Raw genomic sequence first — 72,089 nt, 5'->3', positions numbered from 1 at the left:
GGAGGATTCACATACTTTCTGCAAGATGAATGCTACTTGTAGGGCTGGCCTACAGCAGCTAGAAAAAATTTGAGGGAAGATGTTGATTTCCTCTGCCAAGTAAGATTGTATTCTAACTAATGCTTACTTTTTTGTTACTTTTTGGTAGTTTGGGGAGAGTGAATTTACAAAACAGTGTGTGCAGCAAATCTGAAAAGAACTGCTGAGTCCAGTTCTAGTAAGAAAAAAAAAGGCTATGTAAAGTATGTTAACCCCACACAATAAGAAATGATACAGCTATAGATCTCTTTTATTGACATAGAAAATATCTGCAGGAGTTCCTGTCATGGCTCGGTGGTTAATGAACCCAACTAGGATCCATGAGGACTCGGGTTTGATCCCTGGCCTCGCTCAGTGGGTTAAGGATCCAGCGTTTCCATGAGCTGTAGTGTAGGTCACAGACGTGGCTCAGATCTGGCATTGCTGTGGCTGTGGCGTAGGCTGGCAGCTATAGCTCTGATTCGACCCCTAGCGTAGTAACCTCCATATGCCATGGGTGCGGCCCTAAAAAGACAGAAAAAAAAAAACAGCAAGAAAATATCTGCAATATGTATTAATGAGTATATATACATCATTAAAAAAATTCAACCAATACACACTAGCAAGGCTGCAAGATACTACTTGTTTATGACCAGTGTCTGTTCTGTTTGGTATCTGTCCTGTATTATTTGTTACATATTTTAAATAATATCTCTCTATATATGTATAGAATGTTTTCCAAAAGTCTAACTGTGGTCACTTGTGGGTGGAGAGATTCTACTTTATTCTGCTTTAGACAGACAAACATGCTAATTCATTTTGCCCACTTGGAGCAGAGTGTAGTAAAGTGAACCTCAAATCTCACAGTGCATCAGAACCGAGATACTTTTTAAAAGTACAAAGGCTAGGGTCCCAGATATCTGTTTTAATTGGTCTTGGTAGGGATGTGGATATATTTGAAAAGCTCTCCAGGTGCATTTAACCTGTACTTAGGATTGAGAATCAGCCGAGGTTAGGAACACCTTGGGTTTAAATCCTGGCTCTGTCACTTACTCCTCCTGTGATAGTGGGCAAAATAATTAATCGCTTTGTGCTTTAGTTTTCCCCCCGTAAAAAAAAAAAAAAAAAAAATGAGGATTTTAATAACATCTATCTCTTAAGGTTGCTGTGAGATTAACACACACACACTTTAATAAAGTAGTACAAAGCACACAATAGAGTTATTGTTATGCCAATATATTTTAATGTTATTATTATTATTATTGCTTTTTTTTTTTAGGGCTGCACCTGCGGCATATGGAGGTTCCCAGGCTAGGGGTCAAATCGGAGCTGTAGCTTCTGGCCTGCACCACAGCCACAACAACACAGGATCTGAGCCTTGTCTGCGACCTACAGCACAGCTCTCGGCAACGCTGTAACCTTAACCTGCTGAGCAAGGCCAGGGATTCAACTTGCATCCTCATGGATGCTAATCAGATTCATTACCAGCTGAGCCATGACGGAAACTACCTGATTTATTTTTTTAATTTTTTGGCCACGCCCACAGCTTGTGGAAGTGTCTGGGCAAGGGATTTGTACCTGCACCACAGCAGTGAATCAAGCCACTGCAGTGACAATGCCAGATACTTAACCTGTTGAGCCACCAGGGAGCTCTCTGCTTTGATATCTTTCTTTCTTTCTTTCTTTCTTTTTTCTTAGGGCCTCACTGATGACACATGGAAGTTCCCAGGCTAGGGATTGAATCGAAGCTGCAGCTGCCAGTCTACACCACAGCCATAGCAACACCATATCTGAGCCAAGTCCATGACCTACACCACAGCTCACAGCAATGCTGAATCCCTAGCCCACTTAGTGAGGCCAGGGATCAAACCCTTGTCCTCATGGATACTACTTGGATTCACTGCTGAGCCACAACAGGAACTCCATGCTTTGATTTCTTTAAAGTGAGCACCAGCTTAATTTTTAAGGTGTTGGAAAATTTTCTTCTCCTCTTAGGAACCACATAGGAAGCCCTTTCATTTTTTAGAGATAACATAAAGCAATAGTACTCTTTTATTTAAAAAATAGGAGCTGTCAGCAAATACCAGTTATACATTGTGAGATGCAGCCCTTATGCCTTCTCTCTTCCATTTCCTGTTGCATTCTGTATTCACATTGGCATGTAAACTTGCATTCTGGCCAAATGTGTAAGTTGATATGAGAAGATTCATTTATTTGAGAGGTTATGAGATAAAAGAGGTAAAAGACGGCACTGAGAAGGTGAAAATACAAATCTGTTCCCCATCCCCAAAGTCTGACCCCTTTTTCCCCCGTAAAGACTTCATCTGAATTTGGAAACGGCATGTTGGGAACTCTCAGGAGCATCTCAGTCCTCTCCCTGGAATATTTTCAGGGAAAACAGTTGAAATTCAGGGGAAAAAAGTATGGAATTTTGTTTTCACCTTCTCAGCACAACTAATAAGTGATTGAAACGGGATTCAAGTCCTGTCTGACAGACTCCAAAATCCATACTCTTTCCACTATTAGACACAGCCTACTGTTAAAACCAGTACAATACCTCCTGACCTGATATACCTCAAAATATTTTCAAGAATGGTAGTTCCCATCCTGGTGTAGGGGAAATGAATCCAACTAGGAACCATGAGGTTCAATCCCTGGGCTCGCTCAGCGTGTTAAGGATCCGGCATTGCCATGAGCTGTGGTATAGGTTGCAGATGCAGCAGATCTGTCGTTGCTGTGGCTGGGGCATAGACTGACAGCTACAGCTCTGATTAGACCCCTAACCTGGGAACCTCCATATGCCACGGGTGTGGCTCTAAAAAGCAGAAAAAAAAAAAATCGAGAATGGAAAGACAGAAGGAAAAGAAAAATAAAGCTAACATGTATTAGATGCCTACTAGAGGCAGTCTCTATAACTGCTTTACATATAGCACTTTGTAAATAGCAGGGCACTTTTCCGATTTCATTCATTATACCAAAAGGTAGGTGAGATTTGTTTTTATTACCCACCAGCACTTTCCTTTATTAGCACCCCAGTACTTCCTTTAATGCTTCTTCTGACTTCATTTTCCAGTTATTCAGTGTCCTTCTTCTGTTCCCTTACTTCTGGTGTCTGCCCTGGCCTGCCTTTCTCTAGTTATGGACTTTTCCTTCCTCCACCTCATCCTCCTCAGTAAAAATGGCTTGGCTTAGTCCCATCAACTAGTAGCTTAGCTAATAATTTTTTTTTTTTGGTTGTACCTGCGGCATGTGGAAGTTCCCAGGCCAGGGACTGACCCCACACCACAGCAGTGACCTGGAGCTATAGCAGTGACAGTGCAGGATCCTTAACTGCTAGGCTACTGGGAAACTCCCATTAGCTAATGAGTTTTATAGAAGAATTTCTCCCTGTGCAAATGAGTGTTGAAAAATATGGCTTAACACAAAATCTATTACACAGGAAGTTACTATTGGTGGACTTGCCCTTACTGCAATAGGCCACTGGAGGAAATACCTCATGGTTGGTAGTGAGATTTTGTAAACAGAGAGACATGGGTTGGATTCTCAGTTATGCCACTAATGAGCTGTATGTTATTGGAGTAGTCACTCTTCCTCTTGTAATCTCGTTTTCTTTGTCTATTAAAGGAGTGACCTCAAAAAAGGATTGTTACCCTCTACTTTTGCACTAAAATTGTGTGATTTTAGGGCACACTCATGGTATATGGAGGTTCCCAGGCTAAGGCTTGAATCAGAGCTATAGCTGCTGTATGCCACAGCCACAGCAACTCAGGACCTGAGCCATGTCTGTGACCTACACCACAGCTCTCAGCAACACCGGATCTTTAACCCACTGAGCGAGGCCAGAGATTGAACCTGCAACCTCACGGTTACTAGTCAGATTCATTTCCACTGCACCACAATGGGAACTCCTAAAATTGTGTGATCTTTTTATTAGTAATGGATCTTCTTTACAAAAAGTTATAAGTAGAAAGAGCATTATAAATTATGTATTACACTTTTTTCCATTCCCAAGCCGGTAAAAAAAAAAAAAAAAGACAGTTGCACAGTAATTTAGGAGCTACAACCTGGATATCTGCATGGGAATCTTGGGTCCATCACGTAATAGTGCCACTTAGCTCTATGGCTTTGGGCAAATTGATCTCTGATTTTCCACATCTGAAAAAAAAATAGGGGCAACATTAGTACTGTTATTTTATTTTTATTTTTTGGCTGCCCCATAGCATATGGAGTTCCCAGGATGGTGATCAGATCCAAGTCACAGTTGCAACCTATGCCAAAGCTGCCACATGCCATAACTTTAACCCACTGTGCCAGGCTGGGGATTAAACTTGCATCTCAGGGCTCCAGAGTTGCCACCAATCCTATCGTGCCACTCTAGCATTAGTACTTTTAAATTAAATTGTTATATGATATAATGCACAGGGAGCACCTAACTAACAACTGCTAGCTATTACTGTCATAAAGCTCTCTATAAATCCCAGTATCTTAATCTGGGATTAAGATTTCTTGAGAAAGATTTCTCGAGAAAATTGGAAACAACCATCAGACAGAGGTAGTGCAGAGAAGGATGTGTATTCATGTATATGTTGGGTGGGGATCAGATATTAAGTAATAGTATTCCATGAGCTGAAGTGACAGTGGGTCCATATTGATTCTCCTCTATAGCTTGTGTGCATTTAATGGACTGTTGGTCTTTCCTGTCTTTTCCCATTATCCTTTGCCAGTCTCTGTTTTGATTTGGAATACACAGAGTCTTTCTGAACAGAATGGATGATGCCTAATTTCCTCATATTAGCATGAAGTTCTGATGAAGGGGTTGTTTTGTGCCATTTAGGTTTCGCTAAGAGTACTTGAAATCTTTTCTGAGTGAGGCTTTGGCAGAAATGAGTGGGTGCTCTTCCCAGTCTTCCAGAAGCTTCGTTTTAAAGTCTAGGTCTCAAAATAATTCCAGAATTATCTCTTGAAGCAAGATATTGTCTCCCTCACACCCACCCTTCCACCAAGCTTTGTGGGTTTTTAAAATTATATGAGAGCTATTGGAATACCTTTCATATCTAAGACTCTTCTGGAGACTACTTTGGATGATGATGGGGTCTGATCAGGGGTGAAGCTGAAAGAAAACCTTAGACGTACACATGTGTGATGATTAAGGGAGCCAGTTGAGGCAGCAGAGTTGACTCTCTGGGGTTTTATGTGATTATATATGCTGGGGTGATCTTTATCATTTTAGCTCATATTTTAGTTCAGGGATTACATTGAACAAATATTTATTTTACCTAATTTCTTCTACTGCACCCCTCGCCAGTTCTTTTCACTTCTTAAGGAGCTGCTGCTCCTTTTACCAGAAGGAATCATCTCCTCAGGTTCCCTGTAGAACTGAGTAAGGGTCTTTTCAGAGTCATAGCCCACCTCTCCTCATTACCTGGCAGGCTGCTTTTGTTTCTTTGTTAGTAGTGAGGGTCTTGGGATGAATTGACTCAGTTAGCCCGTCACTTTAAACTAGAAATTCTTCTGAGACTACCAAACATTTCAGCAAAGCCCTCTCTATCCGCTTTTCTGTTCTATACCACCTGAGACCATACTTGTTCCTGAGCTCCACCTAAAATTTTGAAGTCAGGCGGTCCCAACACACCCTATATCTGTTACCTCTGCCCATATTTTTGCTTTTCCAGTTCCTCATACTTTTATTATTTATTTATTTATTTATTTATTTTTGTTTTTTAGGGCTGCACCCATGGCATATGGAAGTTCCTAGGCTAGGGGTCAAATCAGAGCTACAGCTAGCAGCCTTCACCACGGCTACAGCAACGCCAGATCCGAGCCACATCTGCGATCTACACCACAGCTTATGGCAATGCCAGATCCCCAACCCACTGAGAGAGGCCAGGGATCGAACCCAAGTCCTTGTGGATACCAGTAGTTTCCACTGTGCCACAATGGGAACTCCAGTTCCTCATACTTTTAAACCCAGAATACTTCCCGTCCTCTGAACTCTGTCCAGTGGATGAAAACTCCATTATAATCTCTATCTTGTTGCAGAATACTTGCAACTGACACTTGGCTCTCACTTAAGGACATTTCCTTTTCTTGCAGCTTTTATGGAAAAATTGATTTTGCTTTCAAGTCCCCATACCACAACCCTAGAGATGTCCCCTTGACCCAGCTGCCATTTCCAAATCATTGTTTTTATACCCCCATATAAAAACTTCTTCTCATGTCGTCTGATTATATATAATCAGCTACCCTTCATGATCATTACTGTCTACCAGTCTCTTGGTCATTTCTCTCATATTCATGTCCTTACCTATCCTTCTCATCTTCACTGCCTTCAATATACATTTACACAAATCAACAAACTCCCTAACTTCACAGATTTTTTTGATTTACTCAATTCTATTTGTCTTATTTCTTCCATGCTGGGAATACCTCTTCATGGCCATATCCTGGACACAGTCACAATTCATAACCTCTACACTTCTGACATTTTAAACTTTAGTGCTTCTTTCTTTTTTCTTTTTGTCTTTTTAGGGCTGCACCCGAGACATATGGAGGTTCCCAGGCTAGGGGTTGAATCGGAGCTGCAGTTGCCAGCCTATGCCACAGCTACAGCAATGCCAGATCAAAGATGCATCTGCAACATACACTGCAGCTCAAGGCAATGCCGGATCCCTAACCCACTGAGCAAGGCCAGGGATTGAACCTGCGTCCTCATGGATACTAGTTGGGTTTGTTAACTGCTGAGCCATGACAGGAACTCCTAATGCTTCTTTCTAATTCCTACCTCATACCTTTTCACCTATCTTCACTTTCTTTCCACTGAAATTAGTGTGTGATCTCATAGAGACCTCAAGTAGTTGACACTCTATTTTCTCTATCAGCAATCTCCTGTCTTCATGTCCTTTATCTTGCCAATTCATAACTTACCAAAGAATAAAATCCAGACCGCTTGACCTACCACCTAAGTATCTTCATAACTTGACTCCCAACATTCCCTTCTTTAGCTTTTTCTCTATGTATTCCCTATAATTTTGCTAAATCCAATCACCCACTGATCTTTGAATGAACTATATTTTTCCATGTCTCCCTGCCATCACACATGCTCATCTCTTTTGAATTTTGAAATATGATGTCTAAAATACCCTCAATGAATTCCCTGGTGGCCTAGCAGTTAAGAATCCAGTATTGTCACTGCAGCAGCTCCAGTCACTGCTGTAGGTTCGATCCCTGGCCTGGGAACTTCTGCATGCTACAGGCATGGCAATAAAACAAAAAACAAAAACAAAAACCCTCAAACTGTTCTACTCTTTTTTTCTTTTCTTTTCTTTTCTTTTCTTTTCTTTTTCCTTTTCTTTCTTTCTTTCCTTCTTTCTTTCCTTCTTTCTTCTTCTTCTTCTTCTCCTCCTCCCCCTCCTCCTACCCTTCTCCCCTCCCCCTCCTCCCCCTTCCCCTCCTCCCCCCTCCCCTCCTCCTCCTCCCCCCTCCCCTCCTCCTCCTCCCCCCTCCTCTCCCCCTCCTCCCCCCTCCCCCTCCTATTTTTAGGGCTGCACCTATGGCACATGGAAGTTCTCAGGCTAGGGGTTGAATCGGAGCTGTAGCTGTTGTACCATACCACAGCCACAGCAACAAGGGATCTGATCCACGTCTGTGACTACACCACAGCTCACAAGAATGCTGGATCCTTAACCTACTGAACGAGGCCAGGGATCAAACCCAAATCCTCATGGATAATAGTCGGGTTCATTATTGCTGAGCCAAAATGGGAACTCCTCTTCCCCTCTTTTTATCCTTAAACACCAGTTGGTGTTTTTTTGTCTGTTTTTTTGTTTTTTTAGTATATGAAGCCTCAATGAACCCCCTGTATTCCACTAATTATGATCAGGGATCTCTTCTTTAATCCCATATTCTCATGGCATTCTTTACACATATTATAAGCCTGATTATTTGTTTGCCTATGCCATCAGACTATAATTTCCCTGAAGTCAGGAACTATGGTCTCTTATTCACCTTTCTTTCTCCAAATTCACCTGTATTTCTCCAACAATACAACTCCTAGAACATAATAGATATTGAGTAAGTATGAGTTAAATTAATGGATGAATTTGCTTATAGCAAAAGTCAAAAAATCAGTGAATATGGCTATTATTTTTTCCTAAACTTTTTCACAATCTGTATTTAAAATATATATTTAAAATAAATCACCATATAGCACATTATTGTAAACCAATTATAATTTTAAAAAATAGTTTGCAGTAGATATTGTGTTTAGTCACAGTTCAGTGCCATCTGGTGAAGACACGCAATACAATATTATAGCTTGGATGTCATATAACAGGTAACAGAGGGCTGAGGGGGCATGAAGAGGTTTTATGGGGTACAGGATGTCAGGCAGAGCACTCGAACACTAAATCACATGACAAAAAGTATCCATTAGCTCCTCTCTCAGCTGACAAGAAAGGTAGGTGTCACTGCATGCATGTGTTTGTATGAGACAGTGGGATATATATATCCCACTAGAGATATACTAAGAGAATACAGAGTATAGTGTATTATGCAATTTAAAAATATATACTGTATATAAACAGTATAAATATACTATGATATGTGATTGAACAAAAAGGCAGATAAAAGGTGCTTATAACCTCATTTTTTTCTGTCAATGATATATATTTAACATTTTTGAATGTAGAAGAAATACATTTACACAAAATCATTTTTCATTTTAAATCCCCATTTACCTTACATTTTTAAAATGTACATCAGTTTCTTTTCCTGATGATCAAATTAATATATTTGAGGCCAAACCACAAGCATTAAAAATATAACTGTATAAGAGGAAAATTTTATGTTGTTGCCTCTCATCCTGCCACATAACAAGGTAATGTTACCAATATTATATTATAGCAATGTTATAATGCTATAATATAGCAATATTGCCATAACATAGCAATATAATATTGCTATAACATAACCAATTGCTATAACATTACCAATACTATATTATAGCAATATTATTGCTATAACATAACCAACAGCAATATTTGGATGTATAGTCTCCACGTGTGTGTGTGTGTGTGTCTGTGTGTGTCCATCTGTCTGTCTGACCCAGGAAATGTAACTTACTCCTATAACTCAAGAACTGCCCATCTTCAAAATGGGAGCAATGGAACCTTCCTTACATGATCTCTAGGAGGAGAAAACCTAAGAAGGTTTGTCACATTGGACACATTCAGAAACTAGCCTTACTCTGCTTTCTCCCTCACATAAAGAGGTCGCTTTAATACTTACTGTTCCAGTTATCTATTGCTGTGTAACAAACCATCATAGAATTTAGTGACATTAAATATTTCTTTTGCTCACCAACTCCATGGATCTGGAATTTAGACTGGGCAGAGCAAGGACAGCCTTTCTTGTTTCACAATATCTAAGGGCTCAGTATCTAAAAACTCAGAAGTTCAGGTTGACTTGATGGCTAAGGATGGTGTCATCTAAAGTCGTCTAGTGGATACTAGCTGTGGGCTGGGACTTGAGCAGAAATTGCTAACCAGAACATCTGTATGTGACATCTGCATTGGCCTGAGCTTTCTTACAGCATGGTAACTAGGTTTCAAGTGCAAGTGACCCAAAAGAAAGGAAACAGGAGTTCCCACCATGGCGCAGCAGAAAAGAATCTGACTAGGAACCATGAGGTTGTGGGTTTGATCCCTGGCCTCGCTCAGTGGGTTAAGGATCTGGCGTTGCCGTGAGCTGTAGTGAAGGTAACAGACGAGGCTTGGATCCTGCGTTGATGTGTGGCTCTGGCGTAGGCCAGCAGCTGTAGCTCCGATTTGACCCTTAGCCTGGGAACCTCCATATGCTTCAAGTGTGGCCCTAAAAAGCAAAAAAAAAAAAAAAAAAAAAAAAAAAAGAAAGAAAAGAAAGAAGAAAGAAAAAAGAAAAAGAAAAGAAAAGAAAAAATTTTTAAAAAGGAAAAAAGGAAACAGAAGCTGTAGTTTCTTAAGGCTTGGACCCAGAAACTGTGACTGTCACTTCTGCCATATTCCAATAATTAAAAGTAGGTCATAAGCATGCCTAGGTTCGAGATAAATCCTACCTCTTGGTGGGACTGCCAAAGAATTTGTGGACATGATTTAAAATCATCATGGTTCCTTTTGTTACTTTTTATCCTACTGACTTTTCACAGTAAATACCAACAAGGAGTTCTATTTTAAAGTCATTTTTGTTGTTGTTACTGATCTTTGAATAAGTGCCTGCTGGTGTTTGCAAGGCTTGAAGAAAGTTTACATGGTCCTTATACCCGGGGAAACCCAGGGAACTCTGCAGTGTGTCAGGCACTATACTTGCTCCTTGACATAAATTACCCCAGTTATTGCCTACATCATATCAATGATTTGGAGTATTACCATCTCCATTCACTAAATGAGGTTTTGGCTAACGTAGTTGCTGTATGAAAAAAGTGATATTATAACCCAGGTCTTTATGACATTATATTCAATTATATTGCCTTTAGCTTGGAGCTATCGTTAAAAAGAACTCCTCCGGTAAGATCAATAAAAATATGAAAAATGGCTCCATAAGTCATCTATACTGTATGCTTAAATGTCTAATATAGTGTTATATTAATAGAGAAAGGGCTATGGAGAGACATTGCATTCTGTAAGTTATACAAGTTCTGGAAATGGAAAATATGGGAGTTCCCGTCGTGGCGCAGTGGTTAACGAATCCGACTAGGAACCATGAGGTTGCGGGTTCGGTCCCTGCCCTTGCTCAGTGGGTTAATGATCCGGCGTTGCCGTGAGCTGTGGTGTAGGTTGCAGACGCGGCTGGGATCCCGCGTTGCTGTGGCTCTGGCGTAGGCCAGTGGCTACAGCTCCGATTCAACCCCTGGCCTGGGAACCTCCATATGCCGAGGGAGCGGCCCAAGAAATAGCAACAACAACAACAATAACAACAACAACAAAAGACAAAAAAAAATGGAAAATATGGTTTGATTTTGTGTTGGCAAAAACAGTTGGAGAAAAAAGTTGAGTGTGTTGGCTGTGCTTTTATGATCCTGGTGCTCTTGTGCAGGTTCTACACTGGTTGTCTTGGGATCGATAACAACTTTATTGCACAGATGTGTGGTATCATAGGAGTGGAGGCCTATTTATAAGAACAATCTTGGTTTGCATTTTAAATTCTAGCGTTGGTGAAGAAGGACAGAAACGCACGTCACTATTTCGTTGCTACTTGAGTGTAGAAAAAGGGCCTCCAGTTGAAGGGAGACACCATATGTAATCTAAGAGGAAAGTTGGTGGCTGTTAAAGCAATGGATATGTGTTGTTTGATGGGGAATTGGGGGAACTCTCACTGGATACAATGCTATACTGGATTTCAATTTTGTGGCAAAATGATAACCAGTAATGTTAATAAGGTTGCTTTAAAGCACTTTCACATCTTTCTCATAAAGTGGGACCCCCTACAGGGAACTACTGAATTTAAGGTATCTGGTCTTGGTAGTAATTGGTCCCAATCAGCTTCTTGGTGCCACTTTGCTTCAATATCATGAACCAGAGGGCATTTAATAAAAATAATTCAATGAATTCTCACATTCTTCTCCTGCACAACCCTGGATATTTGAGAAGCATGACAAGTGAAATTCAGGCTGAGAGGTGAATTAAAAAAGAGAGGTGAAGGGATTTGTGCAAGGTTGTTAAGGGTTATATCTGGTACCAGCATCCAAAGAGGTCTCTTGAATTCACTCCAGTGGGCCTCTCCAGCAGCCATAATGCTGGTTTTATTCCCCACTGGCTTTGTTCTTTGCTAAGTGGTATCTCTTTTTTCAAGGAAGGTGTGTGTTTCTGTGTATGTAGAAGGAGAGGGACAGAGCGACACAGAGAGAGATGGAGACAGATAGAGAGAGAACACCTAGTGCAGTCAGTAGTTAAGATCTTAAGCTTTGGAGTCAGACAGTTATGCTTTCAAGTCCCAGTTCACATTTTTCTCAGCACTCAGTGGTTACAGGATGAATTACCTAATGGAGTTGGTAAAGAGGAAAAGAATAATTGTATCATTTTCTTTTCTTTCAAATCTTCTCCCAATCCCTGATTTTACTGTATGGTATGATATAAGAGAAAACATCCCATTGATCTTCAAAAGGAAAAGATGGTACGGAGGAACAGAACATAATACTGGGACTACTAAGCAGAGAAATGGATTTAGGAGACACATACCTCTGGACCCACATCATTTTCATTAATTAAAATATAATTAACTAATTCTGGTGATACTCCTTTCAGGTAACCATTTTGTTAGCACTGTAGTAGGCTTCTAACAGAAACTGGGTAAGGTCAGCTGGCTAGGTTATTCTGTCTACTTGATTGTTTAATACCTCTTCTATGGTAGATGTTCTTTAGTGAGTGTTCATATGTAATACAAAGATGTTCACTTTTTGCCTACTCCCATTAGTCCATCCACATGCCTCCTCTCCAGACACCCTTGTACTGGATATTCTATCTTTCTCCTTCCATGACCCTGACCAAATTGACAAGTCATTTCCCACTGCCTCTAAGTTCACAATATTCTTATCTTGAGTCAGTTCTCTCTGAACCAAGATGAATGACTCGGTGCTCTCCCCATAGTGCTGTACACTGGGAAACTTTACCCTTAAAAGGTATGTCTTTCAGGGCTACCTCTGTGTGAAGCTTAGTGCAGCAGAATTCCATTTTCAGCTTGTACCTGAATACTGGGACAACCCATCCATGAATCAGTTTCTTTCTCCATCAAGCTGAACGTAAGGACTCTCATATGGCCACAAGTGTGAGTTGAGGCCTTAGGCTCTGATACAACAGTTCTAATAACTTGGGAGCCTGGGACAGCTACTCCAGTATTAATTGTGCTTTGGGGACCTGCCCATACCCAATCCCAGCCGTAGCACTTTCAATTTACAATTAATCCTTGCTGGACCCACTCAAGTTTATGATTTTGTGAGTCTTACAGTATTCGGGTCGTGATGGGAAATTCTAGCTATATAGTCACTTGGTGTTAATGGTTCAGGTTCTCTGTCTCTGTCAAGGCCCAGAAAAGTGCCAGAGGGTCTTTTTTGAATGGTATCTAATTCTTCAGATGGCCTGGCCTTGCTCCAGGACATCAGTGATTATGTTGTAAATCACCTGTTGAGAGTCGCCATAAATTACATGCCATCTAGTCCCTCTCCATGTACCTACCTTTAATACCATAGGAACTGTTGAGTCCTATGGCATACACCCCATCTTGGAACTGCTGCAGAGCCTTGTCTTACTTTAAGCCCCACTCAAAGTTGGTATTCTTGTATACTACTTGGTAAAGAAGTCAGAACAGCATTTCCAGGTTGGAATATGCTGCCTCCACAATCTGAAGAGGTCTATCAGGTATCTCACCTATCCTACTTGGTGGCAAATGGGTAAAAATGCTATAATGCACCCTCTGTGTTCATAAGTTTGTCCCTGCATACATAAGACTTCTAGACCACTAAAAACTACGCTGATGTGAATCTGTGATGGCTTTATCTCCCTCTCTCTGGAACATATATGTTTTACTAAGGACTCAAATGTACCTCATCTGAACCAGTTAACATGATTCCATCCATATAGTGGACCAAAGCAATGTTGTGCAGAATGTCCACATGTTCCTCATCTCTTCAAACTATGTTACAACAGAATTGGATTATTGATGTATCTCTGGGACAAAGCCATACATTAATTCAGTTCTCCAGATCATGTGAATGTGAACTGCGCCTGAATATTCTTCCTGGTAGGAATGGGAAAGAGTTCATTTGTTAGATTAGTGGCCACATACTATGTACTTAAAGCCATGTTAAGCTATTCCAGCAAAGATACTACAACCAATACTACAGTTGCAATTGGGGCTAATGCTTGAGTTTGTGATAGCTTACTCTCTTCCTCCATAAACCCTCTGGACTTTTTAGTGATCTAGAATGATAAATTAAATGGGAAAATGATGGGCATTATTGCCCCTGCATCCTTTAAGTCTTTAAGGGTGGAACACATTTCAGCTACTCCCCCACAGGATTCTGTGTGTTTTTTATTTACTGTCTTGGCCAGACTAGTAGCAGTTTCAGAGGCTTCCACTTGGATTCCCCAGAATGATAGCTTTTTCTTCACAAACTAAGGAACATGGAGGCTCTGCCACCTGCTATTTATACCCATTCTAATTATATATTTGTGGATCATGGAGATGACAAGCAGATTGTTTCATGGACTTATTGAACCACAGTGAGTCAGAACTGGGCTTAATTTATATGCTCCCTGTCAGAGAGCTGTGAATTTGCTTTAGGTCTTCAGGCATTAATGTCAACTAGAACTCCATGTCCAAGAGCCTAAATGTTCCTGGGTAATTGTTCCCAATGTATAGTTATCTAAGTAAAAGGCCATAAGTCCCTTTGGGTAAAGGCCTGGTGAACTCTTATTATATAAACTTGCTATAGATTTGCAAGTTCCTCCCTTCTGGGAACCTCACATCTATGTTGTCCCTGGAGACTGACAAGACAAACTACTCAGTGGAGTAGGTCTGTTGGGTTGAGTGCTAAAGTGAGAGTCAGCAGGTATGTATCACATAGTCAGACCCATCAGTCTTGTGGACCTGAGGTAGGTCACATCCTCTGTCATTATGTTTAGCATCCAATAAATGCCAACTCATTATACTGAAGTAAATGTCCTGTGGTGCTTTTGAGTAGTTTTACAAGACCCTGTAAAAATATTCAGACCCTTACCCAAACACTTACAGAATGGAGTTATTTTAAAAGAAAATCTTTCCTGGAGAAAAGACTTGTGGTGAGTGTCTTTGTTGAAGAGAAGTTCAAAGACATGGGTCTGGTCTATTCAGAACACACACACACACACACACACACACACACACACACACACCAGATATCAAGCTAAATTCTGAGACACTTCCTGTAGCATAAAATTGCTCTATAATAGTGCTAAATATTTTTTAAATGCCCACATGAAGTATACCCTTTATAAGAACAAAAAATGGCTACAGTGACATTTATTCTGACATTCTTTACATCCTGAAAATAACTATTGGCTGGGTGGTAAGATTAGTTCTAAATTTAAAATTTTTTTCTAGATCACACTATTATTTATGCAGTTACTTTTATTAAACTTAATTTTGATTGTCATTTTAATGCTGAGAGCAGTTTCCAGCTGAAAGAAAGAACTCTAGATAGGACCTAAGAAGGCAGTTGATATCTCTTAAAGCAAGAGCTGCATGGTGATGTAATGAGGATGGATACTATGAAATGTAAGAATTAGAAGTCAGGAAAAGCACGTGAAACAAGTGGAGATGGGATGCTGAAGTCGTTCCATGACTCCAAACTCCATTGAGAGAATAAGTGACCAATACCTAAACTGCTCTTCACTTAACCAATCATAGAAGATAAACTTAGGTTCAAGAAAACACTTCCCTATAGTTCTAAAACAGTGAGAACTATATGGAATTTTCTAGATGTTTATGTAGCATAGGGAGCATTAGAAGTGATTCTGCAGAGATCTGGATGCTAAATCACATGGTAGAATGTTCCCTTCAGACCCTCTCTAGGATGACAAGAAAGGTGTGTGTGTGTGTTTGTGTGTGTGTGTGTGTGTGTGTGTGTGTGTGCACACGCATGGTGGGGGTGGGGAGCAGAGAATAAGAATGAGAATATATGAGAGTGTATACTGTGAGACCAAGACATTAGGCTTACATAGATAACTTCCTTTTATTTAACTATAGATGTTTGACAACTTTTCATGTTAATAAATATATATTTCTGTAACATCAATTCCCAATGAGATACATCTTATGATGCCATAATTTTATCTATATAACTATTACTGCTTCAACAATGGAGAAATACAGAATTCTGTTTGTATTTTTGTATATATTCACCAAATATGTTTTTATGTGTGTTTGTACATAATATAAATGTTATGTCTGTATGTTCATATATATTTTTTTGTTTAAAACAGTCACATTATACATGGTATTTTATTTATGTCTTTCATTTGTATATATCAATGTGTCTGTTTGCTTTTCTTTAATTTTACTGTTGTTGAATAACTTTGAATGTTTGATTGGCACTGTTAATCAGCTTTGATTTATTGATACATTTGAACATCACGTTCTACTTAGATTCACTTTTATATCAGTTACACTGGCCATATGCCACTAAATTATATTCTAATTATTTCTTCCATTTTCTGATTTCTTTAAGGGTATTGTGTTTGGCAATAATGAATTTTTTAATTCCACATATTATTCCAAACAAAGCATATTATGTTTGACTGTAGAAATAGTGAAAGAAACATTGGCATGCTTTTGTTGTTTTTTTATTGATGTCTCAGATATTCAAAGATGTACTCCTTTATTTCTTTTTGTCACCTCTGACCTCCACCTTAGACCCACTTCCACATACCCACACTGCCGAGACCAGCTCAGCAGGATGGGGCTGAAGAACGGGTGCTGTGGAACTTAAGGAAAAATAGTTATCATAAAACAAGACACAGAGACATTTATCTTAAGTAAAGGTGGGAGCTGGGGACTCAAGGTCTCAGGGACCAAGAGCCCTGCCTCCAGAATCCACACTGCTTTTATTGTGCTCTTTAGAAGAGATCAAGTGAGGAGTGGCTATGGGTGGATGATACAGGGTTTGTTTACTATTATATAAGTTCTTTTACTATTTAAAAAGCCACTTAGGTGGTAAAAGGTTAAGCTCTTACTCTGACCTCTAGGCACACAACAGTTCTTAAGCTTAAGTCACTTATGCCTTTAGGTCTTTGTTCTTAAGCTTAAGTCATTTACCAGCACTGTGACTGTTTTTCCAAGCAGGAAGATGGGATAAAGTAAGACAAGAAGATGGGATAAGGTAAAGAAGGACAAGATGGAGTTTTCAAAGAAACAAGTCTTGCGACACCGCACCTCCACCTTCTTTCTGTGATTTGAAGAGTTGGTAGTTAAAACTCATTTCAGCCAATACTGTCCTCTTCCCTGCGGTCCAGTGACATAAACAGACCATTTCAGGGAATGCTACTCAATATTCTGTGATAATCTACATGGAAGAAGAATCTGAAAAAGAATAGATATGTGTATATGTATAACTGAATCACTTTACTGGACAGCAGAAATTTTTTTTTTGTCTTTTTGTCTTTTTTGGGCCACACCCGAGGCATATGGAGATTCCCAGGCTAGAGGTTGATTCAGAGCTGTAGCTGATGGCCTACACCACAGCCACAGCAATGCCAGACCCAAGCTGTGTCTGCAACCTACATCACAGCTCATGGCAACTCCAGATCCTTAACCTATCAAGTGAGGCCAGGGATCAAGCCTGTGTCCTCATGGATACTAGTCAGATTCGTTTCCACTGAGCCATGACAGGAACTCCGAGAAATTAACACATTGTAAATCAACTATACCTCGATAAAATAATTTTTATTTTTATTTATTTATGTATTTTTTCTTTCTTTTCTTTTTTTTTTTTTTTAGGGCTGCACCCGTGTCATACGGAGGTTCCCAGGCTAGGAGTTGAATTGGAGCTACAGCTACTGGCCTATACCACAGCCACAGTGACACAGGATCCGAGCTATGTCTGTGACCTATGCCACAGCTCACAGCAATGCCAGATTCTTAACCCACTGTGTGAGGCCAGGGATCAAACCTGCAACCTCTTGATTCCCACTCGGATTTGTTTCTGCTGCACCACGATGGGAACTCCAATGAAATAATTTTTAAATGGCAGCAGATAGTTAAAGATGAAATGAATTTATTTAAATCTTAAAAAACAGACCATTCTAACCACTAAATTGTAAACCATAGAAAAGTTAGTTATATCTGTGAGGCTGAGTGCATTATTATTTTTTTTTCCTTTTTTTTTTGGGCCACAGTGTGCAGTGGGGATGTGGGATGTCAGTTCCCAGACCGGGGATTGAACCCAGGCTACAGCAGTGAAAGTGCTGAGTCCTAACCATTAGACCACCAGAGAACTCCCTGAGTACATTCTTTAAATAGGGCTGATGAGCCCAATGTAACATCATTCTTTTGAGCCAGCTGGGAAATTATGGGAAGAGTCTAGCCCACAGTATGCTTTTATCAATTGTTACTCTCTGCCATATTCCACCTCCTCTCTCTTGTGAAAGAAATTACTTTGGCATCCACTTAATAGCATGACTGTCATAGAGAACAATGGTAAGTATAAGAAGAAGAAGACAGAAAAGTAGGCACTTATTGTCGTAGTGTATGACTCAGATTCAGTGGCATTTTTGTGCTACGGCATGTCACCAAATGGAGTTGGGGAATGGGGAGAAAATTAACTACTTTCTTTATTTCATGAATTGTCCTCTCCTCTCTTTTTACTGTTTGAACAGGAGACACAGAATTTTCCATAGAACCTAAGAAGGAAGAAGTAACTCTATGATTTAATAAACATTTGTTGACAGCTATAGTCCAAAGGCAGGAGATTGTAACTGTCACACAGAGGTCAGTGGGCTCCAGAAAACCACTGCTAATCTTACAGATCCTCCAAAACCTTTGAGTATAAGCCTTGCATAAGAATGTTAAAGCTACCACAAAAAACTCATGTTTCATATCTGTTGAAGTCCATTAAAGAATGGCTTTTATCTCCATTCTATTTTAAAATGTTTATCATTGGTGAGACCTAACCCATATTGAGAATCTTGCAGGCCAAAACATCTAGGAAATATAATTCATAGGCTTCCAGTTTCTGCAATACAGGAGAGAACACAGAAGAGGGTAGAAAGGCTATCCAGTGCTGGCTGTGAGTATCCGGAAAAGTCTTTGAGTTTTATTCCTCTAAACTTTCTGATTTTTTAAAATTTGGATTCCCTATATTAAATTGTTTCTGTTTGAAGTACCTACCGCAGTTTCTCTTTTGCTGACTGAATTCAGAGTGATGTACACTCCCCAGAGATTCTGATTGAATCGTCCTTATACAATGGACTGATTTTTATTTTGAGAAACAGTGCTTTAGAGGGATTTTCCCCTCCCATATTGGAAGGAATAAAATTACACTCCTTTTTATACTTACTTTTCCTGCTGGCTATTTCAGTGGAGAATTTCTTGTACATCATCTATCCAGTAATTTCTTTGATAAGTAAATGTTGTAGTAACTTAGACAAGGACAGGACAGAACATTAGAGAAACCACCCAATGACTCAGGTAATCTTAGGTAAATTACTGAACTGTAAAAATTACATAAAGATATGTCCTTAACAGCCCAGCACTCCAAGTCTCTGAATTTGCTATTAATATCCAGCTAATTGTTGCCAGTCAGGAATACACAACCAATACTGCCAAATTTTCAAATGTTTTTAAGAGACTTTTAAAAAATTTTTCATGAAATATCCCTCTCAAGTTTGACAGTTAAAACACATTTGTCGGCCAAACAGAAAGACTTAGGGACCTAAGGCCCCACTGGTTTTTTACCTTTTCCGTAGGACTTTACTGTGTTGGACCATGAGAAGTCAGAAATAAAACTGTCTTTTGTCTCAAAATGGTCCTAGTCTCTGGAGTAGAGACACACAATAAAAAATATGCACAAGATGTTGCTGTAACAGAGGAGGGTGGAATTAAATTGAAGCAGGATAGAACATGTTACCTGGAAGAAGTGATGTATTATTTAGGGTTTAAGGGATGTGTAGGAATTCAGTAGGCAGGTGCCTAATGTGGGGAAAGGGCCTTTTCAGGAAGAAGGAACAATATATACAATAGCATTACATCATAAGATAAAAGTTTTTACAGGAATCTGTGAGAAGATTTAATACTGCTGAATAACAAAGTAAAAACTGTCGGGAGGTGGGGGCGGTGGAAGGGGATGGGATAAGAAAGTAAGGGGGAAAACTAATAGCACAAAGCTGTGTCTTTGACTGTCCAACAAGCAAAGAGGAGTCAGTAATAAATGGCAGCAATGTGGAAATAGGTTGGAGGGATTGAGATCAGAGGAAAGGAGACCAGCGGGACATATGTCATAGTTCTGCCAAGGACTTGAAATCCAGCAAGGAAGGTGGGACTGGAAAGGAGAGCATGCCCAAGGCAAACTTTTGCACAGATGCACACATCACAAACCCATGAACAGAGATATGGATGGATGTTGTAAGGCATTGACAGTAAGTAAGCTATAGCTACATGGATGAATCTTAGAAAAAATTTTTAGTGAAAGAAACAAACCCTCAAATGCTACCTAGAAAAATATTTTTTTTCAAATTTTGTGAAATTTGAAAGCAATAAAAGCTAAACAACATTGTTTAGGCAACATGCTAAGAATATATGTAAAAAGAGTATGGAAATAATATAAATCAAGATATTGGTTTCTTGGAAGTTGGGGAAAAGATGGTGAGGAGATTCAAATTATCAGTAATGTTCTCATTTTTTGCTTGGATATGGGATTCCCAGGTTTTTATTGTGATTTAGATGGGTAAATGCATAGATAAGAAGTCCTTTAGGGCCCGTGATGAAACTACATCTGCTTATTTCTATTCACTTTATTGAGGACTATTAGAAAGACAGGAGAAGGCATATTTCAGAGGTATTTTGGAGATGGAATCAATTGGTTTCCCCCTAAATTGGCTCCTTTAAGGGAAAAGGCCTCATTGTGTGAGGCCCATGTGCTTTTTTTTTTCTTTTTCTTTCTTTTTTTTTTTTTTTGTCTTCTTAGGGCCGCACCTGCAACATATGGAGGGTCCCAGGCTAGGGGTCCAATCGGCGCAGCTGCAGCCGCTGCCCTAAACCACAGACACAGCAACGCTGGATCCCAGCCCAGTCTGTGACCAACACCATAGCTCAGGCCAACTCCGGATCGTTCATCCACTGTGCCAGCCCAGGGATCGAACCTACGTTGTCATGGTTCTCATGTTCTCAAACATTTCTGTAGAGCCACGACGGAAACTCCCCACGTGCCTTTACATCCCGCGCTTTTTGTCCTTTGCCCTTGGCCACCTTCGCTTCCCTTCCAAAGGGAGGCGGGTGACGCCAAGCCGCGGGGGAGAGGGAGGGGCGGCCCGCGCATCTGAAGCGTTCCTATTGGTGGAGACGAGGAGCGAAACCGAGGCTGGAGCCAAAGCAAGGAAAAGAGGGGCGAGGGGGCGGGGCTAAGCGGGAGGCGGGGTCAAAGGAGCTTAACGGGAGCGAGGCGCAAGTGCAATTGTCCGCGCCTCGCTGCGATGGCGGCGGCGCCGAGCACAGTCACACCGCTGGCGGCGGAGTCTTCCCCTCAGGAAGCTACCGTCTCTGCCGCCTCCTCCTTCTCCTACACCGCCTGCGCGGCGGCGGCGGTGGCGGCGGCAGCGATTGTGCCTGCCTCCTCCGCCACCTCCACCTCTGCCTGCCCGCCTGCCGGTGGCTGTGGTGACGGCGGCGGCAGCTTTGGCGGCTCCACTATGGCGGCGGCGGGGAGGGGGGGCAGTAGTTTTAAAGTAGACACCCGCCCTTTCCTCAGAGAAGGTGAGTTCCCGTCCCGGGGTGTGGGGGCGGCCCCATCTCCTTCGCTGCCTCTCTTCAGCCCGTCCGGGATAGGACTGGGCGCGGTTCGCCACCGCCCCACCCCCCACGCGCTGTGGCGCAGTAAAGGCCAAGCTCGCCCCGCCCCGCCCCGCTGTTGTAGCCCCAAGTGTGCCAGATGGGCCGAAGCAGAGAGGGGCTTCCCTACCTCCTCTTCCCCCGAAAAGGATTGCCCCCCCCCCCCAGGAAAAAGAACTGCAGGTATTCACAAGGCAGGAGTGCGAAGGGGAAAAAAAATACCACATCATTTTCTCCCAGTCAGGACGCCTAAGTAGGCTGTAGGAAGCAGAGGTGTGATTTGGTGAAAGACAAGAGGCAAGGTGGCACTAGAAGGTTAGGGAAAGGGAAGGGGGACTGAGGGAGAGAGGGGACAGAGAGGAAAGAAAAAAGGCCAGATAAATGAGAGGGAGGAAAATCCCTTTGGAGAAATTAAGCATCCAGCAGCATAGAAACTTGCAGTAGAATATTTAAGGAGAGATGAGATTAGACATTTGGGGAGGTTAGACTGTATACTTGAGCTTTAAGGTAGGATTGGTTGGATTTTAGGATCTTAGGGTCTGGTGGAGGGGGTTTACTGAGGAAAGAAGAGAGGAAGAGAGTGACAGAAGCACAGATTTCAGAATTTTCTTTGACTATTTAAGAGTGTGACCTTGTAAAGCAAGGTTTTGGGGCCCATCTTTAAGGTGGTTTTTGTTTTAATAAGTGCTGTTGTACCTACCAACACATATTACTCCTAACATAAAGATACTTCTTGACTATTTCAGCAGAAGTGTTATTTAGTTCACACTTGTAAACAGCCTACTAATTGCAAACTGTAAAATTTGCCATTGAAATGTATTTTAAAGCAGTTTGGGAACTACTTCTTAGATGGTTGAGACCAAGTCCACAACAGAAGATGTCAGTAAAGCATTTTGCCATTGTAAATTTCATAATTTCCAGTATATTCTGTGTTACCTTATGCTGCTGATTTGCCTCCAAAGTGAAAGATCATGGACGCCAAAATAGAGTTGAATAATCTAAGTTGTTTTTTCTTAAGAGGACACCCTAGTAAAATTATCCCATAAAAGTAATTTCCTTTTCACATTGTTAAATAACGTATCCCATACCCCATGACACTTTTCACTTTGGAGGAATGTCAAAGCAACAAAAAAATCCCTTACAATATTTGTCATAGGCACATTACATAAATGACACTAAATGTGGAAATTAGAAATACACTGTAATATGATGATGTTTATTTATTAACTCTCTTACTGAAGGCAACCTTTGAAAAATTCTTATTTAGTGTCTTCAGTCAGCCTGGATTTGTACAGTTGTTCTGAGGTGAAAATATGAAATCTCCTGGATTTTTTGTTTTTATACCAAACTTTATGTCTATAACCAGCACGAAGGAGAGAACAGTTTAATAGGTGGTCAAGATCACAATTCAGTCATGTTTCATGGCCTTTTTATAGTAAGGTTTAGGACCAGCATCTCATGGAAAAATGGCTTTTGGCCTGGCTCTGTGACTGGCTTGTTTGCAGTATCTTTGAATATATGCAGTTATTAATAACTTTAAGAGATATAAATTCAGAAAGTAGGAGAAATACCCTGTCTGTACTACTGCTAACTGGTAAAAATGAGGAGAGCCCTAGAATAGGAATCTGGTGCAGTGAACCTAGGTTCTGTTGTTAGTTTACTGGCTAGTTTTTTTCTGACCCTGAACAGATCCCAAGCCTCCTGGGTTTGAGTTTTGACATTTCTGAAAAGAGGTATTGGACTTGCCAAACTCTAAGGTTGATTTCAGATCTGAAAGTATGAACCATGATTTTGCAGTTCTGGGTTGATATTCTTTCGATGGCATTTCCATGGCTGTGCACTAGAACAGTGATTCATAAACCATAGAAACCTTGATGAAGAGTTACAACCTGACATTCAGTGAGTAATGAAATCTGTGTTGTTAGTGTTGAGAGAACTTACTAGGATATTAAACACCAGATATAATTACTACCTAAAAACTATCTCCTACCATTTCATTTTGGGTAAATATCCTTCATTAACTGTACAGTTCAAACCAAAACCCTTAACTTTTCACTTAACAAACGATAAATATTTTATGTAGTACACTGTCCAAAACACTGCTGTCTCAAACTATTTTTGTTTTGGTATTTATAAAGGCCATAAATGGTTACCAGTTATGATAATGGATAAAGGAGAGAAGAGAAAAATGTTTATTGGTGATGTGGCAATATCTTTTACTTAAGTCCTAGTTAGGAGATGGCTCTAAAAGGTAGCCAAGAATTGTCAAGATTCCTGATTATTACAAATCCACTCCAGATGGGACCATTAAAAGTTGTTTGATAAAGTATTTGCCAATCCATTTTCAACTGTAGTCAACACTCCTGAGGATTTCATCTGTCTTGGGGTTGGTAATGAGCCAATGTCAGTGGAGATTAGAAATTGCCAAGCAGGGAAGATTAGAAGCTTTCAAAGGTTACAAATGAGAAATTGGGCAGTCAACTTAAAAATAAATCAACAAATAAAAAATGCCAAGTGAATACACATATGAAAAGACACCTACCTGCCCCAAATTCATGGTAAGGAGAGTCATGAGATTTTGTAGGACCCTTCATATTTCATTCAGCGAAGTGTTTCAAAAGTGTTTAATGGCCCAAAACTGAATTTTCACCCAGTATTGATGCTGTGAGGTGATCATAGTAAAAATCAAAAGTAAACAAAACTCATTTATTTCCTTCTGCCTTTTAAGAAAAAAATTATTAAGTAGATTCCATTTTAGATTGGAAGGCATCCTGGCATTTTATTTAGTTAATGATCTATTTGGATAGCAATTGCCTAACAGTACTTCCCTTTGTAAAACTCCAAGTCCAACATAAGAAAATCTAGTTAATAGCCTTTCCTTCATTTATTCAAGAATCATTTATTGAACACCTGTGTGTATGTGTTTGTGTGTGTGCCAGGCAGCTGGCTCAGTGCCCAGAATATACAGATGAACTAGAAACGGCTATATTATAGGACTCAATAGTAATGCTTGATAGTAAAATTATAAACTAAATAAATAAAATAATTGTGGAAAATGCAGTTTTAAGTGTTATCTAGTCAAACTCCTAAACTATCAAGACTGTTCCTTTGTTTATTATAAATCTGTACTTTGCCCATGGTGTCTCAAATACATAGGCACACTAAAACATGTTATACATCCAGTGTTGGAATTAGCCAACTGTTAGAGTTAATTTTTAATTCTCTACATTCAGCAAGGTGGGGATGTTTGGAGAGAGGTTAATGACCGTTTTAGTTTCTAACCCTCTGTCTTTATTAGGTGTCAATATGTGAAAATTGACTAAGCATCTGTATTCATAAACATCTACTATATTCATCACATATATACTTTAGAATATGAACTTTGACTCTTTTCCACCTGAAACCAGTACTACGGATCCATTCACATTTACTAACATGTTGGCTTTCTGATGCAAAGTAGCTGTCATGGGATCAGGTAAATTAATGGATTTACACGGAACTTGAATTCAGTTTCTAATTTCACAGGCACGACTCCCAAGGTATCTAGCCACAGAGTGCTTATGATTATGAAGGTCAAGGACTCAGTTTAAATAAAGACAAAGTAAATATGGAGTAAAAATTAACAAGTACTTCCAAATTTTTTGTTAATTCCATTGCATTTTGTAATTGTTAATATGCCACGGGAAGGCCTTCATTGTTTTTTTGATTATGATAATCTGTGTAAATAGCCAAAACCTGCCAAACTCATAGGTTAGGTACTAATCTTACAACCTGAGAAAGTAAAGATACTTGATAGCATTATCGCTGTGAGTGTTCAAAATGCTGACAGGTACAGATCTGCATTTATGGCATAATTAATATATCTGAAAATGCCTTTTAAAAAGTGTGACCATTAGGGGAAAAGAAAAGAGTTAAAACTCCCTGGCAAGTTTAACACCATCAGTTCCCTAGTCTTCTATAACTTAGTGTTGAGCTCTTCTCATTGTTTCCTATGATTAAGAAGGTATTAAAAGGTTGCAAAGATCAAATCAACCTTTTTTTTTTTTTTGTCGTTTGTCTGTTTAGGGCCACACCCACGGTAAATGGAGGTTCCCAGTTTAGGGGTCTAATCAGAGCTATAGCTGCCAGCCACAGCCACAGCAGTGCCAGATCCAAGCTGCGTCTGCTACCTACACCACAGCTCATGGCAACGCCGGATCCTTAACCCATTGAGCGAGGCCAGGGGTCGAACTCATGTCCTCATAGATCCTAGTTGGGTTCTTTAACCACTGAGCCACGATGGGAACTCCCCAGCTGTTTTTTTAAGGTCCTTTTTCATCAAGAATGTCTGAGGGAGATTAAAGGTACAATCATGGAGAATATAGCACATATGCTTCTTGTAGAATCAAAATTATTATTTCTCAGATTTCTTAATAGCTTCTGATTTCAAATCTGTGGCTAAGAATGAGATATATGTTTATAGTATTGCAGCCAACACTTCTGATATTTGCTACATTCTTTTCACTATTAAAGTATAATATGCAAGGCATTCTTTACAATGTTGTATATGTTTTGCATCAAGATCAGTTGGACTATGAAATTCCTGCTTCAGTGAAGCATTAGAACAGTTGATAGCTAGTTCTTGCCATAAATATCTGATGGATTGTATTGAGGAAATTTGATGTTTTGTACAAATAAATCTAATTGTCACATAACAAATGCAAATAAGATAGTCACCTAATTTGAATAAGCTTAAACTTTTTTAAAAAATTATTATATTGATCTATGATGTCCTGTCAATTTTTCTGTACGGCACAGTGACCTAGTTATACATATGTATACATTCTTTTTCTTATATTCTATCATGTTATATCCCAGGAGATTGGATATAGTTCCCTGTGCTATACAGCAGGACTTCATTGCTTATCCATTCTAAATATAATAGTTTGCATCTACTAAACCCAAACTCCCAGTGAATCCCACTCTCTCTCCTTCCCCCTTGGCAACTACAAGTCTGCTCTCCATGTCTGTGAGTCTCTTTCTGTTCTATAGATAGGCTCATCTGTGCCATATTTTAGATTCCACATATAAGTGATTATATGGTGTTTGTCTTTCTGACTTACTTCACTTAGTATGAGAATCTCTAGTTCCATCCATGTTGCTGCAAATAGCATTGTTTTGTTCTTTTTTATGGCTGAGTAGTATTCCATCGTGTGTATGTACATCTTCTTAATCCACCCATCTGTTGATGGACATTTAGGTAAGCTTAAATTTATTGTCAGGGTAACCAAAGAAACTAATTGGAGTGAACAGAGAATGTTCTCTTACCTAGAGCTGAAGAGATGTGATGATCTTCTGGTTCCTTTCCTTAGAGATCTTTCAAGGTTTTTAATTCCGTTAGTGAGAATGGACCAAATTGTAGGCACAGATTTCACTATTCTTTTCTGATTCAAGCCATAAGTGTTATTCTTTTGTCACGAAAATGTATTTCATCCTAAATTGTCTGATGTTATCTAATAGTATTAGAAGGAAGTTTCAAATATGATAATTTGGATTTTATACTCTATTGCATTTTTGTATGCAGCCAAACTTTAGCATAATAATACAGCTATTTGGAGTAGCCACAATCCAACAAAGGTCCTTAAAAAAGTGAGTTTCTGGCGAGTGAATCCTCTTTGCTTTTTATACATCAAAGGCAGATATTCTGGTACAAGCTGAATTGCATATTTTTATATCAACACAGGGCATTTTAGTGATGTCCAGGTCCATAGATGTGAATTATTAGTACTCACATTTGTATTTTACTGACTTAAGAACATCCCTCTGCTATTACAAATGTCTTTCCTGAAACTACTGGAATTCTTTCCTGGTCCAAATCCACCTGAATCTAGAAGATATCTTTAAAAATTTACCTTCCCCAATCCTTTATTTCCTATTATCTCTTTTCCTAAGGAGGCCTTAGCTTCCTCACTTTGAAATGAGGACATTAGACTAAATCACTTATAAAAACTGGAGGCAATTTTACCCCACAAGGGACATGTGGCAATGTCTGGAGATATTTTTGGTTGTGACACCTGGGGAATGCTACCAACTTCTAGTTGGTAAAGGCCAGGAATGCTGGTAAATATCCTACAATGTGTAGAATAGCTCCTCAAAACAATGAATTATCTGGCCCAAAGTGAAAATAGTGCCACGATGGAGAAATCCTAGACTAAATTATCTCTGAAATTACTCTGATCTGAAATAAAATGATATAGAGTACTAAAATGCGAAGCTTCCGAATTGTAAGCAAGCATACCTTGATTGCCTACGTGTGTTAAACATTTTAAAATTTTTATTTCATTTAATATTCACCATATGCTGAAAGATACTGTATTTCTGTGCTTTTTAGGTGAAAACAACTGGCTCAGAGTGGTTAAATAATTTTCTCAAATTTATGTAGTTATGGGTAGAGATAGGATTTGAATCTAACTCAAAAGCTTATTTTTTTTCTACTACTACCCAGTGCTCTACTACTTATTATTATTTTTTTTTACTACTACTCAGTGCTGTAGGTCATAGTTTTTCACCTATTCCAAACTTTATGAAACTTCTATTTTTTCAAGTCATGTAAACATTCCTTGTAGGAAGGAAATAGATTAAACATTTTCATTAATAGAATATTGGTTGATTCATGCTGTAGCCAAAGGCTGCAGCCATACATAAATATAATAAATTGTAGGATCATTAAATACATGAACTCTGATAGATCCCATTTATAATTTGTCACAAAATCACTCTTTGATTTAAGATAGGCTTCATTAATGATATTCAGTTGGGGGTCATTCAGGTCTTGGTAGTGAAACAAAGATTTATTATTTACTCATGCAGTTTCCTCAGAATCAGCTACCCTTCATGCCATGGTTTGGGAGAAGGTGCTTTGTCTTTTTTTTTTTTTTTTTTTTAGGCCACACCTACAGCATATGGAAGTTCGTGTGGTGGAATTGGAGCTGCAGCTGCCAGCCTACGCCACAGCTACAGCAACACCAGATCCGAGCTGCAGCTGCCTGCCTACGCCACAGCTACAGCAACACCAGATCCAAGCTGCATCTGTTACCTACGCCGCACCTTGCAGCAGTACTGGATCCCTAATGCACTGAGTGAGGCCAGGGATTGAACGCACATCCCCATGAATACTAGTCGGGTTCTTAACTCGCTGAGCCACGATGGGAACTCTGCTTTGTCTTTTTTTTTTTTTTTTCAACATTTTATTTTTTATGATGGTAAAATATATATATATATATATATAACATAAAATTTTCCATTTTGAGCATTTTTAAGTGTGCATATCAGTGACATGCAGTGGTTCTTATACCACCTTCACCACTATTCACCTCCAGAACTTTTTCATTGTCCCAAACTGAAACTCTGCCTGCAGGTTACATGAAATGTGGTCATGTTATATGATATTTCTTCACTCTAGAGAACTTGCTGATATGTCTCATTTCTGGAAAATAAGGTGTTTAATAGTTAATCTTTTCCATATCCTATTAGTTTAAGCCCTCACTCCATCATCAGACTTAGCTTCTCTTCCTGTTTTGAACCTAGTTTTTGGCAGTCCTTTCTTATTCCCATTGCTTTTGTTTTATGTTAAAACACAAATGGTATCAGCATCAGAAGTTCCTGTATGCTTCAAAGACAATATACCCCAGTCCATTTTTGAGGGCACATGATTGTATCTTGAAGATCTCATTACCATTCCGCACTAAACTGTGCTTTGATTCTGAGAATAAAATCTTTCCCCCCATTTATATATTTTTTTTCCAAACTTATGGTGCGTACAAAATTCAGATATGTCAGGGAATGAAGAATAATCGATAAGTGCTATGCTAGGAATATTAAAATAATATGCCTAAAATTAACCAGGAGATACTTACCCTCCCATGTTCAAAGAAGTTTATTGCATATGAAAGATGAAATCACATTTCATAGCATGCAGTATTTTGTCATTTGATAATCTAATGTGTTATATATATATATATATGTAGAGAGAGAGAGTCTTTTTAGGGCTGCACCCGTGGCATATGGAGGTTCCCAGGCTAAGGGTCTAATCAGAGCTATAGCCGGATCCTTAACCCACTGAGCCAGGCCAGGGATTGAACCCAAAACCTCATGGTTCATAGTTGGATTCGTTTCCACTGTGCCAACACGGGCACTCCCTATTTATATTTTTAAATCATTGCTCTCCAACCAAATTAGATCGAAAGATGCATCTCCCATGAATCTGATGTATTCATTGTCATAACTGAACCACTTACACCTAAATTATAACCAAAATAATACTCCAGTATGCTATGACTAAAACCTTTAAATTTGTTAATAGAAATTCTGTGTGTGTTTTTCAAAGAAATATTTGAGAGAGAACCAGCTTTAGGGTTATGCCATAGACAAGGAGATGCAAATAATGGAGGAATAGGGGAAGAAATGTTGAAACCTTTTGAATTTTTAGGCCCATAAAGTCTTTACGAACTATATAGCTGCTTAGTATTGCAAATAATTTTTTGTGTTTCCTGATAGGCTTATCATTTGGAAAGAACTAATTTACTTGGGTCCTTCTGTAAGTACTCCCTTCAAAATTTTGCTTCTGTATGTATTCTATCTAAAATACAACTTTTCCCATTATCATCAACCTATATATCATCAAGTACAAAAGAAACTTCACAAATGGAAATCTGAAAGGTTGTGATATGTTCTTAGTTGTATAGCTAGTTAATACCAGGGTAAAGACAGTAATGTAGGGAATTCCCTTCGTGGCTCAGTGATTAATGAACCCCACTAGGAACCATGAGGAGGCCTTGCTCAGTGGGTTAAGTATCCGGCATTGCCATGAGCTGTGGTATAGTTCGCAGATGAGGCTCGGATCCCCCGTTGCTGTGGCTGTGGTGTAGGCTGGCAGCTGTAGTTCTAATTTGACCCCTATCCTGGGAACTTCCACATGCTGTGGGTGCAGGCCTAAAAAGCAAAAAAAAAAAAAAAAAAAGCCTGTAATGTGCTTTTTATAACTCACTGCTTTTGGAATTAAGAACTTTTGTTAGCTCATATTTAAAAACCAATAAAAATACGTTTGTTTCATATTCTGATTAGTTAAGAAAGAAAAAAGATATGGTGAGAATAGAAAGAAAGAAAGAAAAGAAAGGAAGATACAAATCCCCAAGTTTCTTCAGCTATACCTTGGTCCCCCTTCCTACCAGAACCAGTTCCTGAGGCCCAGTTCTTTGAGGGAACACTTCAGATCCTGGCATGTAATGATTGCTCAGTAAACATTAGTTCCCATCTCAGCCATCTTCCTCACAGCCAGTCATTTGCTCACCTGACCCCTGATTTAACGTCTATTCCCTGAGGTTGGCCTCCCCCCTCAGACAGACTGAGAAACATCTCTACTATCACCAATTTCCTCTCACATTTTCAGAATTGGCTCCAGGCCATTGTCTTCTGGGCAGCCAAAAATCATGTCTCAAATAATGGGAATGGGGGTAGAATGGGGCCTAAAGGAACATTTATTTAGCATCTCCTGTGAATTAGATAGGTTTTTTACATATGCCAAACTTAGGAAGTTTCTCATTCAAAACTTTGGCATTTGTAAATTAAAAAAAAAAAAAAATTGCCTTTTTCTAGGGCCGCATGGGGCATATGGAGATTCGCAGGCTAGGGGTCTAATCAGAGCTGTAGCCACTGACCTACACCACAGCCACAGCAACGTGGGATCCGAGCCAAGTCTGCAACCTACACCACAGGTCATAGCAACATGGGATCCTTAACCCACTGAGCAAGGCCAGGGATCAAACCCGAAACCTCGTGGTTCCTAATCAGATTCGTTAACCACTGAGCCACGACAGGAAGTCCAACTTGGGCATTTTTAAAAGCCAGTACTCAGGGAACTCTTGGGAAGATTTAGATTCGAACTTTGGCTCTGACACTTACTAGCTGTGTGACTTTGGGCCAATTGCTTGACCTCTCCAAATCTCAGGTATCACTTTTAGAAAGTAGATATCATTACATACAGGTCACATTTAGGGGAAATGAAGCTTGAGGAAAATTGATAGTATGGAGTGAAGAATAATACCCATTATATGTAATTGTTCTCAGTAAAAAACTACCTTCCACAATCATCCTGTCCACAGATTTAGGATTTAAAAAGATCTTGAAAGCCTGGAAGGAATCTAACAAAGTAAAAAATTTAAATGAGACAAATATGAGTGTTTATTGGGTCTGTTCGGGGATCCAGAAAAGTTTCTATCTATGTAACTATATCCTGGAGTGACAGAGGTTAATCAGTTACAGGTGAAAAAGAAACTATTATTTTAGTCAAAAATTAGCATGAGGTGATAGCATGATGTGACCACCAAAAAATGGTGAAGTAATCTTAGGCTATATTACTAGAATAGAAATATTCAAAATGAGAATATACTTAACATTACTGAACTTAAAAATAGTTAAGATGATAAATTTTGTTATGTGTTTTTTATCACAATTTTTAAAATTGAGGTGATCTCATTTTACTTGTTCTTATTGTGACACTATTAGAGTGATTGTGTTTACATAACACTTTATGAATGGCATGGATTTAGGCAAACGAATGAGAACTAGAAATCATGCTGCATGATGAAACTAGCATCAACTCACAAAAAGGCTAAAGAGGAAGGGAAAGAATGAAGATATAATGGTTCTCTAAAAATATTTAAAGATTTCCATTGAAGAAACATTATACTTACAATGACTTCGAGGAACAGAACTAGGACTAGTGGAAGCTCTAAGATGGTGATTCTCAAAAGGTGATCACTGGACCAGCAGCAGCATCATCACTTGGGAACTTTTTACAAATGTGTATTCTTGATCCCCCATCCCAGAACTACTGAATCAGAAAATCTGTGGTGGGGTCCAGTAATTTCTTTTAATAAGCTCTCCAGATCATTCTGATGCATACTAAAGTTTGAGACCCTCTCGGAAAACAGGTTTCAGTTGAACAAAAACACATGTAAGTATGGCTGCTAAAAAAATAGCAGTGATTCTTAACCTTCACTGTGCGACAGAATCACCCAGAAAACTTTAAAAAAAAAAAACAAATCACAATAAACTATGACTGAGAACTACTCCCAGGGATTCTGGTTAGTTGGTCTGGGATGGAGCTGGGAATTGCTGTTTCAACCTAAGTGTATGTAACAACCTAAGTGATTTTAATGTGCAGGCAGGGTTGAGAATTACCTCAGTGGAAAACTGAACAAGGATCACTAGGTTGGCTATTTAAAGGGATTACTTGGGGACCCTATATACAAACACAGAGTCTTAAGCCTCAACCCTAGAGATTTAAATGGATTTGAAGTAATGCCAAGGAGTATTTTCCTTTTATTTTCTCCCTCCCTTCCTTCCTCTCCGTTTTTTTTCCAAAAATCTCTTCAACTTAGACTAAAGCTCAGTTAGGTTGATAAGTTATTATTCTAGATGAAAAGACCCTTATATTAATCAATTTAGTCACTAAATAGATATTGGACAGCCATTATGTGTAAGAATCTGAGCCTGTTCTGTAGGACAGTGATTCCCAATCATGAGAATCACTTGTGGGTGACTGGGACCACCCACAAAGATTTTTATTTTAATTAAGCATGTTTGATTTGGAAACTGAGCATGTGGATTTGATGTGAAACCCTGATTAAGAATGATTTTTACATGAAGATTTGTTTCTGAAGTTTTGAAAGTAGAATTAGTCATCATTGAATTAGGAAAACATGCTATTTAAGTAAAATTAGAGCAGTCCCTTTAAGTGCATTTTAATGTGCATCATCACTCCGGTATCTTTTTTCTGAATTTTAGAGTTTTGTTTTAATTTTTGATTCAGTGAAGTCAGAACATCAACATATTCATTATATTACACCCACAAGGAGAATTTGCCAATGACAAGTAATCATAGATGAATTTATTGGATGTAAGGTCAGAACTCCACTTCTTGGATCAGGAACAACTCTGCTTAAGCTTAAATGTAATAGATCTAAAGATACCATATTCATGTCAAGTTTTAAGCTCAGGATTTAATACACTCTATTTTCAATAGATATGCTCCTTCCTTTCTATTTTCTTTCTTTCTGTCTTGCTTCCTATTGCCCTCTTCTGGTTCAAGCTTCATGACCTTTTGCCTGCAACTGATTCCTAACTCATATCCCTATTTTAAGTCACTTCTTTTCCCTTGTTGAATGTAGAATTAAGTCCAAAGCCCTAATGAAGCCAATTATGATTCAGCCTCATTTTAAGCTTTCAGTCATTATTTTTCGTACTCTTATCTCCCCCAAATATCTTTACGCACTTTTTTTTTGAATCTTATGCATCTTTTAAAGCTTAGTTTAAAACCTGTTCTCTGAAAAGATTTTCCCAGACTCCTCAATAGGAACACACTGTACCTTATATCACTTATGACATTTCGATCTTGGAATGATAGTTCTTTCTATACACATTTTATCTTCATTACTAAATTGTAAATTCCTTGAGATTAGGAGTTATTCACTTGCTGTGTCATTTCTAATATGTGGGACAGTTGTGTATGTATAATAGAAAAAGTCAACATAAAACAAATTTAAGTTCCAGCTCTACCAAATAACATGTGACAAGTTATTTTGATTTCAGTGAATCCCAGTTTCCTAACCTTCAGAATATGGGAAATATCACTTACCTTGCAAATTTGTTTTAAAGACTAAAGGGGTAAGCTGTTACCTTGTTTACACATAGCAAGTCTTCAATAAATACTCATTCTTTTTTCTTCTTCCAGAATGTCTACCTAGTACTTTGAAACCAACCTCAGTAAATACCAATAAAGTTAAATCATGCCCAAGACATCGAGGGCCTCAACTGAGGTAGTGTTATGGGTAATGAAAAGGAAGCAACAGATGTCAAATAAGCTACAACTGACATGAAACAGTGATTTGCTGCAGAGAAGAATAGCTGAGATTTTGAGTCTGGAACACTATGCCATTTAATAAAGAAAAAAAGACCAAGAACTTGTTGAGGAAATGAGTCAAAGGCAGTAAGTCTAGACAATACCATTCTACAGGAAAAGTTGTAGGAGTACCAGTAACTTCACGGGCTTCATGGAAATGATGTGGTCACCAGTAATGAAAGGCTGGGTTAAAATACTCAGTCTTCATATTTCCCAGCTTGAGGCCAGTGTCAAACTTTGACTATTAGAAATGAGGACGTCTGGAATTAAAGGTTGATCTAGGAAAGAAATAAGTGTTAAATTTTAGGAATTTTTGAACCTCTAAGCTCAGCAGTTTCCTTTTGTCTTCTTAATGGAAACTTTCCCTGTAACAAATTATATTGCCACCAAATGAAAATATTAACTTATAATTAAAGATTTTAGCTGTTAATTCAAGATCTTATCACTATGCTCAGATTGCATGTAGTAGTTAATTCTGAAACAGGGGAAGTCCTGAAATACATTTTAGTTAAACTCTTTACCTTGCTGACTTTAGAGTCAAAGTTAAATAAATGACATATTTTAAAACAACCTAAAAATAATTCAGAGAGAGGGTACTATATATTATAGGGATAAATTTTTAACTGTTCATCAACTTATTTTTGACACAGTCCTAGTTACAGTTATTATCTTGAGTGCAATTTAAGTAAGCCTTTTTGGTCTGAACTGGTACTGAAAACTAAGCTTAGTTGAAAATATCCAACATAACTTTTAAATAAATACCTTTAAAGTTTTTTTAACTAGAAAGTCCTATACACTTCTTGAAAAAATTAAAAGAAAACAATTGTACAGATAATGTTAAATTTCCTCCCTTCCTTTTCTAGCCCTATTTCCCCAAGTTAATCACTTTCAAATTGAGTTTATATCTTTCCATATTTTTTTAAATCTTTTTACCATTTCTTGGGCCACTCCTGTGGCATATGCAGGTTCCCAGGCTAGGGGTCAAATCGGAGCTGTAGCCACCGGCCTACGCCAGAGCCACAGCAACTCGGGATCCGAGCCGCGTCTGCAACCTACACCACAGCTCGCGGCAAAGCTAGATCCCCAATTCACTGAGCAAGGCCAGGGATCGAACCCACAACCTCATGTTTCCTAGTCAGATTCATTAACCACTGAGCCACGACGGGAACTCCTTTCCATATTTTTATATGTGATAAATATTTACTTTTTGTTAGTGTTGGAAAGTGGATTATTATATTTATTATTCTACCACTTTTTAAATTCTTATTTGAGTGTAGTTGATTTACAGTGTTGTGTCAAAGTCTGCTGTACAGCATAGTGACCCAGTTGTACATATATATACTTTCTTTTTTTCATCCTATCTTCCATTATGTTTTATCCCAAGAGATTGGATATAATTCCCTGTGCTTACCCATTCTAAATGTAATCAATTTTGCATCTACTAACCCCAAACTCCCTGTCCATCCTATTCCCTACCCCTTCCACCTTGGCAACCACAAGTCTGTCCTCTGTGTCCCTGAGTCTCTTCTACAACTTTTTATCCATTTAATATATCTTTGGCATTTCTCCATGAAAGTATTGTAGTATCAGTTTATTGATTTAAATAGCCAAATAGCAAGCAAACTCGATGTTTTGTGATTTATACCCTATGATACACTAATAAATTGTGGCAAAATACATTGCAGCTGTTAATAATTTTAGATAGAGGTATGGACTTCAAGTGTAAAGTCAGAAAGCTTTGGCATGTGTTATTTATTAGTGAGAAACACTATAGCATAATTTCTCGATCTTATTATATGAACATTACTTTATAATTTTGGGGAGAGGGGCTTGTGTGAGATTTGTTTGGCCAGATGAGTGTGATAATGTTTGTACAACAATGGAAAATGTTTGCCTACTATGGGCAAAGATTTTTTTGTGATTCTCTGATTTTTGTCTACTGTAAAACACAGAATTCCAAGGCTGCGTGTTTTAATCCTGTCTTTCATTACTGGTGCCCCAAATCATTCTATGAAGCTCATGAAGTTACTGGTACCCCCATAACTTGTCCTTTGGAATGGTGCTGCCTAGACTTATATTAAATAAATAACCCTTGCCATATTCTACATTAGAGGCATACTTATTATGCGAGTATAAATTACATTCTCAATAAGCAAAAAGCTTTTACTGTAGCCTCGCAAGCGCTCAGACTTGAGGTGGTATATGAAATATGTAGTTGAAGAATGAAAATGATACTTAAAAAATTCATTGATATGATATATATAATCTCACTACCCTTTATTTTATTCATAGATATGAGTTGGAATCAACAGGAAAAGACTGAACTTTTTACAGATAATTTTTGTAATATATGTGGAGTGGTGCTGCGGTTTGAATCACAGAGGATTTCACATTATGAGGTAGGTTAAAAATAATGGGAGTAGAGTCTAAAAATAGTTTTTTAAATGTAGCAGATAAACTTCATATGTTAGTTTTTTTTATTCTTATGAGAATCCTGTGTATGATTTCCCTTTGATGGATGAGGAGACTGGCTCAGAGAGGGACAGTAACTTACCAGCTTAGGTTTGGGGAATTCAGGTTTAAACTGAGTCTTTTTTTTTTTTCTCTAAAGCATGTTTTCTTCACACCATTCTGCCTGCCTTTGTATCTCTCAACCACTATATCCTTTGTGTCCTTATAGTAAATATAAGGAAAGTGTTATAAAGCTTGAACAGGAAACTGTTAACATGAATCAAGGTATATTTCTGAGCGTAGGTTTTCCTTTACAGTAAATGAAGGATAAAAACAAAATGAACCAATTTTTCACTTGACTTAGCCACATGTTTTTAAGCACAGTTACCATAGAATTCTAGAGCCAAAAGAGGGAATTTTAATGTTCTTACTTCTTTTGTTTATTGATTAGAAAATTGAAACCCAGAGGGATAGTGATACTCCATAGCTAATCTTGGCATGATTAAGCTTAAAAATGATTTCTTCTGATTTCATGTCCAGTGTTCTTTTCTTCCATTTCTATATCACATTATTAACTTGGATTTTTTTTCATATCTGGTATCTGTGTTGTAAAAAGTACTAGATATACTTACTTAAAAGAAATATAATGCCAGTTCTACTTTTTATTTATTTATTTGCTTTTTAGGGCTGCACCCATGGCATATGGAAGTTCCCAGGCTAGGGGTCAAATTGGAGCTATAGCTGCCGGCCCATGCCACAGCCACAGCAATGCCGGATCCAAGCTGTGTCTGCGACCTACACCACAACGCATGGCAACACCAGATCCTTAACCCTCTGAGCAAGGCCAGGGATTGAATCCGCATCCTCATGGATACTAGTTGGATTAATTTCCACTGAGCCACAATGGGAACTCCCCAGTTCTACTTTTTTAAAACCTCACCTTGTTTTGCCCATTGCTAATCTTATTGGCAGCTTGTAAGGCAGCCAGTCCTTATGTTGATTGGGATTCAATTACTATAATTACAGATAGTGAAAACGTGTTGGTTGTGAATTGAGAGGACCTATGTTCAACTCTTAACCCCACTATTGTATATCCCTGGGCAAGTCACTTTACTTCTCTGAGCATGTTTCCTGAGTCTGCAAAATGGGAGCAATAACATCTCTCTTACTACACTTGTGAGAATTAAGTGAAATTAAATATGTGAGCATGCCTAGCACATCCTGGGACCCCAAAGCTCAAAGATTTAGAGTTACTAAAGAGAGATACATAATCAAGGGGCCCTGTGATAACTGCAGTTGGAACCACTTGAATTTAAATTTGAAAAATCGCTTTTTGTGAGATTATCAAGTACTAGTCAGTGTAGAAAATATGCAAAATACAAGAAAATATAAATCATAATTCAAATGCTGATTAACTTCTTTTTAACTTATATAATTCCAGTATGTTTTCTAAGTACACACACACTTTTACAAAAGAGATTGTGTATGTCGTTCACATTTTTTCATATAAGAACATATTCTGAACACTTTGTCCTATCATTACATCTTTTTAGTTTTCTGTAATATTTTAATGACTATAAACCAATATGTAATGTTGTAGCATATTTTTATTTTTTATAATAAATTTTATTTTTTCCATTATATCTGATTTACAGTGTTCTGTCAATACTGCACAGCATGTTGACCTAGTCACACATACATGTATACATTCTTTTTGCTCACATTGTCATGCTCCATCACAAGTGATAGCATATTTTTAAATTTAAATTTCAGTGCCATCTCTAAGTTCGGTGCTTAACCTTGTTAAACAATCAGATCTATTCATGACCTTCCATATATTTGAAAGCATTTCCGTACAAATATCCTACTTGAAAAGGTGATTTTTTTTTCTCTTTAGTATGCAGCTTATTTAATACTGTCAGGCTGTCTCAACATAGTATTTATTGTACATATGAAATAGAACACTACTGCAGAAGTTTTGAATTTTAACAAGGTTTTATATGTTAATGTTTCTCTTTGTATCTGTACTTACATATTTAAGAAACCTTTCACTGTACTTTTGTCATATAGATAGTTCCCTTTATTTTCTTCTAATACTTTAAAAAGCTTTATTTCTTATGTTAAAGTGCTTAATTAATCCATCTGGTATTGATTTTCACACATGGAGGGTAGTAACCTGTTTTCCGTACAGATAGCTAGGTATACCAGTACTATCTATTTAATAGGCCATCCTTGCCCCACTGATTAGTAATGGCATCTCTATCATGTGCTAATTTTCATATATACATATATATGTTTATGCTGTTATGTTTTATTGTATTGCTATGTTTACTGGTCTCTAAAATAATTTCACCTAATTACTGTAGCTTTAAAATATGTCATGATACCTGGCAGGGAATATTTATATGGCAAAAAATAATTATAAAGTTAACAGACAAGCTACAGATAGAGTGGTATTTATAACCCATATAACTAACAAAAGATTAGCGTTTGGAATATATAAAGAAGTATGTATCAATTAGAACAAGAAACAGCCCAATAGAAAAATAGGAAAGTGATATGAACAGGCTGTAAAAGAGATACTTAACTTCACAAGTGATCGTACTGGAACCCCAACTTAAGATGATAATGAAGTATCTTACCAAAACCATCATGCTCACAAAAATTAAAATCTAATAGCACTTAACACTTCAGGAGAACATGAGAAGACAAAAATACTTGTATATGCTGCATTTGAAGTTGTAAACTGCTTCAACATCTTTGGAGAGAAATTTTATAATACCTATTAAGGTTGAAAACTCTCATACCTTATAAGCCAAAAAGCCCATGTCTAGGTATCTATTCTGAAGAAACTCTTGAACATGTATATTGGGAGATATGTTTACATATATTCAGTGCATAAAGGCTTGTAATAGCAAAATAAACAGAAACATTACTGCCTTCAATAGGGGACTTGATGGGTAGCATATGGAGTGAAATATTATGCAGCAGGCAGTATAAATGAAGTAGAGCTATGGGCAAATCTTATATAATATTGAGTTATAAAGAGGAAGTTGAAAAGGATCTGAATAGACCAATTCCATTTTCATAAAAATTTAAAAATTACAATAGTATTTCCATATATTTGAAAATGACAATAGTATGGGTACATGCATAGATACTAAAAGAATGAAAGCATGAAAGGAAATACTATAGATCAACTTTAAAATAGTAGTAACCTGTGGGAAGAGGCCAAGCAGGAAGGGATTGTTTTCATGAGGCAATAGGACTGTATAAAGCTTTTGAAAAAGAAATCTGAAAGAAACAGAGCAAAATATTAATATCTGTTAAAACTTTGGTAATGGGTATGTACTTCAGCTGTATCACTTCCTGTGTTTTTTCTATATGTGTATATACAGAGATGTATTTTATATATCTCTATACATATATAGAAATGTATACATACAAATACATGTATATATAAATAAATATATATATATTTTACAATTTAAAATACTGTAGAAAGAACATAATTGCCTCACAGTATATGCTCAGGAATGTTAGTTTCTTGTCTACCTGCACCAACATTTTGGTTATGTATTTTGTTCAGAGATTTTTCTATTATGCTTAAGCTAGAACGGTTAATTTCATCACATAAAATAATTTAAGAGGTAAGCAGGCAGGGCTGATATGACAGCCTCATAACATTGTGAGAGATCTAGGCATTTTCTCTCTTTCCATTCTGATTAATTAACTTCTGTCTTCAAGATCCCCCATAGACCCAGTTGACTGTTGGAACTCTGACCTTTACATCTTAATTCCAGAAGCAGGAGGGAAGAAGTTTAGAAGAAGGGTTCATTCCCATCCTGTTAGGAGGCTTCCCAGAAGTTCCACCTAATACTTAAGGTTACATCTTATTGGCCAGAATATTGTCACATGGTTACATCTTGCTGAAAGGGAGGCTGGAATATGCCTTTTAGCTGGGTATATCACCCAAGATTTGTAACTAAGGAAGAAAAAGAAATTTGATATTGGACAAAAACTAGGAGTTTTTGTTGAAAACAAGAACCTACAAGTTATTGGCCTCTAAATTATAGCATTATTTTCATTTTAACTGAGGTTTTGAGATTTGAAAGCATGTGAAGCCTTTTCATTAATTTGTTACACACTGTATATGTACATTCCAATTCACAGGTGCTGTCCTCAAATTCAGAGAGGTGTAACTTTGGGGTGCCTCTGTTATTGAATAAATAAAGTCATATTATATCTTTTTTCAGAGTGAAAAACATGCTCAAAATGTTAGGTTTTATTTTCAAATGCATGGGGAACAAAATGAAGTGCCTGGTAGGAAAATGAAGATGGATGTTAGGAATTTTCAGGTAAGTGGCCTATGTTGACGTCGTAATTTGAAACTTTGAGTTATTGAATCTTTCTAATAGGATTGTGCTTATTTCAGGTGCATAGGAGTGAAGTAGTGGACAGAAACAAATTTTGTGATCTTTGCAACATGATTTTTAGTTCCCCAGTTGTTGCTCAGTCTCACTATGTGGGGAAAGTCCATGCTAAAAAACTGAAGCAATTAATGGAGGAGCATGATCAGGTATCTCCATCAGGATTTCAGCCAGAGATGGGTAAGATGACATTCACCTCTTTAGCTTCAATATAGGATCTATCATTTTTTTGAACTCTGCCATACATTTTTTTAAAATTTTATGACCACACCCATGGCATATGGAAGTTCCCAGGCCAGAGATTGAATTCCAGCCACAGCTGCAGTCTACACTGCAGCTCCAGCAACACTAGATCCTTTAACCCACTGTGCTGGGCTGGGGATTGAACTTGCACCTCCACAGCAACCTGAACTGCTGCAGTCAGATTCTTAACCTACTGCGCCATGGTAGGAACTCCTGCCATCTGTTTTTTATTGAAGAGACTTTCACTCTGCCACAGTAACTTAATTCTTCTTTTGCTTGGTAATCTCTTTCTGTGTCCTTGTCATTTAATATGGAGATCATAATTACCAGCTGATTTTTGAGAAACGTTATGACCTCTCCTTTTCAGTTTATTAACTCTAAATAAAAGCAAGTTATTTTCTACACTGCTAGTAAAAAAAATACAAGCAGCTTGAGCTCTCCAGTTTTATTTTTTAGGCCACACCCATGGCATGTGCAAGTTCCTGGCCAGGGGTCAAACCCATGCCACAGCAACAACCAGTGTCTCTGCTGGATCCTTAACCCACTGAGCCACCAGGGAACTTCTCCAGTTTCTAATCAAATCATAAAGTCTTAGCTCCTTCTTACTTAGTCCCCTTGGAGTAAGAATGAATCTATCACTTTTTTTTGCTTTAGTTATTTCCCAAATTTTATTTTATAATGTGTGTTCAGATAAGTGTTTTCACCGTAAGATAGCAATGCAGCATTTTCTGACTATAACTGTAGGAAAAAAGTTATGTAATATCTTTCTACCTGGAGAGCTCATTCCTTTCTTCCTATGAATATAAAGTATCACCAGCTTTATCAATCAGCAGTTGTTTAGTATTTATTTATGTTAGATACCAGAGATACAGAGAACTATAAAACGTTGCTTTGTCTTCCTTTCAGTGATGCTGGGCCACCAGTGCATGAGAGAACTGACCCACAGGTCTCATTTTTAGCCTGAAGTAGCAGAGTACACCCTGGAAAATGGGATTTAATAGTTTTTAAATAATTTTAAAAACTCTATTTTTAAAATTATATGTGCTAGAAAAAAATAAGAATAAATAATTTGCCACATTCTCACTAGCTTCAACACTTTAGGACTAAAGCATGCCTGGCATGGAAATTTTACCAACATTAATTTCCAACTTGTAGTATAGGCCTCATCAGCATTAAAATGTATTTTTGTAATAAACGAAACCCAAATTACTTTGAATTTATTGTATTTTCTAATTTTTTTGTATATTTGTTTTTCTGCCTCTCAGTCAAGAGGGACAGAATCAGTGTGCTCTGTAAAAGAAAGCATCTTGTAAAGCCTAATCTTTGGTCTCCCAGATTCACCAATTTGGGCTCAGGGAGACTAAGTGCACGAGCTCTAAAATAACCATCATCGTGTTAATTATAATCGTGTATAATCTTATAGCCTTAAACAATTGCATATATTTTATTTTGATACAGATACCATATTTCTGGACTGAATAGATGACTTACTCTGCTATTCAAGAAAGAACCAACTCAGAAGTTGGTACTATCTCTTTTACCCCCACTAATTAGTTTCAAGAACCATCCTGTTTTTATTTTTATTTTTTTGTCTTTTTGTCTTTTTAGGGCCTCACCCGTGGTATATGGGGGTTCCCAGGCTAAGGGTCCAATCGGAACTTTAGTTGCCGGCCTGTGCCACAGCCATCGCAATACCAGATCAGAGCTGCGTCTGTGACCTACACCACAGCTCACGGCAAACACAGGATCCTGAACCCACTGAACGATGCCAAGGATCGAACCTGCATCCTCATGAATGCTAGTCTGATTTGCTAACCACTGAGCCACAAAGGGAACTCCTCGAGAGCCATCCTAAGACAGGTCTCATGCCTTCATTGACTTTTCAGATAAATATAATTCATTTGAAATAAATGCCTAACACTGAATATTCCTTCCTGTATCTTTGTTAGAAAAACTTGGTGACAGACTTGTATTCAAATTTCCATCCTCAGAGAAGGAAATTATTTTTAGCCTGAGTACCTTTATCCAAAAGCCCCATGTAGAAGTCAAGAGATAGTAGGTTTTTAATGAACTCTTAACTTTCCCTAATACTTTGTGATGAATGCGGCTCTAGTAGCTAAACATATGTTGATCACTTTTCATTATGACTATTTCAGCAGGTGTGCCTATTACTACTTCTTCAGAGTCAACTTTTCTGAAGCCCCTTGCTGTCAAGCCTCCTCCAGGTGGGATTAAAGACGAGCCTATGCCTTCCTCTTCCAGCAGTGCTTTGGATTTGAACAATCCAAACAAGTATTGCAAGCTCTGTCCTGCTTCCTTTAATAGTCCATTAATGGCCCAACAACATTATGTTGGGAAAAAACACAAAAGAAATGAAGCTAGGAAGAAGTTTGTAGACAAGATAAGAGAGAAACCTCTTCTAGCAAAATCAGATGCAAATGGTAAACAGTAAAAATATCCCAAATCTCTTTCTTAGGACATTTATGTTTTATAAAACTTACTGGCTTATGTATATACCATTTTAGTCTTATTGAATAGGAGATTGCTAGTACTCATGGGATCATAGAATTTTATGTAAGTAAGGACTTTTGAGTCCATGTAGGTCCATCTGTTGGTCTTCTAGAAAATGAAACCCAGAAAGGTTCAGATGACTCCTATTAACTAAAGAATCATATGTATGTATTACCATAGCTTCATGTTATATCATAGGTACATAAGGAAGTATTTTAAATTAGTATCATGTGGTTATAGCATTCAGTCACTAAGTATGGCTTAAGTATATATCTCGTGTGCTAGGCTAGTCATTCTTGGGAATACAAATGATAATATGCCATTTTCCCTGAAGGGGCAAGTGTATAAACTAGTTGGGTTAATAACACTTCATTGAAAGAGGCTGCAGACATGGATTTTTGTGTACAAATGTTTGGTAACCAGAGGAATGAAACATTCTGGTTTAGAAAATCTTCATAGAAGAAATATATGATTTAGCTTGTTAGAAGTGGGAAGGAGAGATGTTGAAAAAAGGAGCTGAGAAACAGTGCAAGAATTCAGGCACAATAAAGATTCTGATCCTGACTGGAGTGATCCACTTGCTCTTCTAACCATATTTTTTTTTTCATTTTTTTCCCCACAGGCACCTTCTCACTACTAGTATATTTTATCCCCTTTCCATATTCTCTCTTCCACTTACTTCTTTTACTCTACTCATTACTATTTTTCAGTTCTTTCCTTACTAGACCTTTCTGCTTCATGTGACAGTGTTCATTACTCCCTCCGTGAAGCTCTATTCCTTGTCCTATGTAACACCTTATACTCTGGTTCTTCTGTATTTCTCTTTCTTTTCTGTTCTCCTTGGGAACTCTTTTTAAAATTCATTGCTTAATTGTAGGTGTTCCCATGATTCCATTCTTGACCTTAATCTCTAAACATGATCTAATTCATTCCCCTGATTTCATCTCCCATCTGTATGCCTATGACCTTTCTTTCAAACTGTAGATTTACATATTCAAATGGCAGCTACTGATTCACCTGGATACATCATAGCCATTTCAAATCCTCTCAGTTGTTCAAAGTAGAAACCCGTAGTTAACTATAAATCCCTCAGCATCATCTATTTCACTTTCTACATCTAGTGAAGCATCAAGTCATGACTATTTTACCCTGTCTCCAGCCCTGCTTTTCCCACACTAGTTCAGACCCTGAACATCTTTCCTAGAGCTTTGCTACTCAAAGTACAGTTTGTGGCCAGCATCATCAGCATCACTTGGGAGCTTGTTAGAAAAAAGAAATTCGGCCTCACTGCAGACCTACTGAATCAGAAGCTACATTTTAAGCAAGAGATCTAGGTGATTTGTACTCACAATAAATTTTGAGAAGCATTGTTCCAGAATATTTCCATAACCTCCTCACTACTCTCCTTGCCATCAGTTTTGTCTCCAAAATCCACCCTCAGTTTAACCACTAGAATGTTTCACCTAAAGTGCATGCCTTTCCATGTCATTCCCCTGCTTAAAAATTCTCATTTCTTTATTTTCTAAGGATAAAAATCTAAGCTTCAGAGCTCTCTACTGTTCCATTACCATTATCCCATTTCTTGTCTCCATGCCCATCATGCCACCATTTTGCCTGGAACATCTTCATGTCCCTCTTCCCTTGAGTAATTCCTACACATTCTTTAACATGCTACTTCCCTGTAAGACTTTTCACTCCCTCCAAGGCTTATCTTCTGTGCTTCCTTAACCTGCAAATCTAATTATCTCTCCCTGTGTCTTTATCTCCCATTGGAATGTAAGGTCTTTGAGGGAAGGGACTTTATGTTTCTAGCAGTAGAGATAGAAACTAGCACAGAGTAGGCTTACCTCAATAGGGGTTGGTTTAATATATGAATCAGGGAACTATTAATCTTTATTTCTTGAGTGTTAACCCTGCATTTGTACTATTACATTTGCTACTTAATGTGATTCAGCATATCCCCAAAAGTTACATAGGAATCTGTGTTTTTATCTAGGATTTTAAAGAATGTTGATTTAAGCAAGTGTAGAAATAAAAGTGGTAGGGCTTCTGAAAATTGTAGATTTCTACTCGTTAAAAGTATTTTTCCTATTGCTGTGCTGAGGGTTATCTGAAATAAGTGGCTTCTAGTTTAGTGGCATTAGGTAAATTGAAATGGAGAAATGTGTCAGCTATGAGAAGTGTGTGTACTCTGATCACTTCTGAAAGGAGGGTCATTTTAGCACTGTCAAGTTTCAAGTTTATTAGAATGAGAGAAGGAGGATTTTGGTGAGATTTTTATCTGGCCACAGAGGAGGTGCTGATCATCAGCATAATTTAATCCAGTCATCAAAGTCATTTTACACTAGCCTCTGAAGCTAAAGCTCAAAGAAAAGGTTTTTGACCCTGCCTTGGATATTCAATTTTGAGAACAGTAAACATTTGAGGGTTGGAAAAAAATAGCTAGAGAATTTAAATTAGCTAATGAGAGTTTCAAAGAACAGCAACAGCAGAAGTCCATATTTGTAAGTGAGCAAGCTGTAAGACAAAAACAACATGTGCCACTTTATTTTCAGTCTTCACTCATTTTCTCCCTTCTATCTGTCTTCTATATCTGCTATTGTTTACATATGTTTCTACCATATCTAATCTCTCTTTTTCTTCATCATTCTCACTGCTTTCTTCTTGTCCCTCACCCAGCCCAGATCTTATTAGCACAGGAATGGCTACCATAACGATATGGAACTAAAGTATGTATGTATTTTTTATTTATTGTATTTGTTTTGTTTATTTTACTAGTTTCTAGTCCCATTATTGCACTTAGAGGTCTCACCATCACCTGTAACTCAACACATTTAAAATTAAATAATAATCTCCCCTAAACCCATCTTGAATTTACCAAGTTTTCAGTCTTTGCCAGTAGTACCACTATTTATTAGTCACCTACACTTGAATCTTTGAGGGCATCTTTGACCACTTTATCTCCCTATATCTCTCTCACCCATCCACAGTCACATCAAATCTTCTTAGAACTGTTTCTCATTCCTGTACCTTTCCATTACATTTTCACTACCATCATCTTACACTTTAATGCTGTAACCACATTTTGGAATGCTTTACTTACACCTCATTGTCACTCTCTCACTACCTAGTAGCAAGATTTCAACTCTGGGTCAATTCCACAGTCCACTTATTCTACTTTTACATTCAGAATACTGAATGATGCTGTGGAACATTATATAGGGCTAGAGACTGGGTACCTCTACAGAGTCTTAGTATCCAACCTCTGTGGACTTTTAGTCCCACTTAATACTTTCCCTTTTACTTTACTTTCCTTTTAGCGGTGATTTTAAAGCCTATATCATTCTTCAAGACTCTCTTCTACTGTTTAATATTCCCCCTCCTCACAGCATTCCTTCTTTCATCAAGAAAATTGTGGCCATCAAATGTGGATACTAAGTATCTTGACTTAACCAAATCATCTCTTAAACTTGAGTTTCCCATGAAATACTATACTTTCCCCTTATCTTCTTAGCCCAGTTTTTGTTGTTGTTTTTCAAATATACTCTTATACTGTCTTCACTGACATTCACTCCTCAACTCATTGCCATTTGTTGACATATGTTTTCCCAGCCCTCCACACCATCACTGTACCATTCCACTGCAACTATTTCCCTAGAGTCATTGTGACTTCTAAATTTCTAAATCCAATGGAGGTCTTTACTCCATTCACTAAACATTCTTTAAAAATCTCTACTTCCTTAGCTCCTTTGACATCACTCTCTCTTGTGCATCCTTATAACTCTGTCCTTTACTTCTTGATTTTTCATGGACCCCTCCTCCTCTACCATCTAGTTTAAAGAGTGGCACTATCCAGAGTTTTTAATCATTATGTTGCTATTCCTATGCCCACCCATACATCATCCTCAGGAGATCTCATCCGCTCTGATTGTTTAACTACCCCAACGCTCTGATTTCTCCATAATCACTTTAACCAATCTTCTGCCTTTCAGACTCTCATATCTAACTGCCTGTTGGACACCTTCATATGGAAATCTCACAGATATATCAGGCTCTGTGTGTCTAAACTCAAATTCACCATTGCTTATTCTCTCACTCTTAAAGCAGTACTACCTTATGAAGTTCCAGTTTCAGGTAACAGGATCACTACCCACTCAGTTACCAGACTATGCTGAGAGTTATTTTAGACTTCTCTAAATTCTTCCTCCTCCCTTATATTCCACATTAAACCAGTCATTAAGTTTTTTCAGTTTTAATGGTAAGTATTTCACCAATCTCCCTGCTCCTCTCTACTCCATTATGACCTTTCTAGCCCATACCCTTCTTATCTCTTGCTTGGTCTCATATATTCACATACTGTGGTCTCCTTACTTCCAGGCTTATTCCTTTCAGATTCATCCTCTGTATTGAATAAGAGGAGAGATTTTTTTTTTCTAAAACATAGAGCTGACCATGTCATTTATTACTTAAACCACTTCAAGTTTCCCCAGCCTACAGAATAAAAATTCTAGGCTCCATACCATAACACAGAAGTCTCTTTGATCTGACATCCTTTTGCCTGTCTTATCTCATCCCCTTGTATTTTATTCTACAATGATTCCAAATTTTAACAAGTTCCTGGGAGTTCTTGCAATGGCGCAGTGGGTTAAGAATCCAACTGCAGTGGTTCAGGTCACTGAGAAGGTGCAAATTGGATCCCTGGCACAGCGTAGTGGGTTAAAGGATCCAGCATTGCTGCAGCTGTGGCATAGGTTTCAGCCGCTGCTCAGATTCAGTCCCTGGCCTGAGAACTTCCATGTGCTGCAGGTGTGGCCATAAAAAAATTTTTTAAACAAGTTCCTGTAAACAGTTCTGTGCTTTTATCATGCTTGTTTCTCTACCTGCAATACTCTTCTTAATTCTTTTCATTGTTAAATAATTTTCATCCTTCCAAGTTTAATTAAGGCTTCATCTCTTCCAGTAGCCCTCTTCAGATCCCCATATTGTACTAAGTGCCTCTGCTCCCTTGAATTCCCGTACCTCTTAAGCATACTTCTCTTACCTTTTACCAAATGGGATTGAAATTATCTGTTCATGTGGTTTCTTACTTGGATTTGTGAGCAACCTTCCCATTTTATTCATCTTGTAACTCCAGCATCTAGCATGATGCTTGGTGCCACAGAAGTATTTAGTGTTTGTTGAACAGATTATTTGAGTTCAGCACATCATGCTCATTTCTGTCTCTTTCATACCTGATATTGTTTTCATTCCCTGGAATGCCCTACTTGCTTTCCTTACAATGTAAATCCTTCTTTTCCTCCAGAATCCATCACAACTTCCCTCCCTGCTCTAGCTCTTGGTATTCTTCCTTCCCTCTGATTTATCATAGGCTTTACTGTTTATTGATAATTGTATTAATTATAGTCCCATAACTGAATTGGCCTTCTTGAGACAAGGTCTTTTATTCTGCAATATTCTTCTCAGTGCTTTATATGGTAATGAATATATAGTTTTTCTGAGTATTTGGTAATTGTTTATTGAGAGGCAGTGTTATTCAGTGAGATAAACATAGATTTGGAGGAATGTTTGAAGTCACTAGCCCAGTTGCACCTCAGGTATAAAATGAGAATAAGCCTACTTCACAAGATTGAAAAAGAATGAAATGAAGCAGTGTATACAGTACCCAGCACAGAATAGGTCCTCAACAAATGTTAGTTTTCTTGGAATATTTTGATTTCCTTTCATAATTTAAAAACAGGAAAATTGAACATTTTCAATTTTTCTTCATAAGCTAAATCCCAAATTAAGTTACAGTTTTGCCTACATGTAGCTCTCAATTGATTTTCCTCATATAAGATATTAGACCAATGATTCTTATTCTTAACTACATACTAGAATCATGCAGGGAGCTTTTAGAAAACCCAGTGCTCAGACCACCCTTCAAATAAATTAGAATCCCTGGGACCCACACATGAGTGTTTTGTTTTCTCTTTTTTAATTCCCCAAGTGATTATGATATAGAGCCAACATTGACTACCACAGTGTTAGACTATAAAAATATGCATTTCTCTAATCTATGCTTTGAAAACAAAGACTTTAGTCCAAGGAGTTATGAGATAGGGCATCAGGAGAAAAATTGGCCCAACAAGTGTTAGGTTATGGATGATTCTGAAAGGTACAAGATGCAAAAAAAGCTTAAGTTTCTGGGTGAAGTCAGAAACAAGGGATCCTAGCAGGGCTGAGGGAAGCAAAACCACCAGGGCCAAGGAGCAGACTCGATAGGAGAAACAGTAGAGGCAAGTTTCAGTAGGATTAGATCATGAATTTTGATCCTGGGGCCAGTAAACAGGCTTCATATATTCACAGAAAGTTTATATTGTTATATTATTTTATGAGATATCCATATCCTAGAAAAAGATAAAGGACATCAGTGTGTGAAAAAGACAGAGGCTAAGGTAATAGAAATCAGAACTGCCTCTGGATATTTCATGTGACCTGCAGCTCCTCTAAATCCTAGATTACCTATATTATAATCTTTGTGTGTGTGTGTGTGTGTGTGTGTCTTTTTAGGGCCGCACCTGCGGCATATGGAAGTTCCCAAGCTAGAGGTTGAATTGGAGCTGTAGCTGCTGGCCTATGCCACAGCCATAGCAACGCTGGATCCTTAACCCATGAGTGAGGCCAGAGATTGAACTTGCATCCTCGTGGATGTTAGTCAGGTTCATTACCACTGAGCCACAATGGAAACTCCATAATCTTCTTATATAATTTGTGAAGGAGCCATGGAAGAACTGAGAACATTATATACAATACGCTGTATAAGCACTGAACAAATAGGTAAAACATCTTAAATATAATCTGAGTTTAATATCATAATGGAGAGCATTGGCTCAGTAATCTAGACAGTGGTGCTCAACAGTGGCTGCACAGAAAAATCATCTAGAGTGCTTTCAAAAAGTAAGAAAGCCTGGTTCCACCCCCTAAAGATTCTGATTAAGTTGGTCTAATGTGGAAATGTAACATGAATATTTTTTAGAGTTATCCTCATGGTTCTAATGTGTAACTAACATTAAGAACTGCTAGTCTAGAGGAAACCAGGATTCCTACTTGCACTTGTGTGCCCTCAAAATACATGGTATTGGTCAAGCAAATCTGAGTCTTAGTTTTCATGCTTGTTAAATAAGGTTAGTAATAATTTCCTGAAAAGGGTTATTATGATCATGCAGGGTCCTGGATTCAGTCCTCAGCTTTGCAACAACTCCATAATCTTCAGATTTGATTAGCCTCAAATCAAGGACTCACCAAACCAAAAACAAAATTGGAAGATGCTGATAAACAACCAAGGAACTGGAAAAGTATTCAGTAGTGTCTTTTCCATACATTCTCTGACAATAATTAGCTGGGGTATTGTTAAAATATAAATCCCCTGTCCCAGTGAATCATATTCTTCAGAGGAGGAGTCTGGGGATCTGTATTTTTAACTCACAATCCAGATGATTCTCATCAGAGAAGTCTGGGAAACGCTGTAGTTTACGTTAATACATTGTCATTCTGGTACTGATTTATTGTAGGAGGAGGAGACATACATATTTCCAGTTCCCAGGCTTTTAAAGAATATTTATCATCTAGGGTATTCTCTTTTTGGCATCAAGAATATGGGAAACCACATTATAATCAGAAGTGGCTTGGCAAGCACAAAATCAGAACACAGGAAGAGAGGATAGTTTTGAAGAATCATTCATTCAGACTGTGACATAACTTGCTGAGCTCCCCTGGGCCCACCACAGAGTACGTGTCAGTAGTGAGCAGAGTCCCCATGTTATTTAAAATCAGACTCTTAATTTCCCCTTGACAGTAAACTCCTGTTTCTTTTTTTTCTTTTTTTTTTTTTTTTTTTGTCTTTTTGCCATTTCTTGGGCCGCTCTTGCGGCATGTGGAGGTTCCCAGGCTAGGGGTCGAATCGGAGCCATGGCCGCCAGCCTACACCAGAGCCACAGCAACGCAGGATCCGAGCTGCATCTGCGACCTACACCACAGCTCACAGCAACGCCGAATCCTTAACCCACTGAGCAAGGCCAGGGACCGAACCTACAACCTCATGGTTCCTAGTCGGATTCCTTAACCCCTGAGCCACGACGGGAACTCCCTAAACTCCTGTTTCTATGAATAATCTTTACTTGAACAAGGCCAGTACGCTTAGTAATGATTAATTTAGTATGCTTTAAATGAATAAGTTGCTGTTTGATTTAAAAGAAAATGACCTTGTCTGACCCTAAAATCTCTGCAGCCATCAATTTATTGCCTCTTCCTTTGGGCGGGATTGTTTTTATATTTAGCTTATGAAATTTATTAAATTTGCTTCTTCTGACCAAAGAGAAAGTGGAAGGATGACAAGATTAAGAAAACAAAAATAAATCTATCTCCTGGTTCCAGTTCTACCTACGAATCAGAGTAGAGAGGTAGCTGGTATACCTGTTTTATAGTTCTTGACTCTTATGAAGTGGTAAGTAGTAGTTTTGCTTTAGAATTTTGTTTCAGCATTTATCCTAAGAGTGGGGGCTTACTGAACCTCTCTCCTTTCTAAAATCTGTCTGTGGAAATTACTTTTGGTAAACTAATGTACTACAGTGATTTCAGGTAAGAGAGTAAAAAATTGCTTTTATTTGTCTTTACTATTTGTGGGATGTTTCAGGTTTTAGTTGGGTACAAATAGAACTAGGAGCAAACAAAAAGGTTGGCTGAGGGATTAAGAGGCAAAATTGATTAGGCATGCTAAATTTGAAGAGTCTACTGTATTTCCACATAGCTATAATAAACAAGCAGATAGTAGTTTCTTAAGAAAGAAACCAAGGCTAGAGAAGCAGTGTGGTGTAGTGTGAAGAATTTGGGGCTTTAATTTAAGAGACACAGGCTCTGAGAGGCTATCTCTATTATTAACTGGCTCTGTGACTTTGGCCAAGTCATATGACCTCTTTGGGCTTTATCTTTAAATTGGGAAAGTTCAAATAGATGATCTCTAGTAAATTCCCGTCCAGATCTGTGATTCTTAGTGTATCCCTGTTGACCTTTTTAACTTGAACTCTCTGTTTTTCAGCATTTAGTATGAGAACCTACGTTTGTCATATTTGCAATATCACTTTTACATCTTTAGAAATGTTCCGGTCCCATATGCAAGGAAGTGAACATCAAATTAAGTAAGTATTTCTTGCCAAAATGCTCCAGTGACACCAAAGACCAGGGCTTCTGTCAAGTACCTTTGCATGTATTTCACAAACTTTTCTAGGCTTTCATTTTCTTATTACTTGATCCTGGGTATGGTTGGTGGTATTTGTAACATATTGCATGCTAGTACCATCCCCCAGGGAGTTCTCTAGCCATGATAGTATACTGACAGAGCTAGATAACTGCCCTGCCCCCTCTTGACCAGATAGCATTGTCCTTCTTTGGAAAGATGCTAAATGATCATTCTCAGACTAGTCATATAAATTCAGATAATCCCTGGAAGATTGATTAGTTCCAGGGATTCAGTGATCTGGTCATCAACCTTCCAGTGAGGTATAGTGGTTAAGGAAAAAGGTCTTGCTGTTAGAAATGAATTGGAATACTAGATTTATCTTTGTACCAAGTGTGTAACTTTGACGGCTCTGACATAAAGCAGTTATACTAAAACATAAAAATATGTGTAAGGTACATAGTAGGAGCTTAACATACATTTATTCCAATTTGTTCTGTTATTTTAAGGAAGAAAAGATTTAATGGACAATTGCTGACTAGGTAAGTCAAGTAGCAGACTAGAGGGACACTTAACTATTATATATTTGTTTTGTTGCTTTTAAAATCAAAGCATAGTATTTCTGTTACATTATTTTATTCTCGAGTAAATATTTATATTATTGAGTCTGAATACTAAGGAACTAAATTGTCTCACTCACCAAAGTAACCTTCATTTAGACTCTTTTTAAAAAGTATCAGGGCTGCAGAATAGTCAATTTTAGACATCTATATAAGGAACTGAAAAAAAATCAAAACTTTTAAAGAAATGTGACTTTCAGATCAGACCATTTTTTTTTTGTCTTTTCTAGGGCCACACCCTCAGCATATGGAGGTTCCCAGGCTAGGGGTCTAATTGGAGCTGTTGCCTCTGGCCTATGCCAGAGCCATAGCAACACCAGATCTGAGCCTCATCTGTGACCTACACCACAGCTCACGGCAATGCCAGATCCTTAACCACTAAGCGAGGCCAGGGATCGAACCTGCAACCTCATGGTTCCTAGTTGGATTAATTTCTGCTGTGCCAGGATGGGAACTCCAGATCAGACCATCTTTAGGGCATTAAATATTATTGGTCTTTCCCCACACATCCCAACAAGGTTTACATTTTAAGTACTATAGCAATATCAGATATGTCAGCTTCTTTGTACCCATCTTCCCCTTCATTCTAGGCCTGAACATTTTTTATATAAAAAAAATTGTAAAGTGCCTAGGAGATATCTGACTATTCCTGCTACTTTGCTTTGTCATACTAAATCATGGTTTATAGCTTTTATATTGAGGTAAGTTTTAAAATTTGTTTGGGGTTCTGTTGTATTTGTTTTTCCAAACTGATATTTTTGAAAGCAAAGCATATATTCTGAATAAAATAATCTAGTAACAAGAACTTTCTACTGTCTTGTTTGCAGAGAATCCATTGTTATCAATCTAGTGAAGAATACAAAGAAGCCACCAGATTCTTACCAAGATGAAGGTTCAGATTACATCAAAGTACAGAAAGCCAGAGGACCAGAACCAAAGACTTGTTTCAGAAAGACAGAAGAGAGTTCTTTGGAAGCCCGTGGGTACAGAGAAGCAGTTGATTCCAGATCCAGGCGTAGAATGTTTGAACAAAGACTCCCATGTGAGACTTTCCGGACATACCCAGGATCATACAATATTTCACAAACAGTGAAAAGCCAGTTACCTCATTGCTTACCAGCTCACTCAAAGAAGACATATGACTCTTTCCAAGATGAACTGGAAGATTACATCAAAGTACAGAAAGCCAGAGGACTAGATCCAAAGACTTGTTTCAGAAAGATAAGAGAGGCCCCTGTGCAAACCCATGGGTACAGAGAAGTTGATTCTGGACCCAGACCAAGAATCTGTGAGCAAAGATTTTCATTTGAGACTTCCCAGACCTATCAACAACCATATACTAATTCACCAGTGGAAAGCCAGTCACAGCATTGGTTACCAGTTCATTCAAAGAGGACATACGACTCTTTCCAAGATGAACTTGAAGATTATATCAAAGTGCAGAAGGCCAGAGGACTAGAGCCAAAGACTTGTTTCAGAAAGATAAGTGATAGTTCTGTGGAAACTCATAAATACAGAGAAATGGTTGATTCCAGACCCAGACATAGAATGTTTGAGCAAAGACTCCCATTTGACACTTTCCAGACTTACCAAGGACCATATAATATTTCACAGGCAGCAGAAAACCAGTTACCTCATTGCTTACCAGCTCATGAAAACAAAGACAGATTAGACCCTATGACCTACTGTCAACTCACCAGAGACTATTTCCCAGAAAAACCAGTACCCCTGAGCCTTAGTCAGCAGGAAAATAACTCTGGCCCATACAGTGTGGAATCTGAAGTTTACAAGAACCTCTCTTCAGAAAACAGTACTAGTGACCCTCATGTAAATCATAAGCGGAGACATCAGAAGAGAAGAAGGCACCAGGAGGAAGGTGAAGAAAGGCCAGAGAAGGAGCAGTCCAAGCATAAAAAGAAAAAGGATACAGATCTAGACAAGGACGACAGCATCCAGCAAAAGAAAAGAGAGGGAGATAAAGTCAGCATCAGTTCAGAAAAGCTTAAGCATCGAAAAAAGAAAAAAAGCCATGGTGTACCCTCTGAGAAAGAAGAACGTAAGCACAAGAAAGAGAAAAAGAAATCTGTTGAAGAAAAGACAGAAGAGGAAATGCTTTGGGATGAATCTATTCTTGGATTTTGAACTTTTAGTATTGTTTACCCAATGAAAAATTGGTTAAGAATAGGGGAATTTAGCCAAAGACAGGGATATCCAATGAAGAAAAAGAGAGATGGGTACAGTCATTTTCAGTTCAGGAAAGCTTAGTTTTATGTGTGTAAAAATTTGAATTGAAAGAACAGACAAACAAGCCTAAATCTAGCCTTTGAGAAATAAGAACATAAGAAAAACGTAAGAACACAACAAGAACATAAGAGAAAAGGAAGCCTGTTGAAGAAAAGACAAAAGTGTCAATGCTCTGGGATGAGTCGTCTCTTGGATTTTGAACTTTTCAGTTTTGTGCCCTTAAGGTTGAATTGAAGAAATAAGTTGAAGAGTTTGGTTTCATGAAATTCATGTTATTTGAATTTTCCTAAGTGGACAGTTACTTTAACCGCTAACAAAAGCCAAGTGAAGTAAAAGTATTCAATATGCCTTTTCCTCAAGTTATTTTTCCTCATTTCTTGAAATGAAAGAAAAATTACGTGTTTCATACATACAGAGTAATTTCCCTTAATGAGGCTGTCTCCACTCCTATTCATCAAATTGTTGTGATAGTGAATTTTTTACTTCTGGGAAATAATTTATTTTAAATGAGAGAATTACCACGCATTACAGAATCCATCCCTTGTATGGATTTGTGTTAGTGTTGGTGGTATTGTTTTTATCGTTGTTATTGTATGTTTATGTTTCTTGGTTTTCTCCAGGGAAAATGTGTGAAGCAACTCAGACTGATTTTTTTGTTTGTTTGTTAAATCTAATTTGCAGTGTATTTTTGTATTTTCTAGTTCTGAAAGTGAAAAATGAAACAGTCTATAATAAACTTAGATGATATATAGTTTTAAAAAGCTCTCAAAAAGTACTGATAAAAAATCAGTCTATATTCTGGAAATGTTTATATTATATATATTAAAGTGTTTTAATTTCTACATACTTTTTTTTGCAAATGATCATTTCTGAGCCGCATATTATTTTACTTTGAGAGCGAGAGGGGTGAGAGCGAGAGGGGATATAATTAAACAATTTGCACCTCTAGGGAGATCATACTATAAAGTTGTAATAATTTCATTTCTCCTACATCTTGCTTAGGAGAAGCTGATATTCAGACATGAGCTTAGGGTTTTTTGTTTTTTGTTTTGTCTTTTTGTCTTTTCTAGGGCCACTCCCGTGGCATGTGGAGGTTCCCAGGCTAGGGGTCTAATCCGAGCTGTAGCCACCAGCCCATGCCAGAGCCACAGCATTGCGAGATCCGAGCCGTGTCTGCGACCTACACCACAGCTCACGGCAACGCTGGATCCTTAACCCACTGAGCAAGGCCAGGGATCAAACCCGCAACCTCGTGGTTCCTAGTCGGATTTGTTAACCACTGTGCCACGACAGGAACTCCGAGCTTAGTTTTAAGTTAGAAAAATATGATCAATTAAATACTTAAAAGTGAAGAAGGAAGAATTTATAAGTGGGAGAGGACTGTGAGGAGGGGGCATTACCTTTAAATTGTTTCATCTTGATTATTATTTTTACTCCTTTTGTATGATAGACATCTCCTTTAAGCATTTGAGCATCACCATGATATAGTCAAAAGAGTAAGAGCTTGGGAGTCCAAATCCCAGGATTCTGGTCTGAGCTGTACCATGAAGTTGCTCTGTGACCTTGTAGAAATACCATCAAAATCCAACATGGAGTCATCAGGAATAGCGAAAATAGGCTGTAGTATTCCCTTGATGTGTTTATCTTATCAAAAAAGTAAATAAACATAGATGGTGATTTATCTGCATTTAGGCAAGCATTAGTACTTGTTTTTTTTCTTGAGATTTGAATAAAATGCTAAATATCAGCTGAAACATAACATGATTGGTTGGGCTCATAGCTGGTTGAATGAATATTCCAAAAGGGAGTTAGATGGTCCCCAAATTAACTTTTCTTCCACAAGACTGTCGGTGTGAGGTTATTAGTGTTATAATATCACTTCCCATCTTTTAAAAAAACACGTCTGGTGTACTGGTGAAAGGAGAGGGGAAAGAAGAACCAGAGTAGAGCAAATTAGCCATGAAAATGGCAAATTCTCTTTTCTGAACATGCCAAAAATTAGCATTTTTTCCACAGAAAGTAAAAGACAAGTTCAACTGAATCGTAAACATTTTTAGAATTGGTAAATTCTTTTGCAGAGGTCCATTTTTCATTTAAAGCTGAGGGGGTGGGAATTCAAAACTATATCATAATAATACTCACTGAGTACCAAATTACCATGGTCTTTCCGAAATAACCTCAATAGATAAATTGTTCATTAAAATTAGCTGCACACATTAAGAATTAAAATTTTAATCAATACTAGGTAGATTATTTAAATTGGTGGTGTGGCAAATTGGGGGAAGGATAAGAGTGTGGTGTTGACTGCATTCTTAGGAAAGTGACTTGCTCTAGTAAATGGTTTTGAAAATTTCTAGGACAAAACTTTTTTTTGGCCAAAAATGAATTTTATCTTAACTCTATCATAAAAGACATTTTCTGTTGACCAAAGGGCATTATTTTCTGCTTGAAGCTGGGGACAAGGACCTGGAGCCCAACTTTGGTACATTTGTTTTGCTCCCAACTTCTGCCCTGAGCACTTGGAGGTGAGACTATAAGTCAAAATATGTAAATATATATGTAGGATCCAAAATGATTTCCACTTCTGGAGTTAAGTGCTAAATCTAGCAAGATGAAATTTAATAGTGTAAATATTAAATATTGCCTTTGGCTATGGAAGACAACTTAAAACCTGTTGGAGAAGACATTGTTTTTGAGATATTACATGTGGATGTGAAAAGATATTAGGTGTGAAAATAATGTTGGGATGTTTATTACATGCTAGGTTTGAAAAACTAATATGTTTATAGATACATAAAATCACATATGACCTAATGGAAATTATCAAAGCCAGTATTTAGACAAGTAAATTAATAGCACTTAGCTTCATAAGTATATCCTCAACTGAAAAGAAGATGGAGGCAAATTTTGGCTGAATTTAGAAAATAATTTTCAATAATTGGAGCTATAAAAAATGGAATTGCATGCATTGAACAAATAATAAGAGCTGGCTGTTAGCATTGAGCCAGGAGAGAATCTGAGAAAAAAAAAAGAATGTAGGTTCTGTTTCACAAGCAGCTCACACAGTCTTAACAGAGAAAATGGACCAGTAAACAGGAACTGCAATATAAAAATTTTTTACATAATTATTTTTATTTTTTCCATTATAGCTGGTTTACAGTGTTCTATCAATTTTCTACTGTACAGCATGGTGACCCAGTTACACATAACTATAAATTTGATAAAAAGATACAATAGGAGTGATGAAGGATGCTATGGGTAGCAAGGGTAACAAGCTTAATGAAATGGGAAGTGGCCTTCTGGAACAGCTTTCCAAAGGAAGTGACATCTAAGCAGAACTTTTCCTCTCAGTTCAAAGACTTACTTCTTTGATATATCCACTTGGCTATCTAACAGGTACTTCAAACTTAATATAGCCAAATAGAGTGCCTGCTTCTGCCATTACCAATTATTCCTCTCACAGTTCCCCCATTTGTATAAAAGCTTCATCCAGTTGCTCAAGCCAAAAACCAATTTTGAGCACCTCTTTACTCTTACATTAGACCATAAGCAATTCCCCTTGATCATACTACCAAAATATCTCTCATAATGTCCAATTCTTCTGCCCTTCACTGTTACGAGTCCTATCTGAGACATCATTTTATCTTGATCAAACTGAGGAAATAGTTTGAGAGCAACTGAAACATTGAAAGAAGTCAAAACAGGCTCTGAATTACAGGTGAGTAAAAAAACTTACACAGAATCAGCAAGAGATCAAAGAGTGCTGTGGTGAACTAAGCTTTAGAGGATTTCTGGACTGTCCAGTATATAGTTTCCTCCAGAAGAACAAACCCTTGTACAAAATGAAAACTGCAGAGTTCCTGTTGTGGCTCAGCAGTTAACGAACCCGACTAGTATCCATGAGGACTCGGGTTTGATCCCTGGCCTCACTCAGTGGGTTAAGGATCCAGTGTTGCCGTGAGCTGTGGTGTAGGTCACAGACGTGGCTTGGATCCCGTGTTGCTGTGGCTGTGGTGTAGGCCAGCGGCTACAGGTCCGATTCAACCCTATCCTGGGAACCTCCATATGCCACTGGTACGGCCATAAAAAGACCAAAAAAAAAAAAAAAAAAGCAAAAGGCAAAATGAAAACTGCTAGTTTCAGAAATAAAATTCAGGAGTTCCCGTCGTGGCGCAGTGGTTAACGAATCCGACTAGGAACCATGAGGTTGCGGGTTCGGTCCCTGCCCCTGCTCAGTGGGTTAACGATCCGGCGTTGCCATGAGCTGTGGCGTAGGTCGTAAATGTGGCTCAGATACTGCATTGCTGTGGCTGAGGTGTAGGCTGGCAGCTACAGCTCCGATTTGACCCCTAGCCTGGGAACCTCCATATGCCGCAGGAGCGGCCCAAGAAATAGCAACAACAACAACAACAAAAAAGACAAAAAAAAGAAATAAAATTCAACAGGGCAGAAATATGTAACCCAAAGGAAGATAAAGTTCAGACATTGAAAACAAACTTATGGTTACCAAAACAGAGAGGTTTAGGGGACGGATGGACTGGGGGTTTGGGCTTGGTATATGCACACTATGGTATATAGAATGCTTGGCCAACAGCGACCTTGCTGTATAACACAGGAAATTCTACCCAATATTCTGTGATAATCTATGTGGGAAAAGAATATGAAAGAGAATGGATGTGTGTACATGTATAACTAAATCACTTTGTTGAGAAGCAGAAATTATCACAACATTGTAAAGCAACTACACTTCAATAAAACTTTAAAAAATGAAAAACAAAACGAAAACAAAAAAACAGGGTAGAGACCTTGTGCATAAGGCGAAGGAAAAGTTCAGACAGTAGTGGATGGGGGAAGAATCTAGAGAAAGCAGATCCCAGAAAGTATTATGACAGCAAAATAAACTTATAAAGATGAAAGTAGCACCTGGGAAGACAAGACCTGTAGGATGCAAACACACCGAAAAATGCAGACAAAAATTCAATGGAAATTCTAACCTAATCTAGTCTTTTGAAATGAGCTGAAAGAAAACATTTAGAGCTGTGGAACTCAGCATAAAATCAAAAAGAACTCAGAAATAGACAACAGAAGGATGTGAAACAAAAAGTGACAGAGCTAAGCAAAATAGTTATTTAAAAAAACAATTTATAAATAAATATTAAGTTGGAAGGAATACAAGAAAAGAGACTTTGGTAAAGATAGTAAGGGAAATAATAGAAAAAATGAAGATTAAATTTTTGAAAATTATATAGATTGATGGGATAGGTAATGACAATGGAGATACTAATGCATTTGTTGTAACGTGTGCTGTGTTGTGCTCCTCAGAACTACTCCTTCCTCCTGACATACCTTTTCAGGACAGAGGCACTCATTTCTCTGACTTCTGGTAATTGGCCTTGTCTGAAGGGAACTGCCTCTCCTAAGGTCATGCCCTTTTCTAGGGGCAGTCCCCATTGATGAGGTAATATATGTATACAAAACCCAGGCCTCCTGTTTCAATTTTGGGCAACTCTGAAAGGTCATGGGATCAGTTGAGACCTTTGTTGAAACTCTATCACAGTTCAATTTATCTGCTAATCCTATTTCCTTTGAAGTGTTGTACTTTTGAACATGTCCCTGTAATTTACCTGCAAGTAAATCTCTGTCTCATTGTCATTCCCCCCCCAGGCCCCGCCCAGAAACTGACTTGAGACAGAAGGTAATGGGAGTAGTCCTAGGGAACAAATTCCAAAAATGGGATTCGGGGAGCAGGCAATGAGTATCCTGTCATTGGTAGTTGGTAAAATACTGGTAGTAAGTAGTTTCTGGCATGCTGTAGCAGTACAATTGTTAAAATTTTCACCAGTGATAATAGTGGAAAGGAATGAGTGTGCAAGTGTACTATCTCAAGCAGTTAGGAGGATTGGGGAAATAGCCATTATATGGAATTATATGGAATCTTCTGTCTTTTGCTGAGTGATGTTGATGCATTAGAGAAAGAAAGCAAAAGGCTGATTACCAAATTAAGGGAAAAGTTGAAAGTCAGAAGGCACCCTTGGTAGCATAGAAAGGCATTTATATCTCTTCACCTTGAAATCCCACCTCCTCCTGAACCCTCTGAACTTGAAAAGGTAGACCAATTCTAGGATTGCCAGATAAAATATAGAATACTCAGTTAAATTTGAATTTCAGAAAAAGGAGCTAATTTTTAGTATAAATATGTCAAATGCAATACTTGGAAATACTTTATTTCCCCAATACATTATTTTTTTTTTCTACTGTAAAGCATGGTCACCCAGTTACACATACATGTATACGTTCTTTTTTCTCACATTATCATGCTCCATCATAAGTGACTAGACATAGTTCCCAATGCTACACAGTAGGAGGATCTCATTGCTAATCCATTCCGAAGGCAATAGTCTGCATCTATGAACCCCAAACTCCCAATCCATCCCACTCCTTCCCCCTTGGCAACCACAAGTCTATTCTCCAAGTCCACGATTTTCTTTTCTGTGGAAAGGTTCATTTGTGCCTTATATTAGATTCCAGATATAAGTGATATCATATGGTATTTGTCTTTGTCTTTCTGACTTATTTCACTCAGTATAAGAGTCTCTAGTTTCATCCATGTTGCTGCAAATGGCATTATTTTGTTCTTTTTATGGCTGAGTAGTATTCTATTGTGTATGTATACCACATCTTCTAATCCAGTCGTCTGTCGATGGACATTTGGGTTGTTTCCATGTCTTGGCTATTGTGAATATTGCTGCAATGAACATGCAGGTGCATGTGTCTTATACTAAAACAAAATCTCATTGTTTATCTGAAATTCAAATGTAACTGAATGTTCTTGCATTAAAAAAAATTAAATCCAGCAACCCTAACCTTTTAACCCAATTAATGGCTAGCATTCTCACCTTGCTTCCAGATGATATTTAGCCCTCTACCTTGTAAGGCAACAAGCCCCCTCCCCTAGTATCTATCACCATAGCTCTTGCTGGCCACCAGACTGATAACTGTGATCAAATCACAATTTAACATGGCCTGAAAAGTGTTGGTCTGATAAGGGGAAAAGCATCTAGGTACAGTCTAAGGGAAGGAAAGAACTAAGAAAAGGCTTGGTGAGCGTGAGCTCACAGGCCACATAATTTGTGGCCAGGCTATAAGAGGGCTAGTAGTTTCCAGGAATAGCCCCATAACGCAAGAGGGGATTAGAGATAGAGAGTAAGGATAGAGGGAGCAGCCCATTAGAGAATGTATAAAAGAATATATACAAGAAGACCAGACCTGACTCTGAAATGCTAGGACTGGGTCATAGATGTCTGAGAAATATTAGAGCTGAGAGGCAGGAAACTGGGAAAGCAAAGCCCAGCTTCAGACAGGCTAATTTCACAATGAAAGATATCAAGAAATTCAAACTAGCATCATGATGTGGTTAAAGGAAAGAGGTAGCCTTCATATTGAAAGAAGCTTAATTAATTACAGACTCAATGTTCTTGGGAACTTTTAATCAAGTCCAAAGAGCATTATGAGCTTTCAGTATATAACAATCGACCCCGTGGGACTTGGGGTAGTAAAGTTTCATTCTGCACTTCAATTTAAGACAGGCACTCAGAAAACAGATGTTTGGGAGTAGCAATGACAAATTATATTTTGGAAAGTTAGAAAAGGATTCCCCACAGATCTGCTATTCTTTAAACAAAATAAAGTTATTAGCATAACCTTCCAAAAGGTTTGGTCAAATTATGTTTTCTTCCATTTGTTTTTATATAATTTTAGGTATATTGTGGCAAGATTCAGGAGGGAGAATTCATAAAACCTTTAATTGGCTCACTAAGGGTAGAACAATATGTCAGGGAAATCTGTCTTTTATTTCTTTTCAAAAAATTAGCTGTACATCAGTCTTACCTCATCTAATATGTATACAAGGAGAGAGATTTGTGAGAAAGAGGAAGTGTAGCTGGTATCCTCCATAAGAGGTGAAAAAACAAGAAGTGTGCAATACTCTTTTGCCTTCAATTAAGAAATAGTCTAAGCAGAGTTCCCACTGTGGCTCAGCGGTAACGAATCTGACTAGTATCCATGAGGATTCAGGTTCGATCCCTGGCCTCGCTCAATGGGTTAAGGATCTGGTGTTGCTGTGAGCTGTGGTGGAGGTCACAGATGCAGCTTGGATCCCGCATTTGTTAGGTAAAAATGGGTCATGGAGAATTCCCAAGCAGAAAAAGAAAATGAGAGAGAATTAGCTGTAAGCCAGCAGCTATAGCTCCGATTTGACCTCAAGCCTGGGAACTTCCAATATGCCTCCGATGTCACCCTAAAAAGACACAGAAAAAAAAAAGAAAGAAAGAAAGAAAAGAAAAGAAGGAAAGAATCTAAGCAATATAGAGCTTTATTTGGTTCCTCAAATTTTCAGCTACCATAAATTGGGTAAATCTATAAATACAGGGACAGCTATGGGGAGAGTAAGAGTGAGAGCCATGGCATATCAAGCTCTCATTTATCCCAAATACAGCATAAAGTAATCAAGAAAGTAAACACTAATTTGGTTTTTATAAGCTCCATACAATGTTTTTCGTTTTCAGAGTTGACAGAGGGCCTTAAGAGACTAGGTGGAGCAGGGCTCATTCCCATCCCAGAAAATAAGAAAATTCTAGCCTTACATATTTTTTTAACTTTTTAATTTTTTTATTACTCAAATGAATTTATCACATCTATAGTTGTATAATGATCATAACAATCCAATTTCACAGGATTTCCATCCCACAACCCAAGCACATCCCCCCACCCCCCCCAAACTGTCTCCTCCAGAGACCATAAGTTTTCAATGTCTGTGAGTCAGCATCTGTTCTGCAAAGAAGTTCAGTCTGTCCATTTTTCAGATTCCACATGTCAGTGAAAGCATTTGATGTTGGTGTCTCATTGTACGGCTGACCTCATTTAACATGACAGTTTCTAGGTCCATCCATGTTGCTAAAAATGCTGGTATTTCATTCCTTTTAATGGCTGAGTAATATTCCATTGTGTATATGTACCACATTTTCTTGATCCACTCCTCTGTCAATGGACATTTAGGTTGTTTCCATGTCTTGGCTATTGCAAAGAGTGCTGCAATGAACATTGGAGTACATGTGTCTTTGCGCGTCATGGTTTTCTCTGGATAGATGCCCAGGAGTGGGATTGCTGGATCAAATGGTAGTTCTATGTTTAGTTTTCTGAGGAATCTCCATACTGCTTTCCACAGTGGTTGCACCAATTTACAATCCCACCAACAGTGTACTAGGGTTCCTTTTTCTCCACACCCTCTCCAGCACTTATTGTTTGTAGACTTGTTGATGATGGCCAATCTGGCTGGTGTAAGGTGGTACCTCAGAGTGGTTTTGATTTGCATTTCTCTAAGCATGAGTGATGTTGAACATCTTTTCATGTGTTGTTTGGCAATCTGTATGTCTTCTTTGGAGAACTGTCTGTTTAGATCTTCTGCCCATTTTTTGATGGGGTCATTTGTTTTTTTGGTATGGAGCTGCAGAAGGTGTTTATAAACTGTGGAGATTAATCCCTTGTCAATTGATTCACTTGTGAAGATTTTCTCCCATTGTGTGGGTTGTCTTTTCATTTTGGTTAGGGTTTCCTTTGCTGTGCAGAAACTTTTAAGTTTGATTAGGTCCCATTTGTTTATTTTTGTTTTTATTGTCAATAATCTAAGATATGGATCTGAGATGTTGCTGTCGTTTATGTCAGAGACTGTTTGGCCTGTTTTCCTCTAAGAGTTTTATAGTGTCTGGTCTTATATCTAGATCTTGAATCCATTTTGAGTTTATTTTTGTGTATGGTGTTAGGGAGTGTTCTAATTTCATTCTTTTCTATGTGGCTGTCCAGTTTTCCCAGCACCACTTATTGAACAAGCTGTCCTTTCTCCATTGTATATTCTTGCCTCCTTTGTCATAGATTTGTTGGCTGTAGGTGCGTGGGTTTAATTCTGGCCTTTCAATCCTGTTCCATTGATCTATACATCTGTCTTTGTGCCAGTACCATGTGGTTTTGATGATTGTTGCTTTGTAGTACAGTCTGAAGTCCGGGAGCCTGATTCCTCCAGCTCCATTTTTCTTTTTCAGGATGTCTTTGGCTATTCTGGGTCTTTTGTGCTTCCAAACAAACTTGAAAATATTTTGTTCGAGTTCTGTGAAAAATGTCCTTGGTAATTTGATAGGGATTGCATGGGATCCATTAGGTAGTATTACCTTAGGTAGTATAGTCATTTTGATCATGTTAACTCTTCCAATCCACGAGCATGGTATATCTTTCCAGCTATTTGTGTCATCTTTGATTTCTTTCATCAGTGTCATAGTTTTCAGAGTACAGGTCTTTTGACTCTTTAGGTAGGTTTACTCCTAGGCATTTTATTCTTTTGGATGCAATGGTAAATGGGGTTGCTTCCCTAATTTCTCTACCTGATCTTTCATTGTTAGTGTATAGAAATGCTGTCAATTTCTGTGTATTAATTTTGTATCCTGTGACTTTTCCAAATTCATGGATGAGCTCTAACAGTTTTCTGGTAGAGTCTTTAGGGTTCTCTAGGTATAGTATCATGTCATCTGCAAATAGTGATAGTTTTACTTCTTCCTTTCCAATTTGGATTCCTTTTATCTCTTTTACTTCTCTGATTACCATGGCTAGAACTTCCAAAACTATGTCAAAGAGTAGTGGCTAGAGCAGACATCCTTGTCTTGTTCCTGATCTCAGCAGGAATACTTTCAGCTTTTCACCATTGAGAATGATGTTCGCTGTGGATTTGTCATATACAGCCTTTATGATGTTGAGGTAGGTTCCTGTTATGCCCACTTTCTTAAGGGTTTGCCTCAGAAATGGGTGTTGGATTTTGCCAAAGGCTTTTTCCGTGTCTATTGAGAGGATCATATGGTTTTTCTTCTTCAGTTTGTTAATGTTGTGTATCACACTGATGGATTTGTGGATATTGAAGAACCCTTGCAGCCCTGGGATAAATCCCACTTGATCATGATGTACAATCCTTTTACTGTATTATTGGATGCGGTTTGCTAGTATTTTGTTGAGGATTTTTGCATCAATGTTCATCAGTGAAATTGGCCTGTAATTTTCTTTTTTTGTGGTATCTTTATCTGGTTTTTGTGTCAGGGTGATGGTGGCAACATAGCAAGAGTTTGGGAGTATCCCTTCCTCTGCAATTTTTTGAAATAGTTTCAGAAGGGTAGGTGTTAGCTCTTCTCTAAATGTTTGATAGAATTTGCCTGTGAAGCCATCTGGTCCTGGACTTTTGTTTGTTGGAAGTTTTGTAATCACAGTTTCAATTTCAATTCTTGTGATTGGTCCATTCATCTTTTCTATTTCATCTTGGTGTAGTCTTGGAAGATGGTACTTTTCTAAGAATTTGTCCATTTCTTCTAGGTTTTCCATTTTATTGGCATATAGTTGCATATAGTAGTCTCTTATGATCCTTTGTATTTCTGTGATGTCTGTTGTTACTTCTCCTTTATCATTTCTAATTTTATTGATTTGAATCCTTTCTCTTTTTTCCCTGATATGTCTGGCTAAGGGCTCATCAATTTTGTTGATCTTTTCAAAGAACCAGCTTTCCATTTCACTGATCTTTTCTATGGTTTTCTTTGTTTCTAGTTCATTGATGTCTGCTCTGATCTTCATGATTTACTTCCTTCTATGAACTTTAGGTCTTGTCTGCTCTTCTCTCTCTAGCTGCTTTAGATGTAAAGTTAAGTTGTTTACTTGAGCTTTTTCTTCTTTCCTGAGATGGGCTTGTATTGCTATAAACTTTCTTCTCAGAAGAGCTTTTGTTGCATCCCATAGGTTCTGGAGTGTCCTGTCTTTGTTGTCATTTGCTTCTAGGTATTTTTTAATTTCCTCTTTGATTTCTTCAGTGATCCATTGGTTGTTTAGTAGCGTGTTGTTTAGTCTCCATGTGTTTGTGTTTTTTGCAGGTTTTTTCTTGTTGTTGATTTCCAGCCGTATAGTGTTGTGGTCAGAAAAGATGCTTGATATATTTCAATTTTCTTAAAGTTACTGAGATTGGATTTGTGGCCCAGGATGTGATCAATCATAGAGAATGTTGTATGTGCACTTGAGAAAATGTGTATTCTGTTGCTTTTGGATGGACTGTCCTATAAATATTTATTAAGTCCATCTGTTTTAATGCATCATTCAGGGCCTGTGTTTCCTTATGGATTTTCTGTCTGGTTGATCTGTCCATTGCTGTAAGTGGGGTGTTAAAGTCCCCCACTATTATTGTGTTATTGTCGATTTGTCCTTTTAAGGTTGTTAGCAGTTGCCTTATATATTGTGGTGAACTTATGTTGGGTGCATACATATTTAAAATTGTTACATCTTCTTCTCGGATTGATCCTTTGATCATTATGTAATGACCTTCTTTGTCCCTTAAAATATCCTTCATTTTAAAGTCTCTTTTGTCTGATATGAGTATTGCTACTCCAGCTTTCTTTTGATCCCCATTAGCATGAAATATTTACCACCATACTCTCCCTTTCAATTTGTATGTGTCCCTAGAGGTGAAGTGGGTCTCTTGAAGACAGCATATATATGGGTCTTGTTTTTGTATCCATTCAGCTAGTCTATGTCTTTTGATTGGGGCGTTTAGTCCATGAATATTTAAGGTAATTATTGATATGTATGTTCTTATTGCCATTTTATTAATTGCTTTGGATTTATTTTTGTTGCTCTTTTTCTTTCCTTCTTCTCTTGTTCTCTCCTCTTCTGGTTTGATGACTATCTTTCATGTTGTATTTGAGTTGATTTTTCTTTGTTTGTGTATCAATTGTAGATTTTTGGTTTGCAGTTATTCTGAAGTTTTGATGTAAGAGTCTATATGTATATGAGATTGTTTTAAGTTGTTGTTCTCTTAATTGCAAGTTTATCTCCAGTGTCCTGCATTTGTACCCACCTCTTCTCATGATTTCTGATTTTGGTGGTATAATTGTGCATGGATGATTTCATATCTTTACTGTATATATACCTTTACTGGTGAGCCTTGTCATTTGTGGAAGATTTGTTTGTTTTCTGTTGCTGTGTTTTCTTTTCTGCCTAGAGAAGTTCCTTTAGTATTTGGTGTAAGGCTGGTTTAGTGTTGATGAATTCTCTCAGCTTTTGCTTAACTGTGAAGGTTTCGCTTTCTCCTTCTAATCTGAATGAGAATCTTGCTGGGTAAAGTCATCTTGGTGGAGGTTTTTTCCTTTCATCACATGAAGTATATCATGCCACTCCCTTCTGGCCTGCAGAGTTTCTGCTGAGAAATCTGCGATAACCTTATTGGGGTTCCCTTGTATGTTATTTTTTTCTTTTCCCTAGCTGCTTTCAAGATGTTCTCTTTGTCTTTAATTTTGGTCAGTTGGATTAACATGTGTCTCAGGGTGTTCCTCCTTGGGTTTATTTTATATGGTACTCGTTGTGCCTCCTGGATTTGAGTGAGGGGTTCCTTTCCCATGTGAGGGAAGTTTTTGGAATATGTTTTCTCTTGGAAGATGTTGTCTGTCCTTTCCTCTCTCTCTCTTCTGCTTCTGGCACCCCTATAATACGGATGTTGGTGTGTTTAACATTGTCCCAGAGTTCTCTGAGACTCTCTTCATTTCTTTTCAATCTTTTTTCTCTTTTCTGTTCCGCATCCGTAATTTCTAGTAATCTGTCCTCCACCTCACTTATTCATTCCTCTGCCTCCTGAATTCTGCTGTTAGCTGCTTCTAGTGAATTTTTTATTTCAGTTATTGTATTTTGCATCTCTTCTTGTTTAAGTGTTATATCTTGTATCTCTTTGCTCAGTGTTTCCTGTAAGTTATCCATCTTTGCCTCCAGTTTATTTCCAGTGTCTTGCATCATCTTCAGCATCAACAGTCTAACGTCTTTTTCCTGGGGGCTCAGAATCTCCTGATCACTTAGCTGATTTTCTGTGGGTATTTCTTTCTCCCTCCTCTGAGTTATAGTTCTCTGTCTTTTCATTTGTATAGGTTTTTGGTGTGGCGACCTTTTTACAGATAATAGAGTTGTAGCCTCCCTTACTTCTGATGTCTGCCCCCTTGTGGCTGAAGTTGGTATGGGAGTCTTGCTGCAGGCTTCCTGATGGGAGGGCCTGATGCCTGCCCACTGGTAGGTGGAGCTGATTCCTATCCCTCTGGTGGGTGGGGCTTAGTCTCTGGATGGGATTAGAGGCAGCTGTGTGCCTGAGGGGTCTTTAGGTAGCCTGTTTACTGAGGGCCGGGGCTGTGATCCCACCTGGATTGTTGTTTGCCCTGGGCTTCTCAGCACTGACTGATGGGTGGGGCCGGATTTTCCCAAAATGGTCACCTCCAGAGAAAGGCAAGCTGCTGAATATTCCCGAGAGTTTTGCTTTCAATGTCCTTCCCTCACAACAAGCCACATTCACCCCTGTTTTCCCAAGAGGTCCTCTAAGAACTATAGTCAGGTCTGACCCAGATTCTTATGGAGACTTTGCTTTGTCCTGGGACCCAGTGCACGTGAAAGTCTGTGTGTGCCTTTTAAGAACGGGGTCTCTGTTTCCACCAGTCCCGTGGAGCTCCTGTGCACAAGTCCCACTGGCCTTCAATGCCAGATGCTCCAGGGGCTCTTTCTTCCCGTGCCAGATCCCCATGCTTGTGAGTTTGATGTGGGGCTCAGAACTCTCACCCCAGTGCGTGAGTCTCTGTGAACCAGTTAGTTTCCAGTCTGTGGGGCTTCCCACCCGGGAGGTATGGGGTTGCTTATATCACATAATCGCCCCTCCTACCTCTTGATGTGGTCTCCTCTTTGTCTTCTGGAGTAGGATATCTTTTTGAAAGTTTCTGGTCCATTTGGTTGAAGATTGTTCAGCATTTACTTGTAAATTTTGTTGTTTTTAGGAGAGAAGTTGAGCTCCAGCCCTTCTATTCCACCATCTTAATCCCATCTCCTAGCCTTACATATTTTCGAATTTTACATGCACAGAAGTCCAGAGTTGATTCCCCAGGCTTTCCCTGAATTCATTTCAGTGAAATATCTGTTACTTAATAGTTGTTAGCAGCCTACCAAGTACCCAGGTATAGTGCAACAGAGGAGAGAGAAAACCCTATACATTATGAGCTGACACAGAGTAGTGCAGGTTTTGGTTTCAGATTCAGAAGAGCTATGTTTGGAAAAACCACTCTAACACTCATTTGCTTCTTTAAGGTAACCAAGGGCAGGTCATTCAACCCCTATAACCTTACTTTTCCTCATCTGTAAAATTGAGATTTTAAAAAACTTACATCGCAAGGTTATTTGAGATTAAATGAGATAACATATCAATACAGTTTTGACATATATTGAACTCTCGGTAAATGTGAATTGCATCAGAATATTAAGTAAAGAATAGTATTAGGGAGATAAAGTCTAAGTGCTAAATTACATGGTGGTGACTCTAAAAGAAATACCCTTTTTAGTGGTCATAGTTGTCCAAAAAGTAAACTGGGTCATCTCAGGAAATACTGAATACTGGCAGTGTTCAATAGCTGGATGATTATTAGGCTGGGTTTTACAGGGTGCTCTGAAGCATCACATAGGGGATTCAATACCAACCTCAGCCTCACTTTTCATTCATAATCTTTCTTATTTTTTCTACTTTCCTTTCTCTACAATGTCATTATTTAATTTTATCATTGAGTCTCTGTCTTTGTAAGCTGCCTTGCTATTTTTTGAATTGAAGCCTTATATAAACAAATACTTTTTACAAAAATTATATCTGGAATTAAAAAAAATCTGTGGCTTCATTTTTTGTACTAGAAGAGATTTGATAGGGAAAGTCTGCCTTCAAGAAGGGTAAAAGAATAAATATAAGTCACAAATCCCTTGCATTGGCATCATTTTCAGGCTATTGCTTTGTGGGT

The 72,089-nt window shown here is 38.2% G+C and overlaps 1 protein-coding gene and 1 non-coding gene across 5 annotated transcripts; one reads left to right on the top strand and one right to left on the bottom strand.

The window, feature by feature from the left end:
• Nucleotides 1-17,944: 17,944 nt before the first annotated feature.
• On the bottom strand, nucleotides 17,945-18,016 carry TRNAE-UUC (transfer RNA glutamic acid (anticodon UUC)). The gene has a single exon. It is a non-coding gene; the product is annotated as a tRNA-Glu (tRNA).
• Nucleotides 18,017-21,200: 3,184 nt separating this feature from the next.
• ZMAT1 (zinc finger matrin-type 1) lies at nucleotides 21,201-56,889 on the top strand. Of its 4 annotated transcripts, XM_047765487.1 has the most exons (8): nucleotides 21,201-21,489; nucleotides 36,797-36,903; nucleotides 41,212-41,313; nucleotides 41,391-41,565; nucleotides 43,785-43,853; nucleotides 53,213-53,312; nucleotides 53,860-53,892; nucleotides 54,798-56,889. In XM_047765487.1, exons 1-8 carry the CDS (start codon nucleotides 21,210-21,212, stop codon nucleotides 56,110-56,112), a joined length of 2,181 nt encoding a protein of 726 aa, XP_047621443.1. In that variant the 5' UTR covers nucleotides 21,201-21,209; the 3' UTR covers nucleotides 56,113-56,889. The 4 variants fall into 4 exon arrangements, with proteins under 4 accessions (XP_047621443.1, XP_047621445.1, XP_047621444.1 ...); XM_047765489.1 differs by lacking the exon at nucleotides 41,212-41,313; XM_047765488.1 differs by lacking the exon at nucleotides 53,860-53,892.
• The last annotated feature ends 15,200 nt before the right edge of the window (nucleotides 56,890-72,089 follow it).

The sequence above is a fragment of the Phacochoerus africanus genome, chromosome X (genome assembly GCF_016906955.1).
Source record: "Phacochoerus africanus isolate WHEZ1 chromosome X, ROS_Pafr_v1, whole genome shotgun sequence".
In the NCBI taxonomy this organism is placed as follows: domain Eukaryota; kingdom Metazoa; phylum Chordata; class Mammalia; order Artiodactyla; family Suidae; genus Phacochoerus; species Phacochoerus africanus.
This window is presented reverse-complemented; position numbering and strand designations above follow the sequence as displayed.

What these genes read in the sequence shown, in the direction of transcription:
- ZMAT1 (XM_047765487.1), top strand. Translation starts at nt 21,210, where the DNA reads ATGGCGGCGGCGCCGAGCACAGTCACACCGCTGGCGGCGGAGTCTTCC. An exon ending in AGAGGATTTCACATTATGAG is followed by an intron (nt 36,904 to 41,211) that starts GTAGGTTAAAAA and finishes ATCTTTTTTCAG; the next exon opens with AGTGAAAAACATGCTCAAAA. An exon ending in GGAAGTGAACATCAAATTAA is followed by an intron (nt 53,313 to 53,859) that starts GTAAGTATTTCT and finishes TGTTATTTTAAG; the next exon opens with GAAGAAAAGATTTAATGGAC.